Raw genomic sequence first — 72089 nt, forward strand, 5'->3', positions numbered from 1 at the left:
TTGATCTCAAATCTGTTAGAAGAGGAACACGACTAGCGTATAACACATTAATACGACCCTGAGATTTCCTGCTAAGTGCATCAGCTACCACATTCACACGACCAGGGTGATAATCAATCGTGTAATCATAATCACTAAGCAGTTCCAACCATCTCCGCTGTCAAAGATTAAGATCCCTCTGAGTGAAAAGATATTGGAGACTCTTATGATCCATGAAAATCTTACATTTTTTTTCCATAAAGATAATGTCTCCACATCTTCAGGGCAAAGATAATGGCTGCTAACTCCAAATCATGCGTAGGGTAATTCAACTCATGAGGCTTTAATTGTCGTGAAGCATAAGAAATCACCCTACCATGTTGCATCATCACACATCCTAGACCAATCAAGGAAGCATCATTGTAGACTTCGAAATTACCATTATAATCTGGGAGTGCCAAAACAGGTGCATGAGTGAGACAATACTTCAATTGTTGGAAACTTTACTCACAATTATCATCCCACTCAAATCTAACATCCTTTCTAGTTAACCTCATCAGTGGTAAAGCAATCACGGAAAAATCCTTTACAAACCATCGGTAATATCCTGTTAAGCCAAGAAAACTTCGTACCTCAGTGACGGTTCGTGACTGCTCCCAATTCTCCACTGTTACTACCTTTTGAGGATCCACCAAAATACCTTGAGCAGATATGACGTGTCCCAAAAATGCCACTTGATCTAACCAAAATTGGCACTTGCTAAACTTAGCATATAGTTGGTGTTCTCTCAATCTTTTCAACACCAAAGTAAGATGTCGAACATGTTCAGATTTAGACTTAGAGTATACCAGGAGGATATTTTCAATAAAGACAATGACAAACCTATCCAAATACGGCTAGAATACTCGATTTATCAAATCCATAAAAATTGCTGGTGCATTCGTTAATCCAAATGGCATCACGAGAAACTTGTAATGACCATAACGAGTCCTGAAAGCTGTCTTAGGGACATCCTCACTACTGATCTTCAACTAGTAATAACCAGACCTCAAATCAAGCTTAGAAAATACACAGGCGCCTCGAAGCTGATCAAACAAATCATCAATACACGACAATGGATAACAGTTTTTAATTGTTACCCGATTCAATTGCTAGTAATCAATGCATAGCCTCAAGGTCCCGTCTTTCTTCTTTACAAACAACACTGGAGCTCCCCAGGGTGAAGTATTAGGCTAAATAAAACCTTTATTGACTAATTCCTGCAACTGGATTTTCAATTCCTTCAACTCAGCAGGAGCCATTGGATAAGGAGTTAAAGATATAAGATTTGTACCTGGAAGCAAATCAATAGTGAACTCCACATCTCGGTCTGGCGGCAATCCAAGTAAATCATCAGGGAATAGATCAGGAAAATGCCTGACTATTCTTACATCCTCCACACTACTAGTATTAACATCGTTCAACACTACATGAGCTAAGTATCCTTGGCAACCTTTTGATAACAACCTTTTTGCTCTCACAGCAGAAATAACGCCATGTCTCACCCCACTCTGCTCACCCACAAAAGTAACCACATGTAATCCAGAACGATGGAAGGTAACTGTTTTCCCATAGCAATCTATATTGGCACGATTAAAATGCAACCAATCTGTGCCCAAAATCACATCAAAATCAACAATATCTAATGGGATAAGGTTAGCTGGCATAACTACATCATCCACCATCACTGGACATCCTGGATACACATAATCGACATAACATATCTCCCCTCTAGGCATAGCAAACTCTAAATCATACCCAAGAGGTGTAGAGTGAGGTTGCGTCACTTGAGCAAATGTATGAGAAGTAACAGACTGTGTTGCACCACAATCAATCAATACTCTAGCAAAATAACCAAGGATATTTAACGTACCCATAATCAAGTCAGGATTATTCTGACCATCCTCCAGAGAAATATTATGGATGCACCCCTAGGTCTGCTGTCGTCTACCACGACCTCTACTAGTCTGACCACCTCGACCCTGCACATTACGCCCCTGACTAGGCTGACCAGACTGCCTTGATGATCCCGCAGTACTAGAAACAATCTCTCCCTACTGAGACTGTCCTCCCTAGTACCACTGAGATCCACCCGGAGGAATGAGAGGATACGGCATATAACCTTCCACCCGGAGGAATGAGAGGATACGGCATATAACCTTCGGAGTACTGAGGATACCCACTCTGAGAATAAGGATCTTGGGGATAGGGATACTGTCCTGGAGCATAAGGAACATCATCACCCTGATAATGGTAAGCGCCACCATGACCCATCTGACCATAACTACCAGGCCCTATGTTCTTTGTTAACCCATGTTATCCTTACCTAGCCTAGAATAGGACCATCCATGCCTTTGTTCTTAAAGCATAGTAAGCATGACGGAAAATGAATTTTTTTTTTATTAATATGTGCAGAAAATAAGTGTGGGGGAAGGATTATTGATGAGAGTTGTTGTGCCATAGGCATGGCTAAAAAAAAAAAAAAAAAAAATTGAAAAAAAAAAATGAAAAAGAAAAGAAAAATAAGAGTTGTTTGAATTTCCCCTATTAGTCTAAAAGTTGTTTTCCGCGCTCTAAAGGGAATTCTAAGTGCCTAATTCAATACTTTGCTCACTATTGCTTTAATAATGTTTGTTTATCCTTCACCGTTCATTGTTAACCAGTACCCTAGCCCCGTTACACCCCTTTGACTTCTATCTTGATCGTTATGTGTTCAATAATGTGGAGTTTGGATTTGATATGAGCTTATGGAATCACTGGTTCTCATTCTAAGTAGTAGCATTCCATTCATGAGATCATATTCATGTCATTATCGTAAATCCAGAAAATGCTTTCTTTGTTATAACATATGTGAGATACTAGTCTTTCATGTTTACATCAATCTCTCACATATAACTAGTGTAGGGTGTGTAGTCAGAAAATCTGTGTGAAAATAGAGTGCATTCTAGTAAGGAATTGAGTAAATTCTCTAAAGCATGTTACTACATTTGAAATGTGTTTTAATTGCTTAATTGTGAACTAGTATGTGGTGACTATGATTAAGAATGTATTTAAGTGTAAAAATGGCTAAAATCTGTGAGAATAATGATTTTTAACTTGTCATGTGCATTGGAAATCCCTAAGACGGTTGTTGGAAGGTTTAGGTTGTGTTTTACTTGTTTAGTGTCGTTTTGTTTATTTGTTATTATTTTGTTTTGCTCGAGGACTAGCAAAAGCTAAGTGTGGGGGAATTTGATAGGAGCATATTTAGGCGACTTACTTAGCTTATTTAGGCAACATGGTTCCCTACGAAGTGGCATAGTTTTGACAGAAGACACCAAAACAATTAGAACACTCACAAAATATGCAGGACTACTAAACCTAGGCTCAAATACCAAACTGACACACCCTGATCGAAATCAAGGCGTGCTGGCCGTCACGTGAGGGTGACGTAGCCATGTGCACAGTGCGGAAGCAAAAATAATAATAAAAGTACGAATAAATAAAAACCAAACTACTAAATAAGCTAGTTAAAGTAACACACTAGTGCGATACTAAGTGTGATAAACATAATTAGAGCACAAAGAGCCTAAGTGCAGTGATAGGAGCATATTTAGGCGACTTACTTAGCTTGTTTTCGTGCATCTATGTTGTTAATTCATAATTGTTTTAGTAGTTTAAGCCATTTTCGTGTGTTTTTAGGTTCATATGGCTAAGGAAGCAAAAAGATGCATTTTGGAGCATTTTGGAGCAAAATTGGGCTTGGAATGGATAGCATATGCTTGGAGCCAAAGTGTTGGACGAATTTGAAAGCCTTGTATGCACTTTGGACATAAAACAAAGGGCCTAGCCCAATCAAACAATCCTTTGAGCCATGCAAAACCTCTAGCCCAATCAACAACCCTTAGCCACATGCATTCACATGCATCACAACCCCAAAACCATCAAGAAACACCATTCACACACACATGCACTTACTCTTTCATCATTGCACCACCATTCACACACACATGCACTTAATCCTTCATCATTACACCACCTTCTCCATCTTTATTCCACATGCATTCATCATAATTCACCCTAGCTACCACCATTCACACACACATGCACTTACTCTTTCATCATTGCACCACCATTCACACACACATGCACTTACTCTTTCATCATTGCACCACCAATTCAACACATGCATTTCCACCTTCCTACTTCATCATTTCATCCAGATGCACTCTCAATCATAACAACCACATTCACTCTTAAACAATCACCCACATATTCTCCCATTCCCCCTATAAAAACCCATGCATTCATACACAAAAATCACATCTCATTTTCATACACAACACATCACAAACACATCCAATCTTCCCTCATTGCCGTGAGCTACCATTCCCTTATAATCCAAACACCACTCCTCATCCATTTCCATAATTCCCCAATCCATTCAACACACCAACAACATCCCTTAGACCTTGTGCTACGACGAAGAGGAAGATAAGAGGGCCTAAACGTTCATACAATTCAAGTTTGAGTTGTTGGAATGTTTAGGTGTTTCTTTGATTCTCTTTGTTTTGTACCATGAGGAACTTCCTCTCGGCTTCATTCCATTAGATACACTCTCCCATTTCTTAAAGGATTTCGACATCAGTTTTGCTTCAAGGGTTCTTTCTTCTTAATCCTATGTTCACTCATGTTATATATTTTTATGTCAAACCTTTTGTAAACATGAAGTGTAACTAATCTCTCTCTAGGGATTCGATGTAGCCTTGCAAGATTGCCATGTAGTTAATTCGGAATTCTCATTTAATCTATCTATTTCTTGTTTCATTCTCCGATTTAATTGTGACTTAGTGTGTTGATTTTAATGCTTGATCATCATTTGAATTAACCACAGGTTGTTTAGCCAAGATTAAAGCACACATCATGCATAATCTTGGTAGATATGTGAATGAATGAAGGGAATGTTTTGCAAACATCCTGCCGAGTGTTCCCTTTGGTTTTGTGAAAGTTTCTTGTGCACTACATAGTCTTGATTAGGAACCAAAGTTGCACATCACAATTAGGCTCATGATTAGAGACATTTGATCAAATCCACACATCATATGGCTGATCATATCTAAGTGAAACAAACCCAAGAAATAAGTAGAGGGATGAGTATAATCTGACTTAACAAGCATGGACTTGGCTTAGCAATGGTGAAATCGAATCTCTAGCTTCATCTCCATTTGTGCTATCTCTTTTTATTAGCTGTTGATTCATTCATTTTGTGTTTACTTCATTTCCTTATGCTTTAATTTACAATCTGTCATTTAGTTTAATCAAAACCTAAATCCCCCTTTACCTTTTTGTTCAATTTAGTTAGAAATCAATTTAGTTTATGATTTAAAGCATTTTGAGTCTTTGGTTTGTCTTAGTGTTTTAAAGTTTAGTTTTGCATTCTTTGAGTCTAGTATAGTGTTTTAGATTGTATTTTTAACGTTTTTGAGTCAAATCCAAGTGATTAACAATCCCTCCTAATCCCCGGTCCAGAACGATCCCTACTTACATACTTACTACAATTGTCAAAAAGAGGGTTTAATTTGTGTGCGTATAATTCTCGCATCAAATTTTGGCGCCGTTGCCGGGGATTAGAAAATTTGCTAATCCCTTGGATTGTTTTATTTTCGTTTGTTCTTTTTATTTTATTCCAGATTCTTAATCTTGTTTGCTAATCCCTTGGATTGTTTTATTTTCGTTTGTTCTTTTTATTTTATTCCAGATTCTTAATCTTGTTTTGTTTCTTGTTTTAGGTATTAGTTTATGACTCGGAGTTTTCATCCGATTTGTGAACATATCCTGGAGTGATTGGGTTCTTCGTCCGGCTGCAAGACGTAAAAGAAAGCGCTACTTGGGAGGCAACCCAATGCACTGAATAAAGCAAAGCATGTTTATTAAATAAAATACTAAACATGGAGAAAGATGGAGCCTTCACAGAGGTTGTTTACGTGAAGCCCCACTACGAGGCGTCGAAGCAGAAGGCATAGAAGCGGAAGGCATAGGAGTGGAAAGCATAGAAGCGGGAGGCATAGAAGCGGAAGGCATCAGAGCGGAAGGCATCGGAGCTAGAGCATTCCAGGCCTCAATACTTGGCCAAACGCTGGATGACCCAGGAAAAAGGTGCCTCTGGAGATAAGCCGCAAGCCTTTGACGGTCACTGTGAATTCGACCCTCAGATTCTTGCAGCTCATCAAGCTTCCTCTTCATGCCCGACGAATAGTTATTTGCAAGCACATGCAAACTTCTATTCTCGTACTTAAGCTGCTGGATCTCTTGCTTAAGACTTTCCACCTCTGCCATCAATGATTCCACCTGACGGGAGCGGGCAAGCAGGCGTTGGCCCATGTTGGACACAGAGCTCGCACACTGAACACTAAGTGCGAGGGACTCTTGAACGGCCAACTCATCGGACCGTCCTGACAGCAGCCTACTATCTTTTGGAGTGAGGAGGTTCCTAGCTACTATTGTAGTTGTTGTGGCGTCCTGCATCACGGAGTCTTCACCTGTAAGAAGACCGTTAGAAGATAAAAAAGAAGGGCGCCATACATTACCTTGACGGGGCGCAACCGGATCGCTGCTGAGACTCAAATCTAAGCTAAGGTTTGATGAGTTTGCCATTTTTTCAAAAGTGTTCAAAGAGAAGGGGTGGATGGAGTAAATTTTCAAAAGGGCCGGAGACGATTTTCAAGAATGGGAGATCTTCAGAGTGTGTATGTTGGTGGTGATCGATAGCTTTATAAAAAACCAAGGCGACGCGTCCACTGATTCAAAGAGCTGGATTTTCCGGCGTAAGTTAGGCGACGCTCCCTCGGCTTTTCTGAAAACGCGTTCAACTTTGTCAAAAGATATCTGACAAAGCTGAAAACACGTGGAGGCCATCATCGCAACAACACATCTTTAGCCGACAAGCGCAAAGTTCGGCGACGCTTTCTCTGCTTTTCAGAAAACGCGTGCAGCTTTGTCAAAATGAGCCGCATCCGCACTACTACGTGTCGTTCAGAAAGCAAAGGGGCGTCGTTCAGAAATCGAAGGGGCGTCGTTCAGAAATCGAAGAGGCGCCACTATTTCAAAAAAGCCGGATTTGCGGGATCAAAACGTTTGTCGACAATGGTAAAAGAACAGTACCACCACTTGATATTATCTCTATATATGTCGACCTTCATCTTTTATGGCAAGGCAAACCTGAAGAAAATGCCCAATTCTTTCTCACCTCTGAGGGCGCACTCCCAGCAAAGCCCTTTGAAATACTCAATTTTTTCTTCTTCCCCAAAGATGATACCAGATGCCTGGAGTACAGATGACCCAGGAGGAAACGGTAGACAAGCACAACAAATACATGTGCTGATTCATTCACCGCTTCTTCAAAAGCAAAGGTATCTCATATCATCAAGGTCAAAAGCAAAAGTATCTCATATCATGCTCTTTCCCTGTCTTTTTCTTTGTCCTTGTTCTTACTCGCATGGCAAAGTAAAAGAAGCAATCAGCCGACACTTGGAGTCAGTCTTTCGATCTGGAGCCAACTGCCTGGAAGCTATTCCCTGGTTGCTTACCTGGCGTTGCTCTCGAGTAGTCATCTTCAACGGTTGATACACTTCCAGAGAAGGGACCACTTCTGCAAAGGGGAGCAAGTAAGGCAAGTGACAATGATAGGTTGAAGCATGTAGAGACAAGCAACAACTGCTTATGCTGAGCTATCCTCTAACCCTCTTCAATACGAATTGGAGAGATTGAACAAAGAAACAGATAAAAGGAGGAAGCTCAGACCTTCGGGGGAGACCAAAAGAAGCCTGCTGCCCAGTTCAAGAGTAGCACAAAGGAAAATCAACGATGGGAGCAGCGCAGTTCAAGAGTAAGCCTGTGGAATCACAAAGATCAAAGCCTCAATGCAATTACCAAGGAGAAGATGGAATTTACACGCTATAACCAGATTTGCGTCTCTAAACTCTTCTCTTTGTTAATTACATTCTGCCATGTTTAGTATGTGTAGTTGCTTTTTGTGTGTTTACTTATGTTTTGTGTGAATCTATGCTTAAAACATTGAGGACAATGTTTGATTTAAGTGTGGGGGGGGGGGGGGGGTAACTAATGTTGTAAATGCAAATTCGTGGGATTTTATCACCCATAACTTCAAATGTTGTTCCTTGCTGTTTTAAGGTGTTTTTAAATTGTTTTAGAGTGTTTTAGTGTGTTTTGTTTTATAACTCCGAAAATCACATAAAAATTTGAAAAAAATGTTTTAAAAAAAAGCCTAAAAAGAGTGTTTTGAGTCGTTTTTGTGTGTTTGTGTCTTAGGGTACCTTCCAACACAATGATAAGGATTTGGTTTGTAATTGCATGACTGTTAAAGAGAGTTATAAACATGGATGAAAGTTTGATTTACTCTTGGTATATGCTTGGTTATGGTTATAATGTATGACTTCACATGCAATCATAAAAAAAAAATTTGTGACATGCTTGAAGGAAGGAACTCAAACAAACGCTACAACCCTGTGAGACTCGAGCCATTACCTTCTTTGGAGAGTTATTTTCTGTGATTCTTTGTTTTCTAAAGTTGTTGCATGATCTCATTATTCCTTGCTTGGTTGCTACTTAGAATGCAATTGTATCATGATAGAACTAAATGCTAGAACTTATATCCATTTCATTCAAAGCATGACATTGAATTGCATAACATATATCAAGATAAAGTTGTGTAGTTGCCACCATAGCCAAATAGCCTTACTTCCCATATTTCGTATTTGTTGTAAGTTTTAACCCCTTTGAGCCTTGTTTAGCCTATGTTCTTTGTTAACCCATGTTATCCTTACCTAGCCTAGAATAGGACCATCCATGCCTTTGTTCTTAAAGCATAGTAAGCATGACGGAAAATGAATTTTTTTTTTATTAATATGTGCAGAAAATAAGTGTGGGGGAAGGATTATTGATGAGAGTTGTTGTGCCATAGGCATGGCTAAAAAAAAAAAAAAAAAAAATTGAAAAAAAAAAATGAAAAAGAAAAGAAAAATAAGAGTTGTTTGAATTTCCCCTATTAGTCTAAAAGTTGTTTTCCGCGCTCTAAAGGGAATTCTAAGTGCCTAATTCAATACTTTGCTCACTATTGCTTTAATAATGTTTGTTTATCCTTCACCTTTCATTGTTAACCAGTACCCTAGCCCCGTTACACCCCTTTGACTTCTATCTTGATCGTTATGTGTTCAATAATGTGGAGTTTGGATTTGATATGAGCTTATGGAATCACTGGTTCTCATTCTAAGTAGTAGCATTCCATTCATGAGATCATATTCATGTCATTATCGTAAATCCAGAAAATGCTTTCTTTGTTATAACATATGTGAGATACTAGTCTTTCATGTTTACATCAATCTCTCACATATAACTAGTGTAGGGTGTGTAGTCAGAAAATCTGTGTGAAAATAGAGTGCATTCTAGTAAGGAATTGAGTAAATTCTCTAAAGCATGTTACTACATTTGAAATGTGTTTTAATTGCTTAATTGTGAACTAGTATGTGGTGACTATGATTAAGAATGTATTTAAGTGTAAAAATGGCTAAAATCTGTGAGAATAATGATTTTTAACTTGTCATGTGCATTGGAAATCCCTAAGACGGTTGTTGGAAGGTTTAGGTTGTGTTTTACTTGTTTAGTGTCGTTTTGTTTATTTGTTATTATTTTGTTTTGCTCGAGGACTAGCAAAAGCTAAGTGTGGGGGAATTTGATAGGAGCATATTTAGGCGACTTACTTAGCTTATTTAGGCAACATGGTTCCCTACGAAGTGGCATAGTTTTGACAGAAGACACCAAAACAATTAGAACACTCACAAAATATGCAGGACTACTAAACCTAGGCTCAAATACCAAACTGACACACCCTGATCGAAATCAAGGCGTGCTGGCCGTCACGTGAGGGTGACGTAGCCATGTGCACAGTGCGGAAGCAAAAATAATAATAAAAGTACGAATAAATAAAAACCAAACTACTAAATAAGCTAGTTAAAGTAACACACTAGTGCGATACTAAGTGTGATAAACATAATTAGAGCACAAAGAGCCTAAGTGCAGTGATAGGAGCATATTTAGGCGACTTACTTAGCTTGTTTTCGTGCATCTATGTTGTTAATTCATAATTGTTTTAGTAGTTTAAGCCATTTTCGTGTGTTTTTAGGTTCATATGGCTAAGGAAGCAAAAAGATGCATTTTGGAGCATTTTGGAGCAAAATTGGGCTTGGAATGGATAGCATATGCTTGGAGCCAAAGTGTTGGACGAATTTGAAAGCCTTGTATGCACTTTGGACATAAAACAAAGGGCCTAGCCCAATCAAACAATCCTTTGAGCCATGCAAAACCTCTAGCCCAATCAACAACCCTTAGCCACATGCATTCACATGCATCACAACCCCAAAACCATCAAGAAACACCATTCACACACACATGCACTTACTCTTTCATCATTGCACCACCATTCACACACACATGCACTTAATCCTTCATCATTACACCACCTTCTCCATCTTTATTCCACATGCATTCATCATAATTCACCCTAGCTACCACCATTCACACACACATGCACTTACTCTTTCATCATTGCACCACCATTCACACACACATGCACTTACTCTTTCATCATTGCACCACCAATTCAACACATGCATTTCCACCTTCCTACTTCATCATTTCATCCACATGCACTCTCAATCATAACAACCACATTCACTCTTAAACAATTACCCACATATTCTCCCATTCCCCCTATAAAAACCCATGCATTCATACACAAAAATCACATCTCATTTTCATACACAACACATCACAAACACATCCAATCTTCCCTCATTGCCGTGAGCTACCATTCCCTTATAATCCAAACACCACTCCTCATCCATTTCCATAATTCCCCAATCCATTCAACACACCAACAACATCCCTTAGACCTTGTGCTACGACGAAGAGGAAGATAAGAGGGCCTAAACGTTCATACAATTCAAGTTTGAGTTGTTGGAATGTTTAGGTGTTTCTTTGATTCTCTTTGTTTTGTACCATGAGGAACTTCCTCTCGGCTTCATTCCATTAGATACACTCTCCCATTTCTTAAAGGATTTCGACATCAGTTTTGCTTCAAGGGTTCTTTCTTCTTAATCCTATGTTCACTCATGTTATATATTTTTATGTCAAACCTTTTGTAAACATGAAGTGTAACTAATCTCTCTCTAGGGATTCGATGTAGCCTTGCAAGATTGCCATGTAGTTAATTCGGAATTCTCATTTAATCTATCTATTTCTTGTTTCATTCTCCGATTTAATTGTGACTTAGTGTGTTGATTTTAATGCTTGATCATCATTTGAATTAACCACAGGTTGTTTAGCCAAGATTAAAGCACACATCATGCATAATCTTGGTAGATATGTGAATGAATGAAGGGAATGTTTTGCAAACATCCTGCCGAGTGTTCCCTTTGGTTTTGTGAAAGTTTCTTGTGCACTACATAGTCTTGATTAGGAACCAAAGTTGCACATCACAATTAGGCTCATGATTAGAGACATTTGATCAAATCCACACATCATATGGCTGATCATATCTAAGTGAAACAAACCCAAGAAATAAGTAGAGGGATGAGTATAATCTGACTTAACAAGCATGGACTTGGCTTAGCAATGGTGAAATCGAATCTCTAGCTTCATCTCCATTTGTGCTATCTCTTTTTATTAGCTGTTGATTCATTCATTTTGTGTTTACTTCATTTCCTTATGCTTTAATTTACAATCTGTCATTTAGTTTAATCAAAACCTAAATCCCCCTTTACCTTTTTGTTCAATTTAGTTAGAAATCAATTTAGTTTATGATTTAAAGCATTTTGAGTCTTTGGTTTGTCTTAGTGTTTTAAAGTTTAGTTTTGCATTCTTTGAGTCTAGTATAGTGTTTTAGATTGTATTTTTAACGTTTTTGAGTCAAATCCAAGTGATTAACAATCCCTCCTAATCCCCGGTCCAGAACGATCCCTACTTACATACTTACTACAATTGTCAAAAAGAGGGTTTAATTTGTGTGCGTATAATTCTCGCATCATGCAGTCCAGAAGAACGAATACTAATTACACAACACCCAAAGGTGATCCTACATTTGTGATGTTCTGTCAGAACCACCGTCGAGTCCTCATGAACCACTAAAGCACTTCTAAGTAGAACCTGGAGGGGCACAAAACAGAAAGTGTAAGTAGGCAAAAACAAAGCTTTTCAAAATCATTTCATTCCCAAAAGTTCTAACCCCTCTCCGTAAAATCTATATAATTTCCCAGAAATAGAATATATAAATATATCACAACCATGCTCAGAGTAGTAACATTCACAATATGTATGTATATAATCCATGTCAACTAACTCAGCATATGATGTAAGTAACCTAGGTGATGTCAATCAATGCAGAATATATGTTAGCCAGAGTCACCTAACGTGACCTGTACGGCTGAATCTAGAGCTTAAATCCACAACTCAATCACTATACTGCACAGGAGTCGGAACCACCTAAAGTGGTCTGTACGACAGGACTGGGTGTAAATAAATATGCTCAAGTGCTATGATCACGTGAAGACTGTGCGAATAATCACAGGTCACCTATGAGTCGGGACCACCTAAAGTGGTCTATACGATAGGACTGTGCACCTAACTTGGATCCAAGATGAGCGTGTGGGGCGGGAGGTGAACATCACGTGAAAGACTGTGCCCTACTCTGGGCGGGAGCACTAACACCAGGGTGTAGGTTTATGAGCTCTCAATGCATCTCACTTAACTACTAATTCACAACCATAAACTATAAACTTACCTGGCACTTACCTATGCATCCGTATCACCAAACATACATATATGCAACTACTAATGCATAAATAAGTAGGGAGACACTTTGCATGGCATTTTAAAACATATAAACGCTCAATTTCATTTTCTGGGAAAAACCACAAGTATATAGGTATATACGGAAAACCAAAAGCCCACTCACTGGTATGTGGAAGGGTCGTAACCCCCGAGCCTTGAGTGACTGCGCTTGTCTTGAGGATAGGTCTCACCTACATGCGAAACAATTATAAAAACGTCAATTTAAAGCACATAACCAAAACTAGGTAATAACTTCTCATACAATGATCAAATGGAGTGTTTGAATATACCAACGTGATCTACTCAACCTCACGAACATCCTGATATTTTTAAAATAATTTTTTGACCTCCCACGCGCTGGCCAAGGCATGGCCAGACGCCCCAGCCACGCGCGGGCATGTGCCTGGCACACGTGTGGTAACCCTAATGGCGTTAGGGAATATTCCGTCCAAAAATAGAATATACCGTTATATATGCCTAACGCCGTTAATAACACCGTTAGTATATTCCGGCGAAGTTGACGGAATATTCCTTGTCTTCTTCGGTGAATCTTGCCGGTCACTGTCGTCTGCTGCCGTTAGCGCCGCCGTCTGCAACTCGAATTCTTGCCAGAAACTGGAAAATTTTCAAAACTTCATATCTTCTTCATTTCTTAACCAAAATCCATGAAATTTGTACCAAAATGAACCTTACAACTAGTAGAACAAACCTTACCACTTTCAAGCCCTTAAATTCACGGAATCTCGCCGGAGAAACCACGAAATTCCGGCCAAATCTACAACTCGCCACTTCTGGCCTTCCCGACGTCTAATTTCTTCCAAAATCTTTCTCCGAGCTTCGTGAGAGTATTCTAAAGCTTCCTATGACCTTAGAAACTTCTAAAAACCCCACGATCACGTGTGCATGAACAGTGCACAAAATCGGGATTCCCTGGTTCTCGGGTTTTCGAGGGTTTCACGTGCAAAAATTGGTATAGATGAGTTCATGAGCTTGCTAGGAGTCCAAAACCCACCTTCAAACCTTCGATCTGTGCGTAGATAGTTGTCTTCGAAATGGTCCGTACACCGTCAACCACCATAAACAACAAGACAACACCCCAAAATGGCAAATACCCACCAAGGGAAAAATCGTCATTTCACACCTACGGTACAAATAATGCGGGACGGGCTGTCACAGTAGGTGGCATTAAAATGTGATACAAATATGTGATAACTCTAGCATTGCATTTGAATCTATTTATTTCCCCTATTTTGGCCTGATGAGCCGTTGATGAAGATTTTTTGTCCTTCTGGTTTGGATTGCATAGGCGTGCCACTGCCAAACCACATATTTGGCTTGGGTAAAATATGTGAATGATGTCTGCTGCGAATATGACTTCTTTATCAAATGATTGAACGGCCAAGCAAGAAACCTTCTCTTGGCCTATGTCTTTTCACTCCCCTAAGGTCAAGGATGGTTAGAGCAGGTAGTATATTTTCTGATTATGGATTTATAAATGCAAAATAATGTAAAATTGCAAGGAATTAAAGTATAGAATATAAAGTGTGATAATATAAGGAAAGATAATATAAACAACAAGACAGTAATTGACGTAAAGTACATTGCGATTAAAATAACCAAACTTAAATTATAATGGAATTCAAATAACTAGACAATTAAAAGTGCTAAATTCAATAAAACTCATAGCAATAACTTATTTGAGTCTAAGATCTTGAAAAGTGAATGACCATGGCCGGAAATAAAAATCTAGTGTAAGAAAACTAACAAGAATATGAAGTTTTTTGAATTGTGTGCGAGAGCAGTAATGTGTATTTAGACTAAATTCAACTTGCAAGCACGCGAATCAAATATAGTAGAAATATGTAAATACGAGGTTGATCTAACAGGGTTTGTTTTAACACCAATTTAACTGATTAATGACACTAAATTTTATTAAACAAACAAATGATAAATTGAATTGAATGATTGATTAAGACTAAAACTACCAAAAAATATATATATATATATATATGTTGGAAAAAATTACACTTAGAGTATCCTTTCAATACTTAATTATATATATATTGATATTACACTTTTTAAACATTTCAAGGAGGGACATTTTTTAAACCCGCGTAAGATGACATCATGTCCTATTTTTCCGTTAGAAACGGAGTTACGTATTTACCTTTCCCTTTTCTATTAAACGTGATTGGCGGAGATTGAAAGAAATATAGCTTCAGATTTACTCTTTTCTATTCGAATCATTCAATTTCTTTTTTCGTTTCTCTGCTATTTTTCTTCTTCTCTGTTGTTTATCTCTCAAGTTTATTCAAAGGTAATGTGACATCCCACATCGCCCAGGGGAGTGATCCTTATATGTATATTCCCATTTCTACCTAACACGAGGCCTTTTGGGAGCTCACTGGCTTCTGGTTCTATTGGAACTCCGAAGTTAAGCGAGTAGCGCGCGAGAGCACTCCCATGATGGGTGACCCACTGGGAAGTTCTCGTGTGAGTTCCCAGAAACAAAACCGTGAGGGTGTGCTGGGGGCCCAAAGCGGACAATATCGTGCTACGGTGGAGTCGGTCACGGGAAGTGGTCTCGCCCGGGCGGGGATGTGACAATTTGGTATCAGAACCTAACCTTGGCCACATGTGTGCTGACGAGGACGTCGGGCCCTTAAGGGGGGTGGATTGTGACATCCCACATCGCCCAGGGAAGTGATCCTTATATGTATATTCTCATCCCTACCTAGCACGAAGCTTTTTGGGAGCTCATTGGCTTCGGGTTCTATCGGAACTTCGAAGTTAAGCGAGTAAAGCGCCAGAGCAATCCCATGATGGGTGACCCACTGGGAAGTTCTCGTGTGAGTTCCCAGAAACAAAACTGTGAGGGTGTGCTGGGGGCCCAAAGCGGACAAAACTGTGAGGGTGTGCTACGGCGGAGTCGGGCCCGGGAAGTGGTCCCGCCCGGGCCCGGGAAGTGGTCCCGCCCGGCCCGGGATGTGACAGGTAAGTTGTTCTTCTCAAGTTTATCACTTCCAATTTAGATTTTTGAATGAGTTGTGTGTTTATTTAAATTTATTTCAGTTTAGATTTTGAAATGAATCTCTGATTTTTCAATTTCTTATTATTCGCGTTGAGCTTTTATTTTTATTTATTTTTATTGATTTTGTTTTTTGCAAGCATGCTTTTTAGTTTTTGAAGATTTTGATTCAGTTTTTATTGATCGAGTGTTGGTGAAGGTGATTTTTTGTTTTGCCGATTTTGTTTTCATTGAGTTGCATTTGTTTTTTGCGGTATAGTTATGATGTATATTTGTTAGAATACGAATAGATTATGAATTAGTTTATATTTAAATTTTTTTTTATTAATATTTATGCAGCATCAGCTTATAGAAATCATGTAGAATCAGTTGGCATAAGTTTTTTTTTTTAGGGGTGGAGGGGGAAGGGAAAACCCCCCTCCCCCAAAATAAACATTTAATAATTTTCAACGAGATACTTGTGCATCATCAATTTTTAGAATCATGCAGTATTCATTGGCATAAGTTTTGGGGTCCCCCCCCCCAACCCCCAAACATTTAATAATTTTCAATTTTTTATTAAAATATGTGTAGCATCAGTTTTACATAATCATAAAGAATCATTTGGCATTAGTTTATTAAAAGGACAAAGGACAATGGATTGCCAATCAATTAATGAATTACTAATCATTTGGCATTTTATGCAGCATCAGTGTTACAAATATTTGTGCAGCATCAATTTTATAGAATCTTCTTAAGTTTATCATTTTGAAACCTTTGTGCAGTATCAGTTTTTATTGATTATTGGATTTACATTTAAAAATGCAAAATGCAAAATGCATGTATATATGTAATTATTTCTGTGCAACATCAGTTTAATTTTATGTTTTTTTTGGTGTAGATCATGTCCATTATTAAGGTGTTGAATTGTGTATATGAAAATTGTGCAGTAGTTGTACCACTTTATTCGCACTCTAATTTATGAGGATTTGTGTGGGCAATTAACTTTTAGGTTCCCGAGTTTGATATTAGGAGGCTTTTTGTTGAAATACTCATTATACGGAGGCGAACCAAACTATTTATTAGAGTGCAACGAAGATATTCAAACGCTTCTATTGGTGAATAATTTGATTTCAAATCCAGTTGTTGGAGTTTATGTTCATGTTAAGAAGGAGATGTCTATTGTTTCTACTAGTAGTGTGTTGTCTTCTTCTCTGAGAGAAACTACTAGTAATGGAGATGAGAACCAATATTTGGATAAGTATGGCTCTTATGGACCTCACCATTATGCAACAAATCAATGACAGAGTTATATTTCTTCTGAGGATCAAAGTTATGAAGATTGTGCAATTGAGTTTCGTAGAAAACTTACCCAATACTCTATTGAGGTTGGTTTTGTTTTCAAATACACTAGGAATGATTGGAAGCATTTTATTGCTGTATGCTCAAAGAAACTGTCGGAGAGGTGTCAATGGTGTGTTCATGTTGTTGTTCAATAGCCTAGTGGTTGTTTTATCATTAAAAAATTAAATAATATTCATACTTGCAGTGGACATATTCATCAAAATGAGAATAAAAGGTTTGGTCCTACTATTTTGTCCTCTTTGTTGGTTGCCAAGGTTCTTTCACATATGTTTATCAAGGCAAATGATGTTATGAGAGAAATGAAGAAGAGGTATGGTCTTGATGTTAAATACCATGCAACTTGGCATGGTAAAGAGATTGCAGATAACGAGGTTAATGGTGATGAGGCTCTCTCTTTTGGATATTTGCCTTGGTATCTTGATGAGTTTGTGTGTGCCAATGATGGATCCTTTTGTGCCCTAGAACTTCATAATGATAGTAATTGGTTTGAAAGGTTATTCATATCCTTTGGAGTTTGTGTTAAAGGATTCTAATAGTGTATACTATGGATGCAAATTTTCGCCTTCTTTTTCTTAGACGAAAATGCACCTGTAAAACAATTAACACCATAAGTCAAGGCCAAGAGCCTCATGCGCCCACGATAAATGGGGGGCTTTGGCCGAAGAACCTTTGATGCCAAAGTTAGAACTTGAGGGAAAAGTGTATAGAGAAATTTGGAGAATTTTGAAAGAGAGTTGGAATTAAGTTTTTGGAAAAATAAGGTGGTATTTATAGGGGTGTGGCCAGCCAGCCCCCTTTTGGAGAAAAGGGATCCGGCCACTTATGGCTTTTTTGGTTCTAATTGTAAGATATTATGTCAAATAATATCTTGCAATCAATTTGGTAATTAATCAATTGATCCCAATTTGAAAAGAATAATTGGGAGTTATCATGTGGGTGAGGATTTGATGAGGAGTGATGAGAGGGTTTTAAAAGAATACCATTTTGATCACCTTTGACCTCGATTGAGCCATTATTGTTCGTTGCATAGGCGTGGGAATCCCAGTGTGCCTTAAGGGTAATTTTGTCTTTTGAACCCAAAAGTTCATGTGTCGCCTTCATATTTTTCTTGATTATTTTTGGCTTTACAAATGCCCCACACCTGTAAGGCTGCTCGCAGGAAAAGGCAACAGGTGTAGAGATATTCTCTTTAGGAAACATAAGATGGTTTCCTATCTTGACATAGATTCCCTCTTTAATTGGAAATTAGATCCTTCTAGGAAAGGGAAATAAATTACTTCTAAAGACTATCTTAAGTAGATGATTAAATCAACTTCAAAGAGAGATTTATTCTACCCTACAAGAGAGAGAAAACTAAAGGATATTTGCTCCCCCTCCCCTAGCAATCTTCTACACTTGCCTATGTAAAGAACTGTCTTTCGTTGCTTTCTTTGTCTTCTCCGCACCGCACTGAGGTAAGAAAAATTTAATTTTCCTTGTTTTCTTCTTAGATAGTGCTATTGAGGGGTAACCGTCGGGGTGGTGCGGCACGTTGACTGGCAAGGGCCAAGAATTGGCTTGGCATGGGCTGAAGAGGTGTTATCGCAAGGACCACTACTTAGGCTGCTTGGCTTTGCTAAAGCCAAAGGCAGCTGTGCAGCTAGGGCTGCGAATTGAGGCGTTGGGCCATAGTGCTAGACAAGCCATATGGCTCATGTCCTTTGGGCTCTTCGACGTGGGCCATGTCGATGATTGGAATGAGGAGGTTGCGGGCTTCATGGGCTGTTAGAATGTTGGGCATGCAGGCTTTTGCCTACTGGTCTAAGAGAAAAAATGAGGGAAAAACCAGCATGGGTTGAGCTTCCCTGCTGAGTATCGTGAATGACTTAGTCATCTTCTCCAGGAAAAAGATGGGCTGCTCTCTCTCGAGAAGATGAAGAAGATCAAGGCGGATGCATTGGCTCGTTTGATTGCTGTCGTGGAGCCTATTATGAATGCAGGTGGAAAGAAGAGGTATTCTCTGCCTGCTCAAGAGATGCCGGTTGAGAAAAAACTGAAGACTTCTTCTGCTGCTCACAAAGGTTCACCGGCTAGCCCCAGGCTTGTGACTAACTTGACTTCTTCCAAGGGCAAGAAATATGAGGCTGTTAAATCCGTGCCCGTGATGCCTGCCGTTCCAAAAGTGGCTAGTTCAATTGCTGATAAGATCGCTTACGTAGAAGTTTCACCGTGACCCTTGTGCCAAAATTTATCCCAAAACGTCCATCGGTGACTAAATCCAGTTCACCTTTTGAAAGACTTGCTACTATAAAGAGTGATAAGGTGGATTCTGCTGCTAAAGTGGCACCAAAACCTACTCCCCTTGCTGCTGAGATTGATTTGCCTAATAAGAAGAAGGAGACAGCTCATGTGGGCAATTGTGAGACATCCATAAAGTCTATTTCTTGGGAAGCTGCTGAGATTTGTGCGCTTTTAAAACCATATCTACTTGAAGACATAGATGCATGTGCCAAGTTTGTTGATGATGTCAAAGGAGTTGTTTGCCCAAGTTCCTTTGCAAAGCATACAACTAATATAGAATGACTGCTCTGCTTATTACGATGTAGAAAACGACGATTCTGGTAGCTAAGTCTATGCTCATTAACCAAGAGGATACCAAGGCTACTAAGGAGATGTCAAAAACTATGGTAGCTAAAGCTTATTATTTTGCCAAGAAGATTAGAAAGTTGGAGTCTGAGCTCGTCACTTTGAAAGGGTTTAACATCTATATCCCCACTTTTCTGCAGCTTAAGACTTAGATTCTAGATCTTAAGCTTGCCGTCTCTGAGCTTCACTCCACTACTTACGCAAAGGATGAAGAGTTGATTACTACTTATAATCAAGTGATCCACTTCAAGAAGGTTGTTCATAGGCTTGAACCCCAAGTGTTGGAACTCCAATGTGCTTTGAAGATCAACAAATGTCTGAAAAAGGAAGTGGATGAGCCACAACAGGTCTGTGTTGGTCTGCTCGAGGAGAACGGGCAGCTGAAAGGTGAGAAGGCTGGGCTTAAGGCTCTGCTTGTTAAAAGTCAAGCCGATTTCTACAAGCTGGGTTATGTAGATCATTTCTTTGGTAGACCGTCTGACTTCGAGTTTGCTGGGAGAAACTTTGAAACCTTCTCTATTTCCTCAGAAGACTTGCTTGCCTTTACTTTTGAGATCTCCATTGGTGAAGTAGTTGGAGCAGTTCATGCCCAAGCTCGAGCAGCCAAGGGTAAAGCGCTGGATGATGCCGCTGCTGGGAGTTTTGCGGCTACTGAAAGTGTGGCAACCGAGTAGTCGTAGGATGTCTAAGCTACTGAAGGCAGTCTTCTAAGTACCCTTTAGGATTTTCTTTGTTTTCCTTGTTACTTTTGTTTTGCTTGAACTTCTTCGACCTTTGCTAGTCATTTATCAATTTTGCTAGAAAATTTAATAAACTTGCTTCCTTCGTTTTTCTTCATCTTCGCTTCTTTTGTTTATGCCCAACCTTTGACTTTTATACCAGCATAGGAGTGCTACTTTTCTATAAACAAACAGGCCCTCGTAGCCTATACAGTCGTAGGTATAGGTGTAGAACTTTTGCAAGGTTGTTAACAATAGGGTCGGCAGCCGAATGCCTTACTTACAGAAGCAAATGAGTCCACGTGACCACTTGGTTGTTAACCTTGGCTTTCTTCAATCCTTTGAGCTGTGTGGCCTATATCACAACATACTAAAGATTTTTGGATCATGAAATTCGCTAACATTTTGTATCAAAAGTACATGGTTGTATGGAATTTCGTAAGTAAAGGTTCGAGAGAACTCCTTGCTTTTTATGTAACCAATTATGTGGGTTGCGTAGCAAGTATCAAAACACTTTAGGAATTAGTGTAGATCTAAATGTTCATTCCGCGCTTGGCAGAGGTGAAGCTTATTGAATGCGTAGTATATCGGTAGTGGATAAAGCTTCATATATACACGCTAACTTGTTTAACCTTTCACAAAAATGTGCGGTTGTATAAGCTTAGCACGACTTATTGCTCGAAGGGCAAGCCGTAAGTAGTCTTTTGGAAACCATAGGCTACCTTAGTGTACTCGGTAGCAACTTTAGGGTTCCAGGGCAGCCATCCATAAAGCTGATAGGAGCATATTTATGCGACTTAATTGGCTTGTTCTCATGCATTTACGTTGTGTTGCTTTAGTTATTTTAGTCCTTTATGCCATTTTCGTGTGTTTCTAGGTTCATATGGCGAAGGAAGCAAAAAGGTGCAATTTGGAGCATTTTGGAGCAAAATTGGGCTTAGAATGGATAGCTTATGCTTGGAGCCAAAGTGTTGGACGAAATTGAAGCCTTGTATGCACTTTAAGACATAAAACAAAGGGCCTAGCCCAATCAAACAAAGCCTTAGAACCAGAAATTCCCATACACACACCAACACATTCCTTAGCCGTGTAAATCCATTCCACTTCATTGCACATGCATCTTCATAAATCAACACATGCATTCACTTCATCATTGCAGCCACATTTCCACCCACATCCATTTAATTCACATGCTTTCACATGCATTTTCACATGCATTCCCATTCACCACAGAAAACTCCTTTTGTGCCGTGCCTAATTCCATGCATTCCATTCATATTTCAGCCATGCACATTTAATCATTCATTTCCATCAATGCCGTGAGTTCCCATCAGATTTCCAACCTAATTCACATGCATTCCATCCTTTAATTCACCCACATGCACTCATAATCATTCACACCTTGCATTCACATGCATTTCCAACCTAATCACTCACCCACACAATCTGCAATCATTCAAACAAACACCATCATTGCCGTGAGTTCCCATCAGATTTCCATCATATTCACATGCATTCCATCCTTTAAAACATTGCACATGCACTCCTTTTAATTAATTAAGCCACATGCACTCCCATCCATTTCATCATTGCAGCCAACACATGCTTTCACATGCATTTTCAGATTGTCCCCTTGCACATGCAGCCACATATTCATTGCACATGCAATTCCAACCCACATGCATCCTTTAATCATTCAAACATGCAGCCACATTCCCTCCTAGCTGTCATGTTCCCCCCATTTCACCTATAAATAAGCATCCATTGCATTCATTCTAATTCATACACATTTCAGTCACAAAACACTTCCACATTTCAGAATGTAGACATCAAAACTCCTTTGTGCCGTGCCCTCCCTTACAATCCAAACACCATCCTTCCATTTCCACCACTCCTCTTCCATTCCTCCACCACTCCCCGAACCATTCACACCATCAAACTATCCTTAGACCTTGTGCTACAACGAAGAGGAAGATAAGAGGGCCTAAACGTTCATACAATTCAAGTTTGAGTTGTTGGAATGTTTAGGTGTTTCTTTGATTTCAATGTTTAATTTCAATACTCTTTGTTTTGTACGAATGAGGAATGGAAGAGAAGAGGGCCTAAACGTTCATACAATTCAAGTTTGAGTTGTTGGAATGTTTAGGTGTTTCTTTGATTCTCTTTGTTTTGTACCATGAGGAACTAAACCTCCCTTTGCTAGGGGGGAATTCGAAATATATGTTTATGCTTGCATTTTGATTTGATTACTTCTAATTGCGTTTCATAAGTTGTGGATTCAATTCGTTTAACCGTTTGATTGATAACTTATTTATGTATGTTTATTGAGAGTGCACACTTAATTTTCATGCATGAATTTGACGCTAGAATATAAGTGAGTTTCACCTAATAGTTACAAACTTATATTCACAAGTAGTGGAGGTTGCTTATAAACAATCGCGTTAAACGAATTCTTGGCATAAGTTTCATGCAATCATAGTAACGAATGCCCCGTCAACACTTATAATTTTCATAGAGCGTAATGATTCTTGCTTGTATCTCTATTATGCAATCATGTAGGGGACTTGTGGGGAATGTTTTGGGTTGTCGTATGCAATCATCCAATTCAATAACGTTAGGAAGATTTGAAGGTTAATTAGTGCATCACGGTTAACTTGGGGTGTTGAGAATTCATGGTTTATTGAAACGCAATTGGAAATCTTTTTATTATGCAAGTATAACATATGTGGAGATGAACCCCGTAGCTAACTTTCCATCAATTTGTTCTTTCTTTTCTTGTTTCTGTTTTCATGTTTAATTTAACTTGTTGTTCAATTATGTTAAACATGTGAAACTAATTTCTTTTTAGTTAGAGGCGATTTTGAAGCCATGGACATATGTTGGTTATGATTTGATTTACTCCAGTTATGAATTCATGAACTTTAGATGTGGTTTACTTTTCTGTTTTGATTCAGAACTTGTTTATGTATGTGGGTTGAGGGTCGACACTTAATTTGCATGCCTAAGCTTGATGCTAGGATATAAGGGAATTTCACTTAATCGTTATGAACTTATATTCATGAGTAGTAAAGATCGCTAGTCACGATTGTGTTTAGTAAACCCTAGGCTGGATTAACATGCGTATTCCATAGTTATGAATGCCTAGTCGATGTTTATGATTTCCGTTGAACTTAATGATCTTTGTTGAATGTCTCTATCATGCGTATTCCATGGTTAGGGACTTTGATTAGGAATAATTTGGTTGTAATGCGTATCCCATTCAATCCAATGAATCTAGGGAAATCTGAAAGTTAGTTTAAGCGAACCTAATTAACTTGGAGCATTGTCATTCATCGTTTGTTGAAGTCATAACTGGGAGTTAAATTATATGCTTATGTTCATGTGTGGATAAGGAACCCTCTAACTAGTTTTTCATCATTCTTTCCATCAATTTCGTTTGTACAATCTGTTTTAATTCCAAGTTTCTGTTTTAGTTTAAATTCATCCAAAACCAATCCCCCATTCATATTAAAAGTGTTAGATTAGTTAGAAATACATTTAGTTTGTGCTTATAAGTGTTTTGATTCATTTTGTTTCCCAAATTCGTCCAAAGTACTCAAGGTGCTCAAAACTGCCCAGAAAGTGTTTTTTAGGCAGTTTCGAGTGCTTTGGGTACTGTTTGAGTCTTTTGGTTTGTTTTAGTGTTTTAAAGTTTAGTTTTGCAATATTTGAGTCTAGTATAGTATTTTATTTTGTGTTTTTACGTTTTTGAGTCAAATCCAAGTGATTAACAATCCCTCCTAATCCCCGGTCCAGAACGATCCCTACTTGCACCTATACTACAATTTGACGAAAAGAGGGTTTAATTTGTGTGCGTATAAATCTCACATCAAAAGCGTATTACGTAATGTGCCTTCTTCATCTCTGAGTCCCAGTTCCTCACGGATTAGGCCAAGAGACCCAAAATCCTTCAGTTAGCTAAGCCTTAAAAAAGATTGTTGTGGCTATTTCTAGGAATCCTGACACAAGCCATCGTGCACCTAGTTACACCATGGCAGCCCGACTCATCCACATCTGGATATTTAGAGTGTAAAGTTTATCCTCCCACATTGGAGAGCAAACCCATGTGGGTATTGAGGAATTAGTTTACCCTCTCACACTGGAGAGCATGGTTGGTCCCCAGAGAGGTGTAATTCCTGCGATAAGTCCTTAAGAATGCGGCGATCTTCTTTTGAAGTGCAGGAGTGATCGGTTGTTGTAAGCATGCAGCCAAGCTAAGTTATAGATTACTTCTAAATTCTTCATTGAAAAATGAGTGAAACGAACAAGAACTTAGCTGTCGTCGGCTTGCAAGGTGGTGCCCGTCGAGCTGCTTGAGTCTTCAGGCTTTGACGTAGTAGGAGGTCACATATGGTACTTCCTCAAATTGTAGGCATTCCACTGTTTTTCGATCTCTTTGTCGTTCATGGGGGCGATGGTGTAACTACCCTTGTTATATACTCTACTGATCTTGTAAGGACTTTTCCAGATGAGATCCATCTTTTTGGAGCTTTCTCTGCGGGCAGTGATGAAGGTTTTTCTTAAGACTAGATCTCCAAGGTGGAACTGCTAGATCTTGGCCCTTTTATTGTAGCTGGAGAGGTGTTGCTGTTGGTAGACTGCGATATGAGTGATGACCTTCTCCCGTTTCTCCTCTGCCAAATCTAAGTTTGTGGCCATCTCTTTTCTATAATGCTCGATGCTTGGCAGTAAAGTGTTGATACTTGGTACGATGACATTGGGAGGAATGATTGCTTCAGAACCAAATGCCAAAAAGAAAAAAAGTTTCACCAATTGCTCGTTGTTTGGTGGTAACGATATGCCTATAGACATCCGGGAAGTTCGTCTGGCCATTTTCTCTTCTTGTCAGAGAAGGATTTCTTGAGGCAGTCGAGAATCGTCTTGCTGGATACTTCGGCCTACCCATTGCCTTGGGGATACCTCGGCATGGACATGTGTTGCTTGATGCCATATTTCTAGAAGAACTTTGCCAAATATTTGCCTACGAATTGTAGGCTGCTATTTGTCACGATGGATTGAGGATGCCAAATCGGCAACTGATGTTGTTCCATATAAAGCACTGTATATTCATCTGAGTTGTGGTTATTATGCGTTCGGCTTCTACCCACTTCTTACCATCTTAATGCATAGTAGACCAGTAGTAGCCTGCGTTAAGAGCCTTCTGTGCTAAGGATCGGCCTCCGGAGTGATTTCCACAAACGCCTTTGTGGATTGAACTTAGAACCTTAAGGTCGTCGAGAAGTGCTAGGCAGCGGAGATATGATCCAGTGTAGGATCTTCGGACGAGAATGTCATTCCACATGTAGTAGCGTGCTACCTTTATTTGGAGCTTTTTAGACTCCAATGTTTCCATAGGAAGTGTGCCATTGACCTAGTAGTCTATAATGGAATCTTGCCATTTTGGAATTGTACTAACCTATGACACCTCGGCTGCTAGCTCTGCCTCTATGCTTCGCTTGTCTAAATACTCCACCGAAATAAAGCGTTTGAGTTAATGGTTGAGGACGGAGCCTAGGCCAGCTAACACGTCCACATAGGTGTTGTCTGCCCACGGAACTTGGGTGAGGGTGTAAGTTTAAAATGCCTTAAGTTGATTTCGTACCTTCTCTAGGTATTATGTCATCCTTAGATGCTTTGTCATGTACTCCCCAATAGCTTGGCTGGTGATTAATTGGAAATCAAAATGAATTGCAAGCTTTTTCATCGCCAAGTCTTTTGCTATTTAGATACCTGTTAGTAAGCCTTCATACTCTACTTCGTTGTTAGATGCTTTGCAGCCTAGAATGATTGCCTGCTTAAGCATGAAATTGTCTGGGGTGACAAAGATCACACCTGCTTCCGAGCCTTTGTAATTAATGCGCCGTCAACATGCAAATGCCAAAAGTCTCAATTAGGTGAAACAAACTTGGCTAGGGCGTGCTCAATTGCCTTCGAGGCATCATTGGGTCGCTCTGTTGCATCGCCTAAGCTAGGCGTGAAGGTGCAGTAGGGAGCCGTGGAGTTGGGGCCTTGTTACACGAAGAAAGAGATGCCCAATTGCCAATATTGGGCCATTCTAGAGCTGAATTATGAAGCAAGGGTCGGCTGGGGCTGTGTGACGCACACCAAGAGGTGGTGCTCAACTGCCGGTACATGTTGCTCCTATGTAGAATCTTCTGGGGCGATGAGGACAAAACTTGCTTCCGAGTGTGTTTTTCTAGTGTTTGTCTACCCTTGGGGGGCCTTTTGGGTTGAGTTGCTGTATTCGTCAGAAAACTTTGCGTCCGCCGGTGTCTGCGCCTTTGTCGTCGTGCGTCTGGATTGGGTGAAATAGTGTGTCATGAGGATTACTACGTATGTCTGAAGGTATAACTTGAGCTTCCGAGTTGCAACAGCTGTCGCCAAAGTTAGTTTTCGAATTTCTGGTAGCTAGTTTCCTCATCGATGAGAGTCTTTGAATTATAGAATGTAGGTAGTCAGGCCCCCAGCTTTTCTCGTATGAGGGTAGAGCTTGTTGTTGCATTAGATGCCGTTAAACATATGAATAGATCCTTCGCTGCTTCCGGTTTAGTTACTAGAGAGGTGATCTCAGGTACTTCTTCAAGTCCTTGAATGTTTTCTCACACTCGTCGTCCCGTTCGTCCAATCAGACCTTGAGTCTTTTTCAGAGTAGTGGGGGACTTCATATTCAAGATTACTCAGACTTGCCTTGAATGTGCATCGACGAGCCTCGTCCCAAAGTGTATGCTTCTCTACCAGAGTGAAAGAGTCTACTAAAGTTAGATCTTCTTTCATGATCAATTCTCTGAACAGTGAATGGTTTGCTGGGAGTCATTTCTAGAAGGCTACACTAGCTATTAAGTTGTTGCATCCGACTATCTTTGCCTTCTCTGATTTGAACCTTTTTCACATAGTCGCGAATCAACTCATTTAGGTTATTTTTGACATTGAACAAGTGGTCGGACTTCTTCTTGATCGAGCGATAGGATGAATATTCTTTGGTGAAAACCAAAGAAAGTTCGTTGAAACTTCGAATAGATTGTTACGACAGGGTGTGGAACCAATCTTGTGCCCCGCTTTGTAAAGTGGTGGCCAATATTTTGCACATGAAAGGGTCGTTTTTCCGATAAAGGATCATTGCTCTACAGTAGTGCTTTAGGTGCCTCTCCGGGTCTCCATTTCTTTTGAATGATGTGAAATGTAACATGCTGAATTTGTGTGAAGGCTCTGCCTACTCGATCTCATCCATGAAGGATGACTTGCTTATGTTGGTTATGTCCCGTCGTAGTTGATAGGAGCATATTCATGCGACTTAAATGGCTTGTTCTCGTGCATTTACGTTATGTTTCTTTAGTTATTTTAGTACTTTAAGCTATTTTCGTGTGTTTGTAGGTCCAAAGGGCTAAAGGAGCAAAAAGATGCATTTTGGAGACTTTTGGAGCACTTTTGGGCTAAGGACGGATAGCTTATGCTTGAAGCCAAAGTGTTGGACGAAATTGAAGACCTAATTGGAGCCAAAGTGTTGGAACCTTGTTCTCTTTAGTTTTAGGACATTTAAACCTTTCCTAATCCCAATCATGCCATGCATAACACACATCCATTCTAACACATTGTCATTGCACATGCATTTCCTTCATTAGTTAACCCACATGCACTTATCACTTATCATCACCACATATCATATCACTTAATCACTTATCACTTATCATCACCACTTAACCACTTATCATATAATAACCACATATCATATCACTTATCACTTATCACTTAACATATCATCCACCTACTTCACCTACAACATCCACCTACTTCACCTACAACATCCACTTCACCTACAACATCCACCTACTTCACCTACAAATGACATAGCCATATGTTCCCTCCACTACTCCTATAAATACCCTTGCATTCATTCATTCATGGAGATCTCATTCACAACACAACACCCCTCAAACACTTCCATTCTTTCCCTAGCCGTGAGCTTCCCATCCATTCCCTTATAATCCAAACACCACTCCTCATCCATTTCCATAATCCCCCAAACCTCACCTTAGACCTTGTGCTACAACAACGAGGAAGATAAGAGGGCCTAAACGTTCATACAATTCAAGTGTGAGTTGTTGGAATGTTTAGGTGTTTCTTTGATTTCAAAGTTTAAATTTAATTCTCTTTGTTTTGTACGTATGAGGAATGGAAGAGAAGAGTGCCTAAACGTTCATACAATTCAAGTTTGAGTTGTTGGAATGTTTAGGTGTTTCTTTGATTTCAAAGTTATGAGGAACTAAACCCCCTTTAGCTAGGGGGTGATTCAAAATACATGTTTATGCTTGCATTATGAATTGATTACTTTTGGTTGGAATTTAATAAGTTGTGGATTCAATTTGTTTAACCGTTTGATTGATAACTTATTTATGAATGTTTATTTAGAATGCGCGCTTAATTTTCATGCATAAATATGACGCTAGAATATAAGTGAATTTCACCTAATCGTAATGAACTTATATTCACAAGTAGTGGAGGTTGCTTATAAACAATCGCGTTAAACGAATTCTTGGCATAAGTTTCATGCGTATTCCATAGTAACGAATGCCTCGTCAACACTTATAGTTTTCATGATGCTTAATGATTCTTGCTTGTTTCTCTATTATGCAATTCATGTAGGGAACTTGTGAGGAATGCTTTGGGTTGTCGTATGCAATCATCCAATTCATTAACTTAAGGAAAACTTGACGGTTAATTTAAGCGGACCTAATTAACCCGGGGTGTTGAGAATTCATGGTTTATTGAAATGCAATTGGAAATCATTTTATTATGCAAGTGTAACATGTATGGAGATGAACCCCTTAGCTAGCCATACCATCCATTCATTTCCGTCAATTTCATATTTACAATTTGTTTTCTTTACAATCTATCCATTTTAGTTTAAATTCGTCCAAAATCAATCCCCCCATATTTCGTTTAAGTCTTAGTCTTAATCTTTCTTATTTTTAGTTTTGAATTCTTCGAGTTTAGTATAGCATTTTAGTTTGTGTTTTTAAAAGCATTTTGAGTCTTTTGATTTGTTTTAATGTTTTAAAGTTTAGTTTTACATTCTTTGAGTCTAGTTTAGTGTTTTATATTATGTTTTTACGTTTTTAAGTCAAATCCAAGTGATTAACAATCCCTCCTAATCCCCGGTCCAGAACGATCCCTACTTGCACCTATACTACAATTGATAAAAAGAGGGTTTAATTTGTGTGCGTATAATTATCGCATCAGTAGTGTCTCGTTAATGACCTCATTGCATTGGAAATGGCACAATCGCTCGGTTATGAGCCTTTCTACTTCTTCCCGAATTTGCCTTTGTTGGGGGTAGCGGAGTTCTCGGCTGCCCCCAATCGTGACCTACTGGTCTAGGCTATTCTTTCATGTGTTTAGCTCGTCTATGTTGCAGCTGCGGTGCAAGTGGTACGTTCCTACCAGGCAAGCAAGTTCTTCGCAAGCTGCCGGTTAAACTTGAGCCGGATTGAGTGACTGCTTCTCTCCGTCTGTCGTGCTGCCTACTCTGATGTGAGGTGGAGAATGCTCCTTGCGGGCCTATTCGCGAATGAACACTTCACCTAGAAGGTTGCTCATGTTGATTGTCAAAATTTGGTCCTAATCGAGAGTCCACGCTCATTCGCAAGCTAAGATGAAAGTATATGTTATCTCGGGGACCCAATCAAGAGTGTACACTACCGGAACACTCGGTTCGTGGTTAGTCAAGATGTTGCTTGCCAAGACCCTGCTGGAGAGGTTTATTGTCTACCTTTATCCTACTCCGGGACACCGTGTTAGGGGCACGTTGCATATCGATGCGCTACAAAAGCTGAATCACCAAGGTTGTCTGCTGCGCGAGGGCGTTCGTCAATGACCTAAAAATTAACTTGTCACACAAATTAAACCCTAATGTTGACAATTGTAGTATATATGTAAGTAGGGATCATTCTAGACCGGGGATTAACTAGGGATGCTAATCAACACAAATAAGACTTAAAAACACTAAATTAGACTCTATAGACTCAAAACTGACTCAAAACACTCAAAACAACAACAAACAATCAAAAAGACTCAATTCTAGACATAACAAGTGATTTTGACGAAAATAAGACTTAACTTAACTCAAAAGACTAAAAGAAAACATATTTTGACTCAAATAACAAGACTCAATGAAAGGGGGATTGTTTTTTACGAATTTAAAACTTAAAATAGAAACTTTGCATAAAACACTTTACAAAAACGAATTTGGTGAATTGAAAAGGGTGAAAGGCCAGTTACAGGGTCCTTCTCCACACATGACATATGCATATAAACCAATTTACAGTTATTATTCCTTTAGACTACGAATGACAATGCCCCAAATTAACCGTGAAAAGCACAAATTAACTTTCAGATTTTCCCTAAGTCATTGAATTGGATGGGATACGCACCGCAACCAAATTATCCTTATCAAGTTCCCTAACTATGAAAAGCATGATAGAAAGACATATCAAAGGTCATTAAGTTCTTTGAAAACCATAAGCATTGACGAGGCATTCGTAACTATGAAAAGCATGATACTCATACCAAGGATTTACTTAACAAAATCATGACTAGTGACTACCACTACTTCTGAATATAAGTCCATAACGATTAGGTAAAACTCCCTTATACTCTAGCATCAAATTCATGCATGCAAATTAAGTGTCAATCCTCAATCAACTTACATAAACAATTTTTGATAACTCAGATAAGCAAATCACATTCAAGACTCAAGAAATAATAACTGGATGTAATCAATTCATGTAAAATGTATAATCATGGCTTCGAATTCACCTCCAACTATAAAGAAATTAGTTCCTCATGTTCATCATAATTGAAAACCAAATTAAAATAAACATTGAACTAAAACTGGTATAGAAAGAACCCAGAAACACTCCACACTCTAAAGTATGCTTGTGGCTCCCTTTGGATGGTGGTAGATTGCACGGCACTCTTCTTCTCATTCCTTCCTTGATGCGACACTAGGGTGATTTAGGTGTATGTGGTGTGAATTATGGTGTTAAATGGCTGAATGAATGAATGAGTGAATGGATGGATCCCTGCGGCATAAGCTTAAATATATATATGTATTAGGCCCGGCTGAAAACCCTCAGAATTAGATCTAGGGTTTGGTAGAAATTAGGTGGGAAAAGGACTAAGGTGCATCAAAATCTGAAGGGGAAAGGATTGCTCAATCCCCTAAGGAAAAGGATTGCAGGTTCTAAAGCTTCTAGAAGAGGGAGAGGCACCACCTTTTTAGGGATTCTATAAAAGGTGGTGCGGCATGTATTTAGGGATAGATAGGGTGTTCTAGAACCATATATCTAGGTGTTCTAATGTGAAATTAAGTCCTCTTTGCAGCTGGAATTAAGGTGAAACAAGATTAGGTTAGGATATGGTTTGGATAAGATAAGGTTGTTTGGATAATGTTCCATGTTTCTTGCTCTTTCCTTATCTTCTTTGTCTTAAACTTGTTTCTCCAGATTTGTAGCATGTTCCTAGCCTCTTTTGACTTCAAATTCGTCCATCCACCTTGCTCCATATGCAAGCTATCCATTCCATGCCCAAAATTGCTCCAAATAGCTCCAAAATGCACTTTCTTGCCTCTTTTTCCATTAGGACCTACAAACACACGAAAATAGCTTAAAACACTATAATAAATGGAAACTAACTATGTAAATGCAAGAAAACAAGCTAATTCAGTCGCATAAATATGCTCCTATCAAATTCCCCCACACTTAGCTTTTGCTAGTCCCGAGCAAAACAAAACAAACAACACATAACCTAAACCTTCCAACAATTGCCTCAGGGATTTCCAATGAAACATGACCTGTTAAAAAATCACTACTCCCACATATTTTAGCCATCCCTACCCTCGAGCATATACTTAATCTCAGTTACCACTCACTAGCTCGCATTTAATCAATTAAAACAACATTTTGAATGTAGTAACATGCCTTAGAGGATTCCCTCAATTCCTCACTAGATATACTCTTTATTTTCACACAGATTTTCTGACGACACTCCCTACAGTAGGTATATGTGAGAAGATTGATGTAAACATGTAGACTAATACTCACATATGTATAATCAAAGAAGGCGATTTCTGGAATTATTAACATGTATATGATCTCATGAATGGAATGCGACTACTTAGAAGCGAGAACCAAGATACCATATGCTCATACCAATTTGAAACTCCACATATTGAAACACATAACAATCAAGATAGAAGTCTAAGGGTTGTAACGGGACTAAGGTATTGGCTAACAAAGAAAGGTTAGGCTAAACAAAAGTTCTTAAAGCAATAGTAAGCAAAGCAATGAAATAAACACTTCGAATTCACTTTTGAATGTAGAAATCAACTTTAAATGCCCATGGGAGATTCACGCATCAAATAGGGCCAGATTCAAACTTTTGGACCCTTTCGTCAACAACCAATACTTGTGAGTTCATTCTCACTTATTTTCAACTCTTTTTCTTTCTTTTCTTCAACTTTTTCTTCTTTTTTCTTTCTTTTTCACGTTCCTTTTTTTTTTTTTTTTTTCACACTACACGTACAATCTCATAGAATCCCAACAAAACACCTTCCCCCACACTTGTTTTTCTGCAAATTGTAGATCAAAAGGAATTCCCTCTAAGTCATGCTTCACTATCCTTTAAGAACAAGGGTATGGATAGTCCTATTCTAGGCTAGGTAAGGATAATGTGGCTAACATAGAAAATAGGCTAACTAAGGCTCAAAGGGGTTAAACCTACAATACATATGCAAAGGGACAAGGCTTTTTGGCTCTGGTTCAACAACTTCATCTTATTGCATGTTACGCACTCAATTTTATGCTTTGAATGAGACGAGCATGAGTTCTAGTATTTGGAATTATAGTGATGAAACGCATTCTAAGTAGCAGCCAAACAAAGAAATAATAAGATCATGCAATGACTTTAGAAAACAAGAATTCAGAGATTAATAACTCTCCAAATAAAGTTTAGGCTCAAGTCTCTCAGGGTTGTAGCGTTAGTTTGAGTTCCTTCCTTCAAGCATGTTACAAAAACTGATTTTTTTTTTTCTTTTGTGATTATATGTGAATTCGTAAACGACAACTACAACTAAGCATAAACCTAAGAGCATATCAAACTTCCATCCATGTTTGTAACTTTCTTTAACAGTCATGCAATTAAAAACCAAATCCTCATCATTGTGTTGGAAGGTATCCTAAGACACAAACAAACATAAAAACAAAAATGACTCTTTTTGGGTTTTTTAAACACTCTTTTTCGATTTTTTTTCTTTCAAATTTTCGGATTTTCTGTTTAAGACACATTAAAACACTTCAAAACACACTAAAAACACTTAAAAACAATGAGTAACAACATTAGAAGTGATAGGTGATAAAATCCCACGAAAATCATGCAAAAACAACTTGTTTACCCCTCCCCCCCCCAACAGTTAAACCAAACATTGTCCTCAATGTTTCAAACATAGATGCACAAACAAACAAACAAACAAACAAACAACACAACACAACTAACAAACATGACAATTATGGCAAAGTAAAAGCAATAAAGAGTAGGGTTTAGGAGCACAAATCTGGTTGTGGAGCCGGAGATTCCTAGGTTTTCTTTATTTGCATGGGTTGCCTCCCAAGAAGCACTTGCTTTAACGTCTTCTAGCCGGACGATACCTCCTTTTAAGCTTCATTGGAGCCCATGGCCTAGAGGGGTATATCCTCCACGACATGCTCCTCAAAGTGCTCATAGTATGGCTTCAAACGATGTCCATTCACTTTGAAATCGTTTCCGGTCTTTAAACTTTGAATTTGGACTCTACCATAAGGAAATACATTAGTAACAACAAACGGGCCCATCCATTTAGAACGTAACTTACCTGGAAACAATAGAAGTTGAGAATTGAAAAGTAACACTTTCTGCCCTATAGAGAACGTCTTGCTACGAATCATCTTGTCATGGAAAACTTTTGTTTTCTCTTTGTAAATGCGAGCATTCTCATAAGCCTCATTCCTTATCTCCTTAAGCTCATTCAATTGAAGCTTCCTATGAATTCCAACGGCATCTATGTCCATATTAAATGTTTTGACTGGCCAATGTGTTTTGTGCTCCAATTCAACGGGAAGATGGCATGGTTTCCCATAGATGAGCCGAAATGGGGACATCCCAATTGGTGTTTTGTAGGCCGTACGATACGCCCACAATGTATCATTCAAACGGAAGCTCCAATCTTTTCAGTTTGGCCTAACGATCTTCTCCAAAATCTGTTTGATTTCCCAATTAGAAACTTCAGCTTGCCCACTTGTTTGAGGATGATAAGGTGTTGCCACCTTATGCGTGATGTTATACTTCTTGAGCAGCGCCTCAATGGTTCGATTGCAAAAATGGGAACCCCCATCACTTATAAGAACTTTTGGCATTCCAAATCTTGCAAATATGTTAGTTTTCACAAAATCTACAACCACTTTGGAATCATTAGTATGGGTGGCTTTTGCTTCCACCCATTTCGAAACATAATCAACCGCAAGTAAAATATAAACAAAACCATGAGATGAAGGAAAATGACCTATAAAATCAATACCCCAAACATCAAAAATTTCGACAACAAAGATGGGATTTTGCGGCATTTGGTCCTTTGCACCTATATTGCCCATTCTTTGACAACTATCATAAGTCACACAAAAAGTTCTAGCATCCTTAAATATAGTAGGCCAATAAAATCCACATTCTAAAACATTATGTGTTATTCTTTGAGTGCCAAAATGACCCCCACATGCATAAGTGTGACAGAAAGTTAAAATTGAATTAAACTCCGATTCATGCACACACCTACGTAGAATCTGATGAAGGTAATATTTCCACAAATATGGGTCATCCCACACATAAAAACGAGCCTCTTTCTTAAGTTTATCATGTTGGTGCTTATTTAGAGTGCTTGGAACTTGTTTAGTGACCAAATAGTTAACTAAATCGGCATACCATGGCACACTTACCTCGATGGACAACAGCTGCTCATCTAGGAATGTCTCTGGGATAGGCACAGCATCCCCTTCATGCACCATACGGCTCAAGTGGTCAGCCACCACGTTTTCACTTCCTTTCTTGTCCCAGATTTTGATATCGAACTCTTGGAGAAGAAGCATCCAACGAATAAGCCTTGGTTTGGCCTCCTTCTTCATAAATAAGTACTTCAACGCTGCATGATCAGAGTAGATTATAACTTTAGTACCAAGTAAATAAGAACGAAACTTATCTAAAGCAAAAACAACAGCAAGAAGTTCTTTTTCCGTTGTGGAGTAGTTCAATTGAGCATCATTCAAAGTCCGGGATGCATAACAGATGACATGTGGCTGTTTGTTCTTCCTTTGGCCTAAAATAGCTCCTAATGCATAATCTGAGGCATCACACATAAGTTCAAAAGGAAGACTCCAATCTGGTGGAACTATGATGAGGGCCAAAGTAAGCATCTCCTTGAAGTGTTTAAAGGCCTTCTCACATGCTTCATCGAACACAAATGGCACATCCTTTTGGAGAAGTCGGCATAGGGGGTTGTAAATCTTTGAAAAATCCTTGATGAAACGCCTATAGAATTCTGCATGTCTAAGAAAAGAATGAACCTCTCTCACCGAAATGGGAGAGGGCAAGTAGCATACAAGATCTATTTTCGATTGATCAACCTTAATTTCCTTGGCAGAAACTATATGACCTAAAACTATGCCTTGTTTTACCATGAAATAACATTTTTCCCAATTTAAAACAAGGTTAGTTTCAATGCATCGTTTCAAGATTAAAGTGAGATTATGTAAACAATCATCAAACGAATCAACAAAAACACTAAAATCATCCATGAAAACTTCAATAATCTTTTCAACAAAATCTGAAAAGATACTTACCATGCATCTTTGAAAGGTGGTTGGTGCATTACATAAACCAAATGGCATTCGACGATAAGCAAAAGTACCAAATGGACAAGTAAAAGTAGCCTTTTCTTGATCATCTGGAGCTATAACAATTTGATTATATCCCGAATAACCATCAAGAAAACAATAAAAAGAATGACCGGCTAACCTTTCAAGCATTTGATCAATGAACAGCAAAGGGAAGTGATCCTTCCTTGTGGTGGCGTTGAGCTTCCTATAATCAATGCAAACTCTCCAACCTTTTTGGATATGGGTTGGCACAAGCTCATTCTCGGCATTCTTCTCCATTGTAACTCCTGATTTCTTTGGAATAACTTGAACCGGCAAAACCCAATGGTTATTCAAGATAGGATAAATCACTCCACAATCAAGAAGCTTGATAATTTCCTTCTTCACAACTTCCATCATTGGAGGGTTGAGTCAGTGTTGAGCCTCTCGATTTGGTTTAGCCCCTTCCTCTAAAAGTATGCGATGCATGCAAGTTGTAAGGCTAATACCCCTAATGTTGACCAAGGTCCATCCTATCGCTGTTTTGTGCTCTTTCAACACCCGAATTAGTTTTTCTTCCTCTAATGCCGTGAGTGTTGAAGAGACTATGACTGGCAACATTTCTTTGTCTCCCAAATAGACGTACTTCAAATGACTTGGTAATGGTTTAAGTTCAAGAATCGGGGCCTGAATCACTGAAGGTAACAACTTATTAGTAGAAACGGGAATTGAAATTGGGATTGGAGACTTACTAGGATGTTGTGGCAATGCCCCTAGGGCAGCCACCATCTTGCCAATTTCATCATTAAGCACGGATAAATTGGGTTCTAGGCCCAATCCCTTAGCAATTGTTGTTTCAAGGGGATCTTTGTCCAACGAATCTAGAAAATCCTGCACCAACAAATTGAACACATCAATAGAAAAACAAGAATGATCATCTTTAGGATATTTAATAGCTTCAGAAATATTAAAATCAATAATCTCGCCATCAAATTTCATCGTTAAAGTCCTTTTAAATATATCGATCTTGGTGCGGGCTGTTTTCATGAATGGTTTCCCAAGAAGGATCGGCAATGGGTAGAATGGGCTGAATTTTCCATGTCAAGCACGTAAAAATCCACTGGAAAGATCAAATTGTTAACCTGCACCAAACCATCTTCCAAAACTCCTTTCGAATATGCATTAAAACGATCGGCCAATTGAATAATCACACCATCATTTTTAAGCTCTCCTAAGTCCATAGATGCATAAATTGAGTAATGCATGACATTAATTGAAGCTCCTAAGTCTAACATAGCATGCTCAAACTTAGTATTGCCAATAACACAAGGAATTGTAAAACTACCCGGATCTTTGCATTTAGGTGGTAATTTCCTTTGTAACATTGCAGAAACATTCTCACTTACCTGGACCACTTCCTTGTTCGAAATCCTCTTCCTTGTTGTGCAAAGCTCTTTCAAGAATTTGGCAGACTTAGGAACTTGCTTAATTGCATCAAGGAGCGGGATATTGACTTGAACTTTCCTAAAAGTTTCCAGAATGTCTTTCTCATTCTTTTCTTTCTTTGATTGCCTAAACCTACTAGGAAAGGGCGCATTTAGTGGAATAGAACTAGAAGAATTCGAATTTGGATTTACCTTGGTGGTTTGGGACGGTTTTGAGGCCTTAGGGGGCTGCGGCAAGGATTGGTCTTCCCTTACCATGGCCCTTGCTTCCTGTTCTTCTTCTTGCAGCAGCTTTTCATCCTCATGAAGGCCTTGTTTGGATGGTTTTGGGTGATTTCCAAGCTCCTTGCCACTTCTTAACGTAATGGCCTTGGCGGTTTCAAAGCCTCCCTTTGGATTCACAACTGTTGAACTAGGAAGTTTGCCTTGTTCTCGAAACTGCCCAAGGAACTCTAAGATCTGCCCTATTTGCTTCTTCATGTCACTCATCTCCTTGTCTTGGTTTGTTATTCTATTATTTTGATTTTGTAATCCCTGTGATACCAAAGTTAGTAATTGAATAGCTTGATCATTATCAAATAGCGAACCTGAGTTTGGTTGAGCAGTTTGTGATTGAGGTTGAGATTGTACGAATGGCCTTTGATATATCCTAGGGGGTGGATGTCAAAATCCTCCTTGTTGTTGAGGTTATTGAGGCTCTCTCCACTTGAAATTTAGGTGATCTCTCCATCCCGGATTGTATGTATTTGAGTATGGATCATTCCTTTGCTGATTTTGGTCTTGATAACCTATGGCATTGGCATTTTCCCATCCTCCATTCTCTATCAATTAAGGACATTGATCATTGAGGTGCCCTTGCATAAAGCACACGCCACACTTGGTGTAATTCTTTGCACTTTGCATTCTTCATCAACTTGAGATACAAGCATAGTGAGGTTAGCTACTTGAGATTGAATTTCAGCTATTGAACTTACCTCATGGACTTGCTGCCGTGGGATGTCTCTTTGTCCAACACCTTCATATTGTTTTGCATTCAAGGCTCGGTTTTCAATTAAGATCTTAGCAGCCACCGGTGTTTTGTCAATCAAAACACCCCATGCCGAGGCATCTAGCATTTGTCTCTTAATTGGAAGGTGTCCCTCATAGAAACATTAAATTAAAAGCTCTTCCTTCATTTGATGTTGAGGGCATGATGCAACTAGAGTCTTGAAACACTCATAATACGCTGGAAAGGATTCTCATTGGCTTTGTTAAATGCCACTAATTCTCTTCCTCAAGAGAATGACTCTCGAAGTTGGGAAAAACTTCTCTAAGAATGCTCGCTTCATGCTTTCCCAAGAAGTGACGGTTCCAGGTGCCAATTCGTATAGCCAATCTTTAGCCTTTTCCAAAAGAGAGAATGGAAAGGCCTTCATTTTTAGAATGTTCCCATCGACATTAATGGGTGTCATGCTCGAGCATACCACTTCAAACTCCTTAAGATGCTTGTTTGGATCTTCCATGGACAGCCCATGGTATTTAGGAATATGCTGCAGCAAGCTTGACTTCAATTTGAACTCATCGGTCTTGCCTTGAGTTGCCTTAGGATATTGAATGCATAAGGGCACGGCACTGTCTAATCCCGAGGCTGAAAGTTCCTTGATTGTTCGATTATCCGCAGCCATGGCTTGTTCTTCCTCTTCCACTTCTTCTTCTTCAAATTCGACTTCAGAACTAGGTGGACTAGGTTCTGGATTCTTCCTCTTCCTTCTCAAAGTTCGTTCAAAATCGTCATCAAACTCCAATATATGCTCACGAACAGGTTGAGAACTACGAGTCATAAACTAGTACCTAAAACAAAGCAAACAAAGCAAAATAAAATCAGAAAACAAAACAAAACAGAAACAGACACAAAAGAAAAACACACGGCACTCACTAGGGGAAGATTAGCAATTTTGCTAATACCCCGGCAATGCCGCCAAAATTTGATGTGAAAATTAACTTGACACACAAATTAAACCCTAATGTTGACAATTGTAGTATATATATAAGTAGGGATTGTTCTAGACCCGGGATTAACTAGGGATGCTAATCAATACAAATAAGACTTTAAAACACTAAATTAGACTCTATAGACTCAAAACTAACTCAAAACACTCAAAACAGCAACAAACAATAAAAAAAAAACTAAATTCTAGACCTAACAAGTGATTTTGATGAAAACAAAACTTAACTTGACTCAAAAGACTAAATGAAAACAAATTTTCACTCAAATAACAAGAGTCAATGAAAGGGTGATTGTTTTTGACGAATTTAAAGCTTAAAATAGAAACTTTGCATAAAACACTTTACAAAAACAAATTTGGTGAATTGAAAAAGATGAAAGGCTAGTTAGAGGGTCCTTCTCCACATATGACATATGCATATAAACCAATTTCCAGTTATTATTCCTTTAGACTATGAATGACAATGCCCTAAGCTAACCGTGAAAAGCACAAATTAACTTTCAGATTTTCCTTAACTCATTGAATTAGATGGGATACGCACCGCAACCAAATTATCTATATCAAGTTCCTTAACTATGAAAAGCATGATAGAAAGACATATCAAAGGTCATCAAGTTCTTTGAAAACCATAAGCATTAACGAGGCATTCATAACTATGAAAAGCATGATATTTATACCAAGGATTTACTTAACACAATCATGACTAGTGACTTCCACTACTTATGAATATAAGTTCATAAAGATTAGGTGAAACTCCTTATACTCTAGCATCAAATTCATGCATGCAAATTAAGTGTCGACCCTCAATCAACATACATAAACAAGTTTTGATAACTCAAATAAGCAAATCACATTCAAGACTCAAGAAACAATAACTGGATGTAATCAATTCATATAAAACGTACAATCATGGCTTCGAATTCACCTCCAACTATAAAGAAATTAGTTCCTCATTTTCATCATAATTGAAAACCCCCAGAAACACTCCACACTCTACAGTAGGCTTGCGGCTCCCTTTGGATGGTGGTAGATTACACGACACTCTTCTTCCCATTCCTTCCTTGATGCGGCACTAGGGTGATTTAGGTGTATGTGGTGTAAATTATGGTGTGAGATGGCTGAATGAATGAATAAATGAGTGAATGAATGAGTGAATGGATGGATCCCCCCCTACGACACAAGCTTAAATATATATATACACATATATGTATTAGGCACGGCTGAAAACCCTCAGAATTAAGTCTAGGGTTTGGTAGAAATCAGGTGAGAAAAGGACTAGGGTGCACCAAAATCTGAAGGGAAAAGGGTTACTCAATCCCCTAAGGAAAATGATTGCAGGTTCTAAAGCTTCTAAAAGAGGGAGAGGCACCACCTTTCTAGGGATTCTAGAAAGGGTAGTGCGGCATGTATTTAGGGACAAATAGGGTGTTCTAGAACCATATATCTAGGTGTTCTAATGTGAAATAAAGTCCTCTTTGCAGCTGGAATTAAGGTGGAACAAGATTAGGTTAGGATATGGTTTGGATAAGATAAGGTTGCTTGGATAATGTTTCATGTTTCTTGCTCTTTCCTTATCTTCTTTGTCTTAAACTTGTTTCTCCATATTTGTAGCATGTTCCTAGCCTCTTTTGACTTCAAATTCGTCCATCCACCTTGCTCCATATGCAAGCTATCCATTCCATGCCCAAAACTGTTCCAAATTGCTCCAAAATGCACTTTCTTGTCTCTTTTGCCATTAGGACCTACAAACACACGAAAATAGCTTAAAACACTATAATAAATGGAAACTAACTATGTAAATGCAAGAAAATAAGCTAACTAAGTCGCATAAATATGCTCCTATCAGTCAACTTCATGACTTGTCGAGACAAGTATTGTTCTCCATTTGGGTTGGAAGAGCTCGGACGGAATGCGTCTCCTTGAGTAGTGGAAGTGTGGTAGACCTAGGGCTTAAGATTTGATCTAGGAAATGTCAAATCCGTAGAGAAATGGGGTGAAAATGTCCTCAGTTCAATCGTCGACGCAAAAATTTGGAGCCAAGACGGTTGAACCGGTCTTGGGAGGCCACAGGAGTGGGCTGCGGCACACGTGGGCTAGGCCTGAGTTCAGCTAGGGAGCGCATTTGGCTCACGCTGGGTCGCGGCTCAGGCTAGCTCACCTTGGGCTTGGGCTCGTGTAGGTTGGAATGGCACGGCTTGGGTTTGCGAGCCTTGGCCCGTTGTCTTGCCACCGTGGGTTTGGGCTTTGCCGTGGTGGCTATCGTGGTAGCTGCTACGGTGGCGCCCCGTCGTGGTGGTGCCGCTCCACTTGTCGTTACATTGAGCCTTATGGATCGCCATGTCCCAATTCTTAAAAGTTGGAATTTTCATCCATCGTGGTTTCCGAGTTTCTAGTCATTGTACTTTTCTTTTACATTTTATCAAAGAATTTTTATAAATAAAAATTCCAAGAATAAGAACGTATGAAAAATCTACAAATGAACAAGAAAACGAAAAACCTTTGCGAGAGTCTTCTACAAGCATGTGACTCAAGCTCTCAATGAAAGCACCAATTTGTGGATGCAAATTTCCACCTTCTTCTTCTTGGACAAAAATGCACCTGCAAAACAATTAATGCCTTAGGTCAAGGCCAAAAGCCTCACGTACCCACGATGATATTTTTTTGTTGGGGGGGGGAGTTTTGGCCAAAGAACCTCCGATGGCAAAGTTAGAATTTGAGGGAAAAGTGTTTAGAGAAATTTGAAGAATTTTGCAAGAGAGTTGGAACTAGGTTTTTGGAGAAATGAGGTGGTATTTATAGGGGTGTGGCTGGTCCCCTTTTAGAGAAAATGGATTCGGCCACTTATGGTGTTTTCTGGCCCTAATTGCAAGATATTATGTCAAATAATATCTTGCAATCAATTTGGTAATTAACCAATTAATCCAATTTGAAAAGAATAATTGGGAGTTACCTTGTCGGTGAGGATTTGATGAGGAGTGATGAGAAGGTTTTAAAAGAATACCATTTTGATCACCTTTGACCTTGATTGAGTCATTATTATCTGTTGCATACGCGTGGGAATCCTGGTGTGCCCTAAGGGTAATTTTGTCTTTTTAACCTAAAAGTCCACGTGTCGCCTCCATATTTTTCTTGATTATTTTGGCTCGACATATATCAATGTTGTTCCTTGATGGTATGTTTTTGAAGGGAAGATATACCAGTACTGTTCTTAGTTGTTGTACTAAAAATGCAAATAATGATAAGTTTTTTTAATTGTTATAAATTAAAGATTTGTGATTTTTTTTTTTTAATTTCAACATTTATTTATGTTTGGAGAATCAAGTTATTCTTTTTGTGTTGATTTTTTTATTAAAGTGCAACATCAGTTTATTAATGTGCAGCATCTGTTATTAATGTGCAATGGATTAGGAACCAGTTAATGGATTATGAATCAATTTATGTGTGGGGGTGGGGTTGGAGGGGGGAACTCCCTCCCCCCATATACGTTTAAAAATTTCATCTTTTTTTATTAGCATTTATGCAACATCAGTTTTACAACAACTATAAAGGACTTAGTTCATTCTTTGTCTATAGATTTGTTATTAAAGTGTAGCATGAGTTTATTAATGTGCAGCATTAGTTATGTTCATCTGTAGAACCTACTTTGTGAAATAATTATTAATTTTTTTTTTATACAAAGGTTTTTCTTGTGTGTTATAGTATTGTTGACATAGAAAATGAAGACAATTGGACGTGGTTTGTTGAACATTTGGCTCGGATATTAAATTACCAAAGAAGGAAGATCACGTTCATTACCGACCGATATCATGGGCTTTTGAATGCTATTCGGAAGTACTTCCCTACTGCCTCTCATGGTTTATGCATTGTACATTTGAGGGAAAATTTAGAGAGGCGATGTGCAGGTAATAAGTTTTTGAATGATCAGTTGTGTGAGTATTTCAAAAATTGTGTATATGAATGTAGTGTTGAAGATTTTGATAGGAATATTGAGGAAATGAGAAGTGTTGGCAGAGATATTTTTATTCATTTTTAGATGATCTTCCTAAAGATCATTATTATATTAACATTTTTGGGGAAATCGGTGGGGCGAAATTAGTAATGCAATTACAAAATCATTTAACACAATGATTTCTTAAGAGCGTCGCATGCCTATTCTTGATTTGATTGAATCAATTAGGGGAAGGTTGATGGCCATGATGTCCGACAGAGGCATGTTTCAGAAAAGTGGTTTTCTTTGTTATGTCCGAAAAAAAAAAAAGAGAAAAAAAGATGATCATAGAGGTTTTGTTCAAGAAGGTAGTCATTGGATTGTTAGTAGGTCATCTAATGATGTAATTGAGGTTAGGGGAGATATGAACTCTTTTATTGTTATGTTGGATCAACATCAGTGTTCATATGTTCAATGGAAACATAAAGGATTTCCATGTGCTCATGCTTTGCAAGTTATTTTGCATGATCGTCGTGATATTGAGGATTTTGTGGATGACTACTAGAAAGTTTCTTCTTATAAGCTAAGCTACCAATTTCCTATCGTTCCAATTTCTGACTTGAACAAGCCCACTTTTGATCTAATAAATGCTCATGTTAAGCCCCTTCTTACAAGCAGACGAGGTGGTAAACCACAGATTCATCGTTACAAGTCTAAAAATGAGACAAGAGGTGTAAGATGCAGTCATTGTCATCAGACTTCACAATATCATTAATAAGCTAGAAAGCAAAGGCGCCAAAGAACAGGTGTAGAAACTTTTCTCCTGGTATTGTTTCTATTAAGTACTAAACGGAATAGGTATTAGTTTGGTAATGGTTCCACAACAAGCAGACATGTCAGACTTTAATTTGATTTTTTTTATTTTAGTTTTGGATTATTTGTATTAATTTTTTTGGAAGTTTGTTATTAGATTAGTTTTTGTTATTTTCATGCAAAATCAGTTTTAAATTTTTATGCAGAATCAAGTTATTGTTTTGTATGCAGCATCAGTTTTTGTATTTTGCAATTTTGGTTTCCCAATTTATGAAGAATCAATTTTAACACTGAATTCATGTTTTTATAACAAGGAGTTATTGCAAAAGGAAGTAAAAAGCTTGCTATTCCCAATTTTGAAAATTTTCTATAATGAAGAAAATGAATAAATAGATTGAAAAAGCTATGTAACATTTTGCAATGAATAGATTGAAAAAGAAACGTAACGTTCGAAAAACATATGTAATATCACAAAAGTGAATTATAACAATGTAACTTTAAACATCAACGTTCATAAAAAGTTAAATGTTAAAAGTCCAGCTCAAACTTCAAGGTGATTTTTTATTGTCCTTTCCTTTAGTTGCTTGTTTTTCCGCCTCAAACTTCATGCTCCAACTCAAGCGATGATGTATTATTTGAGATGCAATATCACGACGTAGACAGTTCACTTCCCGCTTGGTTAAGGACTTTTCCATTTGTCCACCTTTTGCTATTGTTCGTATGTGTAGTATAGCATAAAAACACCACAATCATCTCTGTAAAATAAGTTTTGCATAATTAGCATGCATCATCAATTTTAACAGAATTAATATGCAGCGTTAGTTAAAGCAGAATAAGTATACAACTTAAGTTATGGAAAAATATGTAGTTTTAGTATGCAGCATCAGTTATAGCAGAATAAGTATACAACGTAAGTTATGGAAGAATGTAACCAAGAATAGTAATTCAAGTAAAACAATCAAAACACACAATTATACTTACGAGCCAAGTTGGATTAGACATTGTTTATCTTCATCCATCTCAAAAGTTGCATTTGTAGGGCTCCTTCGCATGTAATCATTTGTTGTTTTTTCTCTTTCATTCAATGGCAAATGAAATAACCTGTCTCTATTGTTGTACCATTCTTCAATCATTTTCACATGTATATAGATTAAGTATAGGTTTGAAAAATGTACTAGGAAATCACTAAAAAAATAAGCGATACTAAATTTAGACTTACCACTTTTTATGCATTGTCATTGTGCATGTTTGTTTCACCTTCTTGAAGGTTTTTTCTATTAAAGTTGTAAAAATGGAAACGCCTATCTTTTGTGTCAAACATAAGCAGTGTGTAGTGTTCGTGATTTAGAAGAGGTATAAAGATTTTTCGCATAACTCTCATTTATTCATTTAATTGTTCCCCCAAATTGTGCTTTAATGCTTTCATCCTTGGTGAAGTTCATCTGTTTATCCAGAATATAATAAGTATATGGACAATTAGGATCAGTAAGCAGTATCAATTAGTAAGCAGCATCAGTTATAACAGAATCATACGCAACATTAGTATGAATCATCAGGGTGGGACATATGTATGAAACATCAGTATGCAGTATTAATCAGTTTCAATGACATTCAATAGCTTTTATAACTTACAAATAGAATGACCGACAAGTAGAAGTTTTGATGATCCAAATTGTTTTCTTCTTCCCTAAGAATGTAGTTGTGTGAATCAATCATAGTATTTGTAGCTCTGTCATCTCCAAGGAAACCATACATATCTTCTTTCATCATAATATTGTCATAGTAACTGAACTTATTTGCAATTGATGACCAATATATGTCTCTGAAATACAATATACATAGAAATATGTTAATGCATAATCAATATTAGAAGTATAAAAGAAATTATAGATTTCGTCGTAAATTTTCATACACTGGTGTTTTTTTACCGAAAAAAGGTTAATGGCTTTTTTGTCTATTGTGATGGCATTTCCACTCATTTTATACTCTTTTTTTCCTATGGCAGTGTAATGGAAATGCATATCCCTATTTTTCCTTCTATTTTTTTGCTTGATGCATCGGACCATTATTCGAGTTTGAGGTTGAATAGGTGTTTGAGATTTTATTGGTACTTTTTTCTGAAGTTTGCAGAACCTATTTTGACTTGATATCTACCTCTTGATCAAAAGCGACTACGATTTTGTCAATAGATTTAACAGGTTTGCTTTCAATTGCAGAATTAATATCAGAAACTTGATGAACAGGTTCCTCACATTTCTTTTCTTTTTCTGTTTCAACCTTATTGATGAAACCCAAGTTCTTGTTTAGCTCAGAAATTTCTTCTTGTTGCTTCTTCACCATTTCATCTAGAGAAATCTTCTCAGCTTTCAAAACTTGAAATTTCTCTTTTAATTTTTCTATTTTTATCTTGTTGATTGCATTAAGTTCACACTACTTCTTGTAGGACTCTTCTTCCTACCATTCAAGGTCTTTCTACCCCTTCAGCAATCCTTTGCTCTTTTCTTGCAATTCATTCTTTTCTTCTCCCTATTGTTTCTATTGTTGTTCTAATGCAGTGTTCTTCTTCTCCAGTTCACTTTTCTGTTTTTCCAAGTTTTTCATCTCTTTTTCCAACTTCTTGTTTTGCTTTTTCAAGTCCTTATTCTGTTTTTCCAAAGCATCCTTCTCTTCAACAATTTTCTCAATCACAAAATTCTTGAAGAGGCATGTGTTAATAGCATTATTCAACATTTGAAGCCGAAGTTTCGCCCTCATTTTCCAATACTTTGCAAGATCTATTTAGCTTTGCAAGAGCACTTCTTATGTTAATTCTTCCTCTGAATTTTCACATTCTCTTTTTTTTTTTCACCCGTAAGTGGAGCAATAAGCCATTCATAGAATGTTTGTTGCTTCCTTGTCTTGCTTGCTAACTCCTTGGGGTGAACTGGCAGTTGAGGAACAGATGCTACATTTGCTTGTTGCTTCTTAGTTTGAACTAGTAGTGGAGGGTTTGATTCTGCATTTGCTTCTTGTCCCTAAAGGTGATTTGGGTTGAGGAACTAATTTTGCATTTGTTTTTGCTTGCTCCTGATGTTGAACTGGCATCTGATGACAAGATTCTTGAATTGAGGTGCTTGGAGCCATTTTTTGCACTGCCTCTTCTTGCACCTGTTGAACTAATTCTTGGATTGAGGTACTTAGAGCCTCTTTTTGAACTGCCTCTTCTTGCATTAGAGAAATTGATTCTTCAATTGAGGTACTTAGAGCCTCTTTTTGTACTGCCTCTTCTATATGGAAATTAACCACATTACTGATCATCCTATCAATTTCAGTTACGTCCATGTCTGTAATGTCTACATTTCTTTCTTCACTTTCAATAGTTAGATGGGCAAAATCATGTGCAACATCTTGGACTTGCTCATTCGAAAGTTAGGTGCCAAAGATATTCTGACTATCAACCAGTGTGTCAAAATGATCTTCATTTTCATTTTGCCCCCCCTCTTCCTCCTAATAGTATGAAAAATAAAGAATATGAATCAGTGTGCAGAATCAGCTTGAAGAATCAGTTTGCATATTTACTTATTGTATTATTAGATTCAATTATTACGTATACCAGAATTATTATGCGTTATTACGTATGCTATAATTAGTATGCATTATTACTTATACAAAGAATTAATATGCATCATCAATTATGGAATATAATCACAAAGCTTCAATTTATAGCAGAATAATCATGCAACATCAGCTACAGCAGAAATCAAGAATATGAATCAAATTTTATTATTCATCATTTTAGTTATACATGATTTGTTATTCATCATTTTAGTTATACATGAATTAGCATGCATTGTTGCTTTTATATAATTTTTAGTATGCATGAATACTTATATAAGTTTTTAGCATGCATTATTACTAATGCAACATCAGTTATAAAAAAATTAGCATGCATCATTTACTTATACCAGAATTAGCATACAGCATCAATTATACCAAAATTAACATACATCATCAGTTATACCAGAATTAGGATGCAGCATCAGTTATACCAAAATTAGTATGCAACATCAGTTACACCACAATCATTCAATTAATGACATTTAATATTCTATACAAAATCATCAGTTTATATAAAACATACACACAAATTAAGCAAAATTAGTTTTTGTTTTTAAATTTACCATTTTGTCTATTTGGTCTTCGTTTTGATTTTGGAGCTTCTTTTGGCTTTGTGCTTTTATCATCCATGCAGCTAGTGTCATTTGTATATCCTCATCATCTATTTGATCATCACCTTTTTCTGGAACATCTGAAACTGTTCTTTCATCATCATCATCTTCTAGTTGTTGAATGTCATGCATCTCATCATCATCATTTTCATTTTGAGCATCAATTTTTGCCATCCCATCTGATATGGTTCTTTCATCATTGTCATAATTTTTTTTTTTCAGTAACTTGATCATCTTATAGAGGTTGTGCATGTCCCCCTACATTTTGAACTTCTTCATGTTCAAGCACCAATTTTTTTGCTGCTTTATCTTTCTTGGCTACTTGCTTAGTGATGCAAATATAATGGCTAGTTCATTTATGGATTGTTGGGATAAATTGAATGCTTAACAATATTAAGTAGGACTTAATAAACTCAATAATAGCTTGGGGCGTTTTTTTTTTTTTTTGTTTGGCTGCTCATAATAGCTAGGACATTTTTGTGGTTGATAACAACCAGGACGTTTTTTTTTTTTTTTTTGGTTTTCCTGACAATTCGCCTTCAAATCGTCGAGAAAGACAAAACCCTCCTCCACCACCAGAGGGTTACAAGGAAGATTATGAAGAAGAACCTAGAAATTTTAATCCATTTGCAGGCTTTGGGGCACGAAGGAGGCCATTTATTCCCCACAGAGCAGCTACTTGGGTGATTCAAAATAACAATAATCGCTGGGATTCTGGGTTTAAAACTGAAATCCCCGAGTTTCAAGGTGGGATACAACCGGAGGATCTCTTAGGTTGGCTTACTGCAGTAGATGACATCTTTGATTTCAAGGAGGTTCCAAAAGACAAAAAGGTGGGCTTGGTAGCCACTCGTTTATGAGGAAAACCATCATCTTGGTGGCAACAAGTTAAGGCCTCTCGGATTCGAAAAAGGAAGAAAAAGATTGAAACATAAGAAAAGATGAAGAAATACATGCGTGTTGAATTTTTGCCTTACAATTACACAAGATCTTTGTATATGCAGTTACAAAATCTTCGACAAGGCAATAAGTCAATGAGTTCTTATATAGAGGAATTTTACAATCTGCTTGCACGAAATGACTTGGATGAGACCGAGGACCAATTGGTGGCTTGTTACATTGGAGGACTGCACCAAAATATTCAAGAAACACTTAATCCATATGATCTTTATAATGTATCCGAAGCATATCAAAAGGCTATCCAGATTGAAAAGCAAAGTAGTCGACACAATGCTTCTTCATGGGGCTCTACAATAGTAACCCCTCTAGCGGCTTCCAAGACTATTGTCCTAGCATCTACTACCCCAAAAGTCACTTCTAGTAAAAGCTCCAATGCCAAGAATGCTCTTACTTTTGAGGGAAAATGTCATTAGTGTGGGGAACTTGGTCACAAGTCTAGTGCATGTCGAAAATCTAATCATCTAGGTAAAAACTTGTTTGTTGAAAACGAAGATACAAATGATGATTTTCATGATTTCTCACAAGAAGCAATATATGACGGTGATGAAAATGAAAACCTGGAAGAGATATTACATGGGGACTAAGGGGAGGCTCCTATAGTTAAAAGAGTTTGCTTCACTCCACACAATGAGGATGGTCATTGGTTGCATAGCAACATTTTTCATTCAACCTGCACAATTGAAGGGAAGGTTTGCAAGCTTATTATTGATGATGGGAGCTGTGAGAACGTAGTGGCAGATGAGGCGGTGTAAAAGCTTAAGCTTAAAACAAAACCACATCCAAATCCTTATTAGCTCTCTAGGTTAAAATGTGGCAATGAGGTCAAAGTTTCCAAACGTTGTATGATCCATTTCTCTATTACTAACAAGTACAGAGACAAGGTTTGTTGCGATGTGATTAACATGGATGTTTGCCATCTTTTTTTTGGGAGACCATGGCAATATGATCGAAATGTTTTCCATGATGGGCAGAAAAATACCTACAATTTTTTGTGGGACAATAAGTGTATTGTGCTTGCTCCTTCTAAGGATTTTGGGCCTAAACCATCTAATGGGGAGGGTTCTAATTTCCTTACTTATCATAAGTTCATAAATGAAATGAAGCAAAGTGATGTGGTTTATGTGTTGGTTGGCAAAAAGAAGGGGCAGATTGATAGTCCAATTCCAGAATTGGCTAAGCCATTGTTAGAAGAATTTGCAAAATGTGTTTCCAGGAGATATTCAGATGGTTTGCCTCCATTGCGAACCATTCAGCACAAAATTGACTTGGTACCTGGATCGAGCCTTCTAAACAAAGCACACTACCCGATGAGCCCAACTGAACATGAGGAGTTGAGATGACAAGTGGAGGAGTTTCTCATAAAGGGTTTTATTTGGGAAAGCTTAAGCCCTTGTGCAGTTCCTACCTTGTTGGTGCCAAAGACTGATAAGACATGGAGGATGTGCACTGATAGTCGAGCGATCAACAAACTCACAATTAAGTATCGATTTCTAATGCCAAAATTTGATGATCTTCTTGACCAACTGTGTGGTGCCATCGTATTCAGTAAAATTGATTTGAAAAGTGGGTATCATCAAATTCGCATTGGAGAGGGCGATGAATGGAAAATAGCTTTTAAGACCCGAGAAGGCTTATACGAATGGTTGCTCATGCCATTCGGGTTGACTAATGCTCCAAGTACTTTCATACAAGTTATGAATCAGGTACTTCGGCCTTTTATTGGCACTTGTGTGGTGGTATATTTTGATGACATTCTTGTCTACAACACATGTCATGCCTTACATGTTCAGCACTTGCGGGAAGTGTTGTTTATATTGCAAAAGGAGAAATTTTATGCAAATTTAAAGAAGTGTACATTCATGACTAATCACGCCTTGTTCCTTGGATATGCTGTATCTAAAAATGGAATTTCTAAGGATAATAGAAAGGTTGAAGCAGTCACCACGTCGCCTACGCCACAATCCATACATGATGTACGAAGTTTTCATGGATTTGCCTCATTTTACATGAGGTTTATTTCGCATTTTAGCACCATTATGGCTCCAATCACCGATTGTATAAAAGGTGGAAAGTTCTCTTGGAATGGAGAATCAGCAGCCACCTTAAATCAAATCAAGAGAAATTTGAGTTCAACTTTGTTGCTCGTGCTACCTGACTTCTCAAAAGTTTTTGAGCTATCTTGCGATGCATCCAAGATTGGGATTGGAGCTGTTCTAAGTCAAGAAGGGAAGGAAGCCTATTGCTTATTTCAGTGAAAAAATGAGCAGTTCAAGATTGAATTATTCCACATACGACTTGGAATTCTATGCCATTGTCTAAGCATTGAAATATTGGAGGCACTATCTAATTTACAAAAGTTTGTTATGTTCTCTAGTCATGACTCTTTGAAGGACATAAATAGTCAGGAAAAATTGTCAGCGAGGCATGCTAAGTGGGCAACATACTTGCAGGAATTTACATTTGTTATGTCCTTAAAGCGCAAGGGCGATATGCAAAATCAGGTTGCAGATGCCTTGAGTAGGAGAAAATATTTACTTGGCTCGATGAGAATTCAGGAATTGGGGTTTGACTCTTTAAAGGATTTATTAAAAACTAATCCTTTCTTCTCTACAATTGTAGAAGATGTTGAGGATGGAACTAGAACAGATTATGTATTGCATGAAGGGTTTCTCTTTAAAGGAAATCAAATTTTCATCCCAGAGTCTAGTTTGAGATTGAGGATCGTACAAGAGTTACATAATGAAAGCCACATGGGAAGGGACAAGACCTTTGAGCTTGTTTCTTTCTCTTATTTATGGTCTACCATGCGCATAGAAGAATATCGTTTTGTGGAACGATGTCGAATCTGTCAAGTTTCCAAGGGCAAGGCGACCAATGTTGGATTGTACATGCCATTACCCATTCCTTCACAACCATGGATGGATATAAGCATGGATTTTGTTTTGGGTTTGCCTCGTACTCAACATGGTGTAGACTCCATTTTTGCTATGGTGGATTGATTTTCTAAAATGGCTCACTTTATTGCCTGCAAGAAGACAATGGATACTTCAAAAGTTGTTGAGCTATTCTTTCGTGATGTATACCGAATTCATGGGTTACCAAGTTCGATTGTTTCTGATTGGGACACCAAATTTCTACGTCATTTTTTAGAGGAGCCTATGGAAATTAGCTAATACACAATTGAATTTCAACAGTGCCTATCATCGTCAAACTAATGGGCAAACGAAAGTTGTGAATCACACATTGGGGGACCTTTTGCGATGCTTAGTTGGTGAGCATCTGAAGTCATGGGACCAAAAGTCATGTATTATGGAGTTCGCCTACAATCGTTCTGTTAATCGCAGCACCGGAATGTGTCATTTCTATATTGTCTTTGGCTTAATTCCACGAGCACCAATTGATCTTGCTCCTATACCAAATGCAAAAAGAATTAGTAACAAACCTGAAAGTTTCATTGATAATGTCCAGCAAGTCCATAGCATGACGCACAAGCACCTTCAAGAAACAAGTCAGAAATATAAAGCTTATATAGATTCCAAACGGCAAATGGTGGAGTTTCATGTGGGAGATTTTGTTTGGGCAGTTTTGACAAAGGATGGTTTCTCAGCTGGAAAATACAATAAGTTACCTGCAAGGAAGATTGGGCCATATGAAATTCTTGAAAAGATTAACCCCAATGTTTATCGCTTGAAGTTACCTGGCCATATTCGTACTTCTGATTTGTTCAATGTGAAACGTCTCATTCCATTCAAAAGGGACAATGAGGAGGATATTGGAACTACAAATTCAAGGGAGAATTTTCTCCAACCCGGAGAGGATGATGCATATATGATGGCTAGTTTATTTATGCATCGTTGGGATAAATTGAATGCTTAACAATATTAAGTAGGACTTAATAAACTCAATAATAGCTTGGGGCATTTTTTTTTTTTTTTTTTGCTGCTCATAACAGCCATGACATTTTTATAACTGATAATAGCATTTCTTCATGTAATTTTCAATTTTTAGTGTTAATAAGTTTAAGGCCCTTTTGAATTATGAATGTAAGTTACAAATTAGTGATAAAACCACTTCTTACTAGAAGGTTGGGGAGTTGGACGTTTTTTATTAATGAAAATTCTCACAGTGTTTCTCTGTTTTAGTTTTATGCCTTTCTCTTTGTGAGATTGTTCTACTTTGTTCTTCTTGTTGTCTACATTGTAGGCTGGTACTAGAGATGGGGTTTTGGGGTTTTCAGGTCTCTCCTCGCACTAAGAGATGGTGGACCCTATATATCAGTTTCCCTTTTCATTTTATTTTGTTTCTAGCCATTGCATCCTGCATCACTTAAGACCCACTACGGTTTGATCTTCTTCAAGTTCTGCATGTTCAAGCACCAATTTTTTTGCTGCTTTAGTTTTCTTGGCTTTTGGCTCCTTTTTGGCTACTTGCTTTTCCAATTTCCTCTTTTTTGATATAGGTGGAGGATCGACAAAATCATCATCATCATCTTTTGATCCTTGTTCAACTGAGTCCTTAATTGGTTTTGCATTGTCCATATGTGAAAGTTTGAAGAGTTAGTTTTTTGATACTTTGTTTGAAAACAACACACAACAGGTATATGCAGAATCACACGTGCAGAACCAGTTTTACACAAATATAAACTATATTTTTACCTTTTTATGATTTTTGTTGATACTTTTGTCTTTGATACTTTTTGTTTTTCCGCAAAAAAATGCATAATCACGTTTTACACAAAAGTATATGCAGTATCAGTTTTACCTCCAAATTTTCATTTGCTTCTTTATTGAGTTTTTCATGAAGAAGTAACAAATCCCACTTAACCGCTATTGACAAGCGTTTCTCCTTTCCTTCTATTGGTTTGATGATCTGGTTGTGATCACAAATCCAATACTATAGACAAAATAAAAGATTTTTTTTTATTAGAGATTTTGTATCTTTAGTAAAATAACACAAAAACGCTTTCTTTTTTTTTTAATTAGTTTTTGTCTGCTTACCATTAGAAGTACATCAGCGCCATTGATGGTTGGTTGTTTGTCTCTTTTCCTCTTATGTGCTCTATCAATTGATTCCATCAAGTATCTTGTTGTTTCTTTGGCCTAGTTGTATTGTTTTATGTTATCAATAGAGGTACAATTTTTGGCCAAACTCCAAGGGAGTTTGCCTACTGAGCTCCTAAGCAGATTTGTGTTGAACAAAAATAGAATTATAAGGCAAGTTGCATCTTCATTTCCTTCTTTTGTCCTGGTATCAAATGCAACTTGAATTGCATGTGCAATTTCTTTTCTACCGATTCTTGCCATTTTTTAGAAGTATTTATCAACAAATCTGTTCTTTCGGCTTCTGGATTCTTATGTCTCTTGTTGACTGAGGGGTTTCTCTGCCTTAGTTTGGGATCCCAAATATGTGTTTGACATCATCAGCATTTACTTGGCTATATCCATTTTTGAATTTGAACATTCCTTTTGCAATGTCATACCAGTCCACTATATGTAGGACATCACAGTCTGATTTCTTCATTTGTAATTCACCTTTTACGTATGCTTTCACAAGTTTCCAAAAGGTGACATATATGAATGCCAAGACTTCTTGTTTTTCATCAAATTGTGGCTTGAGCTCTTGTATTAGTTCTACAAAGGCCATGAGATTCGGTCTTATTTGAGCATAGTTCTCATCTATTGCTCGACGCTTTACAGCATGAGGTTTTTGAACTAATTTCTTTTTTATGAATGTCTTTCTTTTGGCGGCATCTTCATATAAAAGGAAAACGATAATGAGTATAATTTTTAATCTAATAATATGAAGTCATATAAATGACAAACTAGATACAAAAGGCAGATGCATCATCACTTTGCACAAAAGGTAGATGCAGCATCACTTAGCACACAAGCCAGATGCAATATCACTTAGCAAATAAGGTAGATGTAGAATTGGTTGTTAGCGCACAAGGTAGATGCATAATTGTTTTTAACACATAAGGTAGATGCAGATTCTTTTTTTTTTTAACACAACATATTTATGTGCAGAATTAATTTACAAACAAAAAGTAGTACCATAATTAAGTTACAGACAACAAGCAGGTGGAGCATCAGTTCACATATGAAGTGCATCATCAAGCTAGACGGTTAATGTTTTTACTCACAAAATTTAGACACATAGTCATTTTTTTTCCAGATGTTGTTGAAGAATCAGTATACATCTAAAACGACATTAATAAAACCCTTTTTGTTAACCAAAAGAGGGTGAAAAGATATCTTTGTCTTCTATCACAACAAAAAAGTTAAGGACAGTAATGTAATTTCACAAAACAAAATTTTGCTTTTTTTCTTAAACCTCACCTACATGCAAGTTTATCATCTCTAATTTAAATAAATAAATAAACAACCTCTCTGCCTCTCTCCTCACTCCCACGTTCTCTCTCACTCTCTTCCTCTCTCCTTCAATTTTAACAACCAAAGTAAAAAAAATTTAAACACTTTGTGTGGGCATATACTAGTATAAACTAAATAAAAGCGAAACTGAACATCTAAAACACTGAAATTGTCTTTTCTCAAACTGGAACTTTGAAATTTTTGTAAAATCAAGTGCAAAAACACTTGATAATGCATGCATGCGTTTTTAACAGTTTTTGAAAGTGTCTTTTGCAAAAACAAGTGCAAAAACACTTGATAATGCATTCGTTTTTGTCAGAATTCCAAAGATAATCATGTAAAAGAATGATTTGGAGTAGTAGAAAATACCTTTGAAACACTTATCTTTTGGAAATCCGGCTGAACCTGTGTATCATTTACTGAAAATCCGGCTTGAAAGTATCGGAATCTATGGATGTGACATCCCACATCGCCCAGGGGAGTGATCCTTATATGTATATTCCCACTCTACCTAGCACGAGGCCTTTTGGGAGTTCACTGGCTTTGGGTTCCATGGGAACTCCAAAGTTAAGCGAGTAGCGCGCGAGAGCATTCCCAGGATGGGTGACCCATCGGGAAGTTCTCGTGTGAGTTCCCAGAAACAAAACCGTGAGAGTGTGGTGGGGGCCTAAAGCGAACAATATCGTGCTAAGGTGGAGTCGGGCCCGGGAAGTGGTCCCGCCCGGGTCAGGATGTGACAATTTGTATCAGAGCCTAACCCTGGTCGCGTGTGTGCCGACAAAGACATCAGGCCCCTAAGGGGGGTGGATTGTGACATCCCACATTGCCCAGGGGAGTGATCCTTATATGTATATTCCCACTCTACCTAGCACGAGGCCTTTTGGGAGCTCACTGGATTCGGGTTCCATGGGAACTCCGAAGTTAAGCGAGTAGCGCGCGAGAGCATTCCCAAGATGGGTGACCCATCGCGAAGTTCTCGTGTGAGTTCCCAGAAACAAAACCGTGAGGGTGTGCTGGGGGCCTAAAGCGGACAATATCGTGCTACGGTGGAGTCGGGGCCGGGAAGTGGTCCCGCCCGGGCCAAGATATGACAATGGAGATTTTAAGATTTTATCTAGGGAAGTGTTTTTGCATGAGAGAGTTTTTGAAATGATTGTTTTGGGAGAAGATGAAAGAAAGAAAAAACCGTTAGTCCGTGGTATTGAATAGGGCATACGGTTCGTTTTTAAGATTTTTTGTCGTGTAGTCGTTAACATGGCCGTTTGTTAACAGTTATAGGCGAAGGGCATGGGCCGTAATTTACTCAGTCCGTTTCATTTTGGGTTTGGCTTGGTTTTGTGTTGTTTGGGTTTTTTGTCCTTCCTTGAAATGTTTTAAAAGGTGTTGAGTTGTGTGAAATATGGTATATATTTGTGTCTCTATAAGTAAGGCTCCTTTTATATATATATATATATAAACACATAAGAAGAAAAGGTTTGAGAAATAATGGAGGCCTAAGGTTATGAATCCACCAATAACAATCATATTTCATTTTTTTATAGCCAACTACTATTCAATTTCCATGCCAATGTTAAAAGGTTGTTCTCTCTTAATCTCTTAAGTATGACTTAAGCCCGTCAGAGTCAATAAATCGAGTACCTTTTACATTCTACCATGTCAGTGTGTTTAACATAAAAGAATCCATTATATGTAGAATAAGTATGTCAACCAAGTAGGACTAGAGGATTATTGGAAGTGTGCCCTAAAAGTCAACCTTAAAATGAAATCTTTTAGGATAACTGAAGAGATTTGGCAAACTGATATCATCATGGAAAGTTCACTGGTTAAGACTGTTCTCTTTTTTTTTTTCCGACAAAAAAATAAAGTTGGATTGGAAGGATCTGCTTCCGTCCACCTATCTTTTCCTAAAATTGTCAAATGGACATTGATGATCCGAAAAGATTGGTACACATTATGTTTGCTTAATTGGGAGGCTGATTAATCTCAAGTCATTCGTGTAGAGACACTAAGACAAGTGTGTAAGGCTTAATAAATAGTGAGTGCATTGAACATGATCAAGTGAGAGTACTTGCATGGAGTTGTACATACATGTCAAGCAAGTAACTCTAAAAGTTGCAATAATGCTAGTAATCCTCTTATCTGAGATCTCTAACGTTCAGTAAGAGAATGAGATTACTCTAATTGATGATACAACATGATCATGCCTTATCTTGAGTTTGTTGTATGTATCATTAGGGTCATTTACATATTCATAGAGGAATATGAGTATACAACAATGGTTGTTTAACTTTCAGTAAGAGAAGGAGAATACTCTAAGATATATTTTAGAAACTTTCTTTTTGGACGCACCAAAGTCAGCCTTAATTGTCACTTTTGGAATAAGACCTACATGGGTCTAGTTCATCTTTTGTAAGATTCTCCCAGATGAAAAGAAATTCTTTACCAATTCTATCACCTTCTTCCCTACCACATCCTAATAGTTTTTATAAAAACAACCTATAAATCCATTTGGACATGGAGATTTTGATTGGTTTATAATGAATATAGACCAATTTAGAAACATGGAAGGACGAGAAAAGTATTTCTCCAGTCAAAATTCGATCAGATTTATAAACTTCAAAATCAGACTCATTCATGGATGTAATCATGGTTTGCTTCAGGCAATATCATCCTACATGATTAAATGGTCTGTAGAGCAAGCCAAAGGACCATGGAATCCTCGTTAGGGAGGTACTTCCATTTGTAATGCTTTGGGCATAAGTCTTTGAATGAAGATCATGCTAGAGGCTTATTCATCTCTTCCATGCCATTGTTGGTTTCAATGGGTTCTCAGCTTCTTGATAGTCAAGTGAATGTACACGTCTTATGCCAACATAAAGTAGTTTCTATCAAAAAATTGAACTAGTGACAGTTCGTCAATCCACTGAATGTGGGGAAAAGATTGTGATTGGTGCTATGGGAAATAAAACATCCATAAGCATCAAAGTTAGAACACTCGGGTTCGAAGACATCGTTTGCATGAAAAACTTTGGGTTTGCATGGGTGTACTCTTTTATGAAAACTTCGGGTTTCAAAGGCACTAAGAAACCTACAAGATCAAGTTTAGTATAAACTTCCAGTTCATAAAAGGAGGTACATGTAAGAATACAGTATACAATAGACAACTTAAGTGTAGTGAATTTGGGTTGCTTCAGGAACTTAAGTGTGAGTAACTTAGAGACTACAAAAGGATGTCAACAAATCAAAGAAAAATAATAAAATATTGAATTGTTAATTTCTCAAAAAAAAAAAAAAATAGGGGTTTCGGGCCATTAATTTTGGATTTTGTCGAATTAATAGGTTGCTGGTCACTTTAAATTAATTTAATAGATCAAGACCACTCGGGTTCTTTCGTGGAAGCAAAAAATGATGTTCAGCTAATATTCACTTTAGATGGCTTCTGCCCAAATGATTAAGAAAATATAGCCTAATTGGGGCTTTAGCCAGGAACACCCTAAAATATTTAGGTGGAGCTAAGAAACAACGGGTGCCAAAACGTGGCACCGGGTTTTAAAAAGGGTCGCAGCCCAGCATTGGAATGTTGGCGCCTTGTTAGACGGACCTAAGGTAAAATTGCAAGTCAACCCAACTCGCTTATATATGCAAGTTGCAAGCATGCGGCCCGAGGTAGAGGAAAACATAGCAGCGCGGAAAGCTGCTGGAGGCGAGCTGGAGGGCGTCAGGCCTAACAAAAAGAAGATCCTTGCAATGGGCCTGGTCAGTGGTGCACGCAGCAAGCCCAAACGCGGGCTAGAGGAGTCCAAACGCCGAACAGCGTCGTTCCAAACTAAAGCCCGACCAACGGCTCGGCTCAGCGCAAAGGCGGCTCGGATCGGCAGCTAGGTTAATTGCTGATCAACCAGCGCAGTGGCTCAGCTCAAAAGCTACAAGCTGCCGCTTGAGCTCAGCGGCTCGGCTCGATTTTTCCTCTCTTTTTTTTTTTTTTTTTTTTATCTTTTTTCAGTCAGGGTTTTCAAAACCCCAATTCATACTTCTATTTTCTTATTTTTCTTTGACTCACAAATTTCTCATGAATTTATAAATTGCATATATGAAATATACAATATATATATATATAGGAAGGTAAATATAAATGTAGGGGTTCATGCATCATGGAAAATGTTTTCATGCATCATGGTCGTTGGAAGTATCAAACTTGGATTTTATGAGAACTTGATTGGCAAAGAACAAAATTGAGCCTTTGAATTTGTAGGATCCTACTCAGAAAGCCGGAGTTGCATCTCTAATGCGTTGTATCACGTTCAACATAGAAAAATTAAATTGAATCAATAACATGTAGATCAATTTAATAAAATAATGTTAACCACAAAAGAATGATTAAAACGTAATATTCTCCTGGTTGAAGATGAACAAACTCTCTTTAGCGTAGTGTAGAGCATGCTGATAATATGTTGTATGCCTATTTGACTGAAAAATTATAAAAAGATTGCGAGAGAATGAGCGGCAAGCATAGGGAGAATTAGGTAAACTATGAGGTGTGTTCTCATCCCCATTGTGTCTTTATTTATAGTAGTATGGAATGTTAATTCCTTACCCCAATAGGATTACAATACTAATAAGATAATATCTAAAGATATGATATAGTGGAACCCTACAAGGATATCCCATGATTTAATAGTTTACACGATCACATTTCTAACTATTAGGACAGCAACAATCAAGTAAGTAATTGGTCACACTCCAATAAAATAAAATAAAATAAAATAAGTCATTGGTCGAACCATTGCATTAATAACGTCCTCCTTACAAGGTAAAATAATAGGGAGCATTTTTTCTCACAATCTTAAATTATGGTGTATCCTCACCATATGCCAAATTATTTACCACATGTCCTTTCATTTGGTTTTGGTTAATTTTTTTCAAAATTGAAATGATAACATTTAATATGAATGTTATCTACAGTTAGATGAAAGGATGTCAATGATTAGGTGCATAGTAAACATATACCATAATCATTGTTCGGCGCTAGACGACTGGTTACCACCCCGATTAATGCCTAGACGTTTGAAAATTAAGAAAGGGCACCTAGACCTACTAAGGCACCCAAGTAGACCACCTAGGCACCTGCCTAGCCCGCCAAAACCCAACTAGGTTGCGACTCACTTAGGCAGAAAATAGATAACTTTCATTTCGCAGTTTATTTTTTTTCAATAAATTGTAAGAAACTTGTTGAATACTTAAATGAACACAAATTATATGCTTGTTTCCCATGTTTTCATTATGTTCCAATAGCTCATAGTATATATGTTATTATATTTTGTAGTTTATGATGAAATTATATATATTTTAAGTATAAATAAACATTTATTTACACGAAATATAATAAATTTAATTAAATCCACCTAGTCCGCCTAAGCGCTCGCCTAGACCCTGTCTAGCCGCCTAGGCGCTAGGCTCCAACCTGCCGCCCGACTAGCGTCTAATATCTTTTAGAACCTTGACCATAATTATGATGGTCAGTAAAAATGCTCTGAAAATACTAAGTAAAGAGTAGACTAAATAGAGATATTCTCGTAATATCGTTTGTTCTAAATAAAAATAAATAAATAAATAAAAATAGAGATATGGTCAACGACCAGAATTTAAGCTTAGCAAACGCAACCAAAACCGCAAATCCCATAACAACCATAACGACTAGATTCAGCCTCTCTCTCTCTTCTCCCCACCCCCGCCCTCTCTCTCTCTCCTTCCCGTCTGATCAGTACTCTCTCTCTCTCTCTCTCTCATGGCATTCTCCCATTTCTGGTTCGTCAGCAAAGCCATTAATGGGGGAGCCGAAATCTCCAATTTCACAAGATCATCAGACGACTGCAGCAGCCACAACATCCTCGTCATCTACTGTCCCGCCACCACCACCACTACCCCGCCGGCAATCTTCCCTTCTCGAACCATCCCATAAAAAGAAAAGCAGAACCAAAGTCTTCCGCGTCTTTCGCTCTGTATTCCGATCCTTCCCCATCATCACCCACGCCTGCAAGATGCCAACGCTCCCCATGGGCAGGCTTGACTCTAGCAGGGCCATCTCCTCTGGCAACCGGGTCAGCGGAACACTGTTTGGGTACCGGAAGGGACGCGTGTCCCTTTCGGTACAAGAAACCCCTAAGTGTCTTCCGAGCCTGGTGGTGGAGCTGGCCATGCAGACAAATGTGCTACAGAAGGAGATGGGGACAGGGATGGTCAGAATCGCGTTGGAATGCGAGAAGAGGGGGGACAAGGACAAGACGAGGCTTATCGACGAGCCAGGGTGGACCATGTACTGCAATGGGAAGAAGACTGGGTATGGGATGAAGAGGGAGGCCACGGAGGAGGACTTGAATGTTATGGAACTTCTCAAGTCAGTGACCATGGGCGCAGGTGTGTTGCCCGGGAAGTTCGAGGTTGAGGGCCCGGATGGTGAAATGGCATACATGCGGGCCCTTTTCGAGCGTGTCGTTGGCTCGAAAGACTCGGAAACTTTGTATATGCTGAGCCCAGAAGGGAATAATGGGCCTGAGCTCAGTATTTTCTTTGTAAGGATATGATGATTTACCAGCACGCATGTTACGCTATACTAGTACACTAAGAAAGAGAAAGTTAGAATTCTTTGGTAGGTATACCAATTCTTTAGGGGAATATTTTTGCTATCCCTTAAGTGATGGTGATACTCATCACTTTATTTATCATCTATTAAATGAGTTTAAATTACGAGGTCTGGTGATAAATAGAATGGTGAACATGACCATCACTTGAGGGTAGAGAGCGAAAATGCACACATTTTTTAGAATAAGTTTACAAATTATGTGATGTGTGACCAATAAAAAAAATAAACACGTTAACCAACACTTAAGTAATAATTAATTAAATCATCAACACTTACCTTTTTTGTGAATTAGGGTAGAAACAATGAATTATCAATTGACATAAGGCGATGGGTTCGATTAATTGACATAATTTCGTCTTCGGTTGGATTGAAGCAAATTAAATTTAAAATTAGAGTTTCAAGTGCAAGTGCACGTACTCAGTGGTAAGCATAGACATGCATGTACGTAAGCAATGGTATCAAAGAGGGATTGAATCAATGCCAATCTATTCGATTCGATTAATCACGTAAAACTTAATTGAAATAATGATCATTTGAATGGTTGATTAAAGACTAATTAAATTAATTGCAGGAATGTTTGAATAATCCTTTTCCTTTTGATTTTAATATGTACCTTTTTTGGTTAATGACATTTCTCATCTGGTTTTTTTTTTTTTTTTTTTTAAATTTCTCATTTGGTTTGGGTTAATACAAATAATGGTTTTTTGGGTCAGGTGTCTCCTCTTCCATTAACTGAACAGAGTAACTACATCAAGGTCGTGTCATACTAGCACCAACCCAATTCTCATATTTTCATTTTTTTAATCTTCATTATTTGAAGGTCATTGTTACAAAAAAATTATCCAAATTACAGTTTATTTAATTATTCAAATGTGTGAAACAAACCGACAGTTTGATATTTATTTAATTTGATACATTTGAATTACTAAACAATATTCCATTTAAATGTTTTTTTTTTTTTTTTTAGATTTTCGAACGAGGATTTAAAAATCGCATGGTTTTGATAATGAAGTTTATCCAATGAAAATATGTTATTTGTTAGGGACGAATGATACTTTGTATTTTTCTAATTTTGTGCAATTAAAGATCATATGAGAGGAAATTGATTAAGATAGTTTGGACATGTGAACCGAAAACCTACATATGCTCCAGTTAGAAGATGCAATTATGAGATGAAAGCTCAGGGCAAAAAGAATAGAGAAAGACCTGAAAAGACTCGAAAAACATCTTCAAGAAAAAATATGATGCAAAACGAAGTCCAGTGACGTTCTAGCATTTATATAGCAACTCCACTTAATAGGATAAAACCTGATTGTTGTACTCTCTAGATGACATACAATTACGAATTAACAGGAAATTATTTCCATGAATTTCCAATAATCTAACATCTATGAAATCAATGGAAACACAGTGTTAAAAGGCATCACATATATCTAGGTTACAAAATGCTTTACAGTGAGCAACTGACAAACACAAGGTAATACCAAAGTGTATTCACTCAACCTAATCTGCAAAGGTATATATGGAACAAAACTTGGATCACATACATGAACTGAGGTTACATAAACCATAGAGGACACAAACCTACTGCAAAAACCAAATAAGATGACATCCTCCAGAACACCTTACAGGATCGCTGATGTGAATGAACAACTTCCCTGTTCAGCACTCGGCTTACTTCCAGACCCCTCTTCTTTTACGCTCTTTCAAATCACTGGGGACGATAGACACAGAATCCACGCATAGCCCACCTTTTGAATGTGTGCAATCAATCTGTTTCATGGAAAATTTGACTTCTGTTACAGGATCGGTATCAGTGACAGTAAATTCACCAACTTTGTACTCAGCCCAGCATCCGCGCTTATGGTTTCCATATGCATCCCCATGTTCGATTTCATCCAAGCAGTATTCATATGATGCTTGCTGTCCATCTGAAGTTGACAACTCAAATCGCACGGGCTTTATATCCCAACCGTGGGTGTGCTCAAAGTTGCAGACACGTCGTCCCAATCTTTTTGAGAATCTTCCAATGTGAAGCCTGAAAGATAAAGTGTAGATACCAGCAGGAAAAGGAAACTTCACCACCCCATCTACTTCAAACCACCATATTTGCTGTAAATAAGCCACAACCTGAAACCTGCAAATAAAGAACAGAGCACAAGGACCATCAAAATCTATAAAAAAACAGAGCAAAAATGAAGAAATAATGAATAAACAGCAAGCTGGTGTAACTTACAATTAATGGTTTAATTATGATAACTGACCCAAAAGAGAATATTATTAGCCATACATTGATGTAAAAGAACTAAAAACTCAAAACATCTATAGTGGCAGCCCCAGTCCCAGAAAATCATAAGCTATCTCTCTGGTCTTGTGACAACTACATTGGCATTTCTGATTCCGCACAAGAAACTAGTACATAAGAAACCCTGCAGAAAGAAACGCACTAATTATTTAGTGGCTTCCATAATGACTCTGTTTCACCCTTTTCAGTTTGACATAGGCCAACCCGAATCTCCACTGACCTTGAAAAGTTTCTAGTTGGCCATATGGAGTACACAGATCCCTTGTAAAATAAATAAAAAATAAAAAATTTATATATTGTTTTTAAAGGATACACTTGGATGGAGAGAATCGAAAGATAGGACGGAATTTGAACGAGCAAGTAGAATATTTTCTACTTCCATGATCAACCTTGATTTCTAGAAGACCCTGACATAACTGTGTCAAGAGCAACTAAAATTCGATTGATGTTTTGTACTTTAGACTTTTAGGCTCTGATCTTTTATACCTCCAGTTTCACCTAGGCTGCATTCATAGTTTGGCAGTGCACTATCCAGTGAACCATATATCTGTACATTCACAATATTTCTAATATTAAGGCATCACGGGTGTGTTTCTAGTAAAGCAAAACTCCATAATATAGGAAATATTGTACATTTAGCTAACAACAAACCTTGTATTCCAACTGGAACTTACTAATTGCATTTGCTCTCTCCTCGAATGAAACCATAGCGAGCCATTTTAATAAAGCTGAACAGTTTCACTTTGGGAAAATAAAGATTATAACATACAGGTTTTGGATTAGATTCCCAAACCAGCAGAAAATTAAGATAGGAATCTATTTTGGGTTAACTGATGTATGAGTGGTATGCAAATGAGAAATTCCCTACAAAAACCAATAAAACCAGTTACAGAACATGTTGAATATAGAACAACATGAAATAAGTAGCATCACTTGCTTATCTGACTTTTTATACATGTATTTTCCTAAGGGATAAAAACGTGTGGGTTTTAGGCTTAATGCATCCAACTTAGAATATTCTAAGCTAGAAAGACATCTTAAATCCCCAGTGGTCACTAGAATAGCGTGATCTCAGCTGATCCTCCCAATGTACAGAAATACAATGATATAGAATAGTTGGACCATAGTTTTTCATCTGACATGTGCACTGTGCAATTATATCAGATGATCAATTAACTGACAACATCAAGCCAGTCACAAAAAAGATCATATGGAGAAGCGTTCTCAAATATAAAACAACTAAGCAGGGACATAATTTGCTACAACAACAGAGAATCTACCAACAACGACTACAAATTAGAAACTCAGGTTTGCAAATTGTAAATTCAGCTATTTCTAAAGACTTCTATAAAGATTCAAATTTTTATTCTTTCACGCATCCTCTAAACATTTGCATCAAATACATGTCAACCCCAATAATGACATAGTTCACCAGACTCCAATCCACAAAATTAGCACATGCACTAATTATAAAATGGAACTGCACCTATAGAAACCTAATCTTAATCCGTGGGCAATCTGCTGCCACATAAGAAAGACGTCCACAGTAACCATGAAATACTTCCACATCTTTCCTTCCCATATTCACAATATTTTCTTTCACCTCCCTCATAAATATAGCATTTCCATTACATGTGGGAGACAAATTTGCATTCAACTACAATAAAATACAATCTTAGTAGGAAAACCTACAAGACCACCACTCGTGTGAGCCAAACTTTTGCTTAGCACTCCACTGGTGCTCACACCATGTGAGTGCACGATCCTTTAAGATGGATGCGATGGTTCTCTTTTGAGACAAGTTTTGTGACAGGCATAACCTAGTTGGCAACCATTTAGAAATAGATGCCTCAAGTTCAAATCCTTCATTACCAAATGTTCTAACAAGTTATTAGAGAAGGCCAAAGAACCCAAATGGCAAGAAATAGTGTCCTGATGAAACAAAAGATATAATCATCATTCAAGCACGAACATCATTTCCTTGAGAATTTGTGATTTCTCCCCTCATTTGGTCAATTTAACTACTCAATGCCAAAAAAACTTCATAAATAAACAAACAAAGAAAACTTACTGAATGAGCGTAAGCTTAATTAAATTTTCAAAACCTAAAACATGTACTCCAAAACAAAGAAAGTGAACAAACCATGCAATATCAAAAGCACAAACTAGTAGATGACAGATAATTAGCTAACCTAGATTCTTCAGTAGGAACCCAGTTCCAGTATCGCCTATCTTCAATCCCAGTTATCACCATCCCTTTGGCAGAAACCGACATACAAACCCTTCCTGTGACCGTGTCTATCCATACCACCTGCAAAACCCACCAAACACATCCAAAAAAAGAGCAAATTCAGTCATATTCCACCAAACCCAAAACCCTTAATTGCAAAATTACCCTAAGAAATCACCCAAAACCCTAGTTCCCAATTAAAAACACACCTTATTGCCATCGTCGAAGGGTACAGGGCGGGAGAGCATAGCAAAGATGTCCTTTTTCGAGCGGTTTTGGTACCTCTGAGGAGGCACCAAATCGAGTAGATCATGATAATTTGGGGGCAACTTGGATTCCCAAACCGAATCAGACGACGCCGCACCGCGAAACGCCCTGTTGAGCCTCGCAAGATTGCAAATCTCAGGAGGAGTCAGGTACATGAACGCGCAGGCCACACAGCTCTCGGGTATGTCGCCAAGACCCGGTCCATGACCCGCCCCATTCGTCCCCTCCGTCAGGTTCGAGAGCGAGGCCCCCATATCTTCTTCTCCTAGATTTCACTGTATTTACAGACACTGTTGTGCCTCAATCAGGCCATGGCGTTCTCTGCAGATACAATCGTAGGGTGCAAAATAGAAGAAATGGAAGGGTGGGTTTTTTAGGGTTTTGAGGAAGATGGTGGGGGTTGTGTGGGTATTTGGAGTGTTTGGTTAGTGAGAAAGTGAAGTGTAGTGGGAAATTCTAGCATGGGTTTTTGGGTTTGTGATGGGTATTTTCGTCTGTCAAATTTTCCGGGAAAATTTTGCAGGGGTGGGAAAGTCGGGGAAAGTTGGGAGGGACGGAGGAGCTGAGGGGTGGGAGGGAGGATGCACTTTCACTCCCCACCGTTAGTTACTTACAACGTAGTGTAGTATTTCAATTTCCAACTAAGTTTAATTCCAACTAAGTTTTAAATACGAAAAAATCGATGAAATGATTCCTTAACTTTAACTCAATTAGAATAATAGTCTCTTAATTAAAAATTTATGATCATTATTAATCATTTAACTCATCAAAATATGCAATTATAGTCATTTTTGTCAACTCCGTTAATTATGTTGGAAGAAACATTGCAACAATTGGGTTAAAATTAAGGGACCATTGCTCAAATTGGATTAAAATTAAATGACCATTTCTCCAATTGAGTTGAAGTTAAATGATCATTGCTACAATTTTTTTCATTTGGTTTTCCATATTTGCCTTTTGATTCAACCTCACGCGCGTGGCACGTGACTCATTTGAACGGAAGTTCTAACAGAGTTGACGAAAATGACTATAGTTGCACATTTTTTTATGAGTTAAAAGACCTATGGTTACAAATTTTTAGTTGATGAGCATTACTCTATTTGGGTTAAAGTTGATGGACCATTACTATAATTTCCTCTTTAAGTATTGATTGTTACGAAAATATAAGGGTTAATTACAGTAACACCCCTAAAGTTTATTGTGTTTTCACAAAACTCTCTCACGTTTGAAACATTACACTAACACCTTCTCAGGTTTTAGTTTACTTTCACATAACCCATTTTGGTCAAAAAGTCATATTAATTGGACAAATCTACCCTTATTAACTTGTTTTTCTAGATCAGTCGAGGTATTCATTGAAAAGTCTCAATGATATCTTCGACAGTCTTGAGGGCAAGGACGGCAATAGCGACCACTAAAATTTTGTTTCTAAAAGATCCCGCTCATGATCTAGGCATGATGCGAGAATTATACGCACACAAATTAAACCCTCTTTTTATCAATTGTAGTGAAGAATGTAAGTAGGGATCGTTCTGGACCGGGGATTAGGAGGGATTATTAATCACTTGGATTTGACTCAAAAACGTAAAAACACAATATAAAACACTATACTAGACTCAAGGAATGCAAAACTAAACTTTAAATCACCAAAACAAACAAAAAGACTCAAAACAGCACCAAAACACTCAAAACTGCCTTAAAAACACAATCTGGGCAGTTTTGAACACTAGACACAACTTTGGACGAAAATTGGTTTTAACTTGACCTAAGACACTTAAAAACACAAACTAAAGTGATTTCTAACTACTATGACTCAACAAAGTAAAGGGGGATTGGTTTTGGACGAATTTAAAAACAAAACAAACTTTTTAAATTAGAACAGATTGTAAAAACGAATTTGATGGAATTGAATGGATGGGAAGCTAGCTAAGGGGTTCATCTCCACACATGTTATACTTGCATATAAAACGATTTCCAATTGCTTTTTAATAACCCATGAATTCTCAACGCCCCAAGTTAATTAGGTTCGCTTAAATTAACCTTCAGATTTTCCTAACGTTATTGAATTGGATGATTGCATACGACAACCCAAAACATTCCCCACAAGTCCCCTACATGATTGCATAATAGAGATACAAGCAAGAATCATTAAGTTCTATGAAAACCATAAGCATTGACACAGCACTTGTTACTATGATTGCATGAAACTTATGCCAAGAATTTACTTAACGCGATTGAGATCATCAACCTTTACTACTTGTGAATATAATTCGATAACGATTAGGTGAAATTTCCTTATATCCTAGCATCCAATTTATGCATGATAATTAAGCGTGCACTCTCAACCAACACACACAAATCAATGTAATTCACATAGATAAGTAAATTGAATTCACAACTTATGAAACGCAATTAGAAGTAATCAATTCATATCGCAAGTATGTTCATGGTTTCGAATCCCCCCCTAGCCAAGGGGGGGTTTAGTTCCTCATACGCACAAAACAAAGAGAATTGAAATTAAACATTGAATTCAAAGGAAAAGAAACACCTAGAAATTCCAGCGACGCGAACTCGAATTGCATGAACTTCCGAGCTTCCTTCTCCTCCTCCTTGGTGCGGCAAGGGTCTAGGGACAGGTTTAGGGCCTTAGGTGTATGGATGCATGGTTATGGAGGGATGTAGTAGTGTTTAGGGGAAGGGGATGGTGCGGCAAAGCTTAAAACTAAGGAGAAAGGTGTTTAGTGGCTGCGGCAAGGGTGTGGAGAGGGTTGGACGAATTTCTGGAATTAATGAATGTGTATGAAAGGTGGTCCTCTGATCTAGGGGTTAATATGAGTATATATAGGCACTTAAAACCCTAGGGTAATCAGATATGGACTTGAATAACCCAAATCCACAAGGAAATAGGCTTAGAAATCAGAAATAGAAAGGGATAATGCTTCCTAGGTGCGGCAGGTAAGGAGATAAGGTGATAAGGCTTCTAGAATGCCTTGCAAGGCAAGGGAAATCAGCTTTCTAGAAGGATTTGGGGCGCCACTTTTGTAGGAGATAAGATAAGGTTCCTAGAATCATGTTTTAAGGGCCAAATTTGTAGGGAAAAAGAGATAAGGGTGCGGCACCTTTGTAGGGATAATGTTAGGGCTTCTACAAAGCCTAAAAACTAAGGGGATTTGGATAAAACCCACGGCAAAGATAGGATAGGGCATCTAAGGCTTCTAGAAACCCTCTAAGATAAGGTAAAGTGCATGGCATCCCTATATGATTAGGATAAGGTGTCCTAAAGTGTTTAGGACTCCTCTTTGTGGCTGAAAACCTTGTGCATTAGGATTAGGAAAGCTAATCCTTCTTCATCTTGGAATTCTTCTCCTTCTTGGACTTGGAAAGCTTCTTTGTTGCTTCACTTGAGACCATATGGATTTTGACTTTCCTTCATCAAGTAGGAAACCTTATTTGAGTAGGAATCTTCATTCTTCTAGGAATCCTAATTCAACTAGGAAACCCATCTTCCATTTGGGGACTTTCCTACTTCAACTAGGAAACCTTGCTCAAGTAGGAATCATCATCTTCAAGTCTTCAATTTCGTCCATCCTCTTGGCTCCAAGCATATGATGTCCATTCCAAGCTCTAATTTGCTCCAAAAGGCTCCAAAATGCATCCTTTTGCATACTTTGCCCTTAAAACCTGAAAACACATAGAACTAGCTTAAAAGACTACTTTACTAAGGAAAAACACTATAAATGCACAAAAACAAGCTAAACTAAGGTGCGTAAATATGCTCCTATCAAGGCAGGATCTATCAGCAGCGGCATTCTTCCATGCTTGTTCCTAAGAACTCAGTAACGTGGATAGTAAGTCAATGAGCATTGAGGTAGGTAGATGATTGTTGTTTTCCTTCTTCATGCTAGAATATGTTTAGTATAATGGCACAAGTAAGGGTGTCGAATCCACAGGGACTAATTGGACCTATATAATCACTTGTTTTGCAAGAACTCTTTACTAGAGAAATAAAACTAATCAATGTAGGCAGATTTGTTGTTGTAACTTGAAAGCATAAGGAAATGAAGTAAACACAAAATGAATGAATCAACAGCTAATAAAATGAGATAGTACCAATGGAGATGAAGCTAGGGATTCGATTTTACCATTGCTAACCCAAGGCCATGCTTGTTGAATCAGATTATACTCATCCATCTACCTATTTCTTGAGTTTGTTTCACTTAGATATGATCAACCATATGATGTGTGGATTTGATCAAATGTCTCTAATCATGAGCCTAATTGTGATGTGCAACTTTGGTTCCTAATCAAGAATATATAGTGCACAAGAAACTTTCACAAAACCAAAGGGAA

General features: G+C 37.9%; 2 protein-coding genes and 1 pseudogene across 3 annotated transcripts; 2 read left to right on the plus strand and 1 right to left on the minus strand.

Annotated features, from left to right (window-relative positions):
- Window positions 1-17082: 17082 nt before the first annotated feature.
- On the plus strand, window positions 17083-44050 carry LOC148691264 (uncharacterized). The gene is given in 6 exon segments (XM_088683971.1): window positions 17083-17168; window positions 17241-17372; window positions 17457-17815; window positions 43172-43189; window positions 43398-43431; window positions 43717-44050. Coding segments are annotated over 6 exon segments (963 nt in total).
- Window positions 44051-62061: 18011 nt separating this feature from the next.
- Window positions 62062-63042, plus strand: LOC137711901 (protein MIZU-KUSSEI 1 pseudogene; annotated as a pseudogene). The gene has a single exon (XR_015955889.1). The product of XR_015955889.1 is annotated as a protein MIZU-KUSSEI 1 pseudogene (transcript).
- A 1303-nt stretch (window positions 63043-64345) lies between these two features.
- Window positions 64346-68381, minus strand: LOC137712925 (F-box protein PP2-A15). The gene is made up of 3 exons (XM_068452128.2): window positions 67682-68381; window positions 67435-67553; window positions 64346-65074 (listed from the first exon to the last, which is right to left on the minus strand). The coding sequence occupies exons 1-3, from the start codon at window positions 67991-67993 to the stop codon at window positions 64612-64614; spliced, it is 894 nt and encodes a 297-aa protein (XP_068308229.2). The 5' UTR covers window positions 67994-68381; the 3' UTR covers window positions 64346-64611.
- Window positions 68382-72089: the final 3708 nt, after the last annotated feature.

Source organism: Pyrus communis, chromosome 14, assembly GCF_041283825.1.
Source record: "Pyrus communis isolate YQ-2024b chromosome 14, ASM4128382v1, whole genome shotgun sequence".
NCBI lineage: Eukaryota > Viridiplantae > Streptophyta > Magnoliopsida > Rosales > Rosaceae > Pyrus > Pyrus communis.

Coding starts and splice junctions, on each gene's coding strand:
- LOC137712925 (XM_068452128.2), bottom strand. CDS start 67,993: ATGGGGGCCTCGCTCTCGAACCTGACGGAGGGGACGAATGGGGCGGGT. Junction 67,554..67,681: donor CCTTCGACGATGGCAATAAG/GTGTGTTTTTAA, acceptor TGGGTTTTGCAG/GTGGTATGGATAGACACGGT. Junction 65,075..67,434: donor GTTCCTACTGAAGAATCTAG/GTTAGCTAATTA, acceptor CTTTATTTGCAG/GTTTCAGGTTGTGGCTTATT.